The 72089-nt window shown below is 36.9% G+C and overlaps 1 long non-coding RNA gene across 2 annotated transcripts; it reads left to right on the top strand.

Moving 5' to 3' along the window:
• The first annotated feature begins 15045 nt into the window (after positions 1-15045).
• Positions 15046-50288, top strand: LOC121493917. Of its 2 annotated transcripts, none has more exons than XR_005988588.1 (3): positions 15046-15106; positions 15648-15696; positions 49993-50288. It is a non-coding gene; the product is annotated as an uncharacterized LOC121493917 (long non-coding RNA). The 2 variants fall into 2 exon arrangements; XR_005988586.1 differs by lacking the exon at positions 15046-15106 and adding an exon at positions 15225-15423.
• The last annotated feature ends 21801 nt before the right edge of the window (positions 50289-72089 follow it).

Genomic DNA, 72089 nt, shown 5'->3' with positions numbered 1-72089 from the left:
ATCTCTGGGGGAAATGTAGACATTAATGACTCAAAGACTTGAGTCATAGAATGAGTAATCCCTACCATATCTCTATTTAACTCGCCTGTTTGGACAATGCAAAAACTAGGCATTTTGGAGAATATAGATTGTTTCAAATTTATCTGGGAGTGGTGCCAAGCTCAGCTGAGGATCTGGATATAGCATTTTAACTGGCACAAATTAACACAGCTCCTTACTACCCTCTACTAGTATTCTGCTACTAATTTATCATAGACTTTTTTGTTCATTGCTATCAGCAAAGATAACAAAAGCCGTTTGCCTTTACTATTTCACTTAAGGGCGAAATCAACTCTATTTCTGTCACAACATAGTCTAGAGGAAACTCGATCATCTGGATATCTCACAGAATGTCACATTGTTCTGTGTTAATAAAGTTATATTAAATGGACTTGGTGAGTGAGAAGTAGCCAGGACCCTATTTGCCACAGTAAAAAGCATGCATGCAAGAGGATGGGAAATAGACACAGCAAGGGGCTTGGCCACAGTGGGGGATGTTTCTATGGAAATCCAGGGAACTTGGGCATGTTTGGATAGCCCCCCTGAAATGGAAGATAAGTTGCTTCACTTTTTCCCTGCACCATGAGGAAAGAGGAACAATACTCTATAGCCTTCTTTTGATTTTGGAGGCAGCATATACTACATTTGGGCATGATGCTCTGATCCACACGCTGGGGGGTCAATTGTAGGTGATGCCCAATGAAAAGACTCTAGCAAGTCAAAGCTGTGATAAAAATGCTCTGCCACTTATGTCTTATAACCCAGCAGACCCAGTGACCCCTGTGGCAGACAGAGATGCTTCATGGAGCCTCTGGTAAAACCTAATAAAAGAATCACAACCTAGACTCCTAGGATTTCAGAATAAGGTCATGTTCTCCTTTCCTGACAACTATGCCATCTTTGAAAAGCAGTTCCTGGATTATTACTGGGTCCTGGTAATGACTAAATGAATGTTTGATTATGGCATACTAATCACTTCTGGCCCAAATGACTCATCATGAACTGGGTGTTATCTGACCCCACAAAATCATAAAATTGGACACATGCTACAGCATTCCAATGTTGAATAGGAGTAGAATATCCAAGAGCAACCTGAGGAGGTCTGGCAGGCACAACTAACTGCAGAATCAGGTAGCTCAGACTCCTGTGGTGCCTGCAATTAGTGCGTTGCTACATCTCATTTGACTTATACCACAGGCTGTATGGGGATTCCCTATAACAGAGGAGGAAAAGGCACAGGACTGTTTTCCTTATAGGCCTACTTACTTATGGTATGCACCAGCAGATGCAGAAATGCCACTGCTTTTCAGCCTTTCTTAGAGGTGGCCCACAAAGTGAAGGGAAGTTTTCCTAGTGGATAGAATGTCAGATGGATTTGGTTGCCCACATTTTGCTGTCCACTTTGCATGAAAGGAGAAATGGCCTGATGTATGGATCAATTCTAATTTATAGGCAGTAACTAATGCATTGACCTGCTTATGGGGAAAAGAACAGGATTTGAAAGTTAAGGACAAAGAAATGTGGTGGGGTGAAGTATGCAGATTGGTTGGCCACAGAATGTGAAATTTTCTTTTAAAAATATTTTATTTATTCATGAGAGACAGAGAGAGGAAGAGACAAAGGCAGAGGGAGAAGCAGGGTCCCTGAAGGGAATCCGATGCAGTACTTGATCCAGGACTCTGGGATCATGCCTGAGCCAAAAGCAGACACTTAACCACTGAGCCACCGAGGTGAAAATATTTTTGTCCCATGTCAATATTTACAAAGGTCATGCATTACAGAGTAGTTCCTTAGTAATTGGAGGACAAGATGATCTTTACAGGGCATGTTAGTCACCATCTCTCAGCAGATTTCTTTGCTTACTTAACAGGGCATAGTACAATATGTCCCTGACAGCAGGGATTCCCCCTCACCCAGATTGTCAACACAGTTTGAATGCTCAGCCTATCAACAGCAGAGACCTAGGATGATCTCCTAATGTGGCACCATTCCCTGGAGGCATCAGCCAGGTACCTGGTAGCAGGTTGATTGCATGAGTTCCCTTTTATCATGGAGGGGACAGTAATTGTTCTTAATGGGCAATTATATATTCAAGTTATAGATTTGCTTTCCTTTCTCACAATACTGTTTCTAGAATTTTTTGACTTGAAGAAGGAAGGCTTTTATCCTTTAGCATGGTAACCCATTGGCATTGACCCTGACTAGAGTCACATTTTATATCAAAGATGTTGCAACAATGGACTCATGCTCTTAGAATTTGTTGTCTTATCACATGCCCCATAACCCAGAAGCAGTTAACTTGAAAAAATGATGGAAAGATCTACTGAAAGCTGAGATGTTTTTCTGGAGAATGCAGTATATGCCTTCACATGGGGACCACCCTGTGGTGCTGTATGCCATATAGTCAGGATCCAGGGGCCCAACAATCAAAAGGTAGAGGTGGGAATGGCCTCTCATTATTCTTTATGACTCACGTTCAGAATTTTCCTTTTCTGTTCCCATAACCTTGAATTCAGTAATTTGGAGACCCAAGTTCCCAAAGGATGAATGCTTTTCCAGGTGAGACAGGCAATCTTGTTAAACTGAAAACAGACCTACTCTTTGGCCATTTTTGGCTACCCTCCCTCTTTTTTGAGAAACAGTTCACTGAGTGAACCACAGGCTTAATTTTTACATTTCATTTATTTATTTTTAAAGATCTTATTTATTTCACAGAGAGAGAGAGACAGAGAAGGAGAGAGGGAGCAAGAGAGAGAGTGTGAGCACAAATGGGGGTGTGGCATTCAGAGGGAAAGGGAGAAGCAGGCTCCAGTGGAGGATATTGGACTTGATCCGAGGACCCTGGGATTGTAACTTGAGCTGAAGGCAATTGCTTAACTAACTGAGCCATCCAGGTGCCCCATAGACCATTTTTACAAAATAGATAACAAAATACTATATAGTAGTTATATTCATTGCAGAAATTACTGAAATTGTCAAAAATCAGATGAATAAGTTGGATCAATGGTTACAACAATAATTTTCAACCAATGTACATATTTTCATTCAAGGTCTAGGCTTGATTTCTCTTTAATCCTGTTCACCTGAATTCTCTGTACCTATTTTTTTTTTTTTTTACCAAAATGGAGACTCTTGAAAACTGAGCCTAACTTTGTCAAATTGTTTTCAAAGAGACCTATGAACAGGTGACTCTACTGGCTAGAGTGACAAATCTTGATTAATAATGAGAAAATGGGTTACTGCTACACAGTGGAGGCAAGGTGGACTATATATGAAGCCTAGGGAATTTAGGTCAGCAATCATTCAAGAAAAAAACTGCCAAAGACTGAAATACTTCAGGAATGAGATTGAGGCTATGTCTTAGTTTGTTTGGGCTGCTATAACAAAAATACCATAAACTAGGTGGCTTATAAACAACAAACATTTGTGTTTTATAGTTCTGGGGGCCAGAAGATTTGGTGTTCAGTGAGAACCCACTTCCATGTTCATACATGGCATCTTTTTGCTTTAAGTGTCCTTACATTGTAGAAGGGATGAGAGAGCTCTCTCCAGAGCCTCCTTTGTATGGGTACTGATTCCATTCATGGGAACTTGGCCCCTCATGACCTAATCAATTCCTAAAGATTCCACCTTTTCATACTATCACCTTGGAAGTTAGAATTTCAACATAGGAATTTTGTTGAGACATAAACATTCAGTCCAAAACACCCTATGGGGTAAAGAACCCCATTCACCTGAGGTCCTGGTAGAGGGTCAGGGGAATGAGTAGTAGAAGAAACAAGCCAAGATTCTCAAATTAGGCTTTGTAACTGGTTGGAAATATAAGGAATGTAGCAGCTGGGTTTTGCATTGTCCCTCTCACTAATTTTTTGCAATGTTTTGAATGAAATTTAATTCATATAATATAAAATTCACTATTTTATTCTATTTTATATATTTTTAAAAATTTTTTTATTTATTCATTCATGAGAGACACAGAGAGAGAGGCGGGAGAGGGGATAGAGACACAGGCAGAGGGAGAAGCAAGCTCCATGCAGGAAGCCAGGACTCCAGGATCACGCCCTGGACTGAAGGCAGGCACTAAACCACTGAGCTACCCAGGGATCCCAAAATTCACTATTTTAAAGTGTACAATTCAGGGCTTTTTGGAGTATTCATTTGTTGTGCAACCATCACCACTAATTCCAGGACATTTCAGTTATCTCAGAATTCTCATATTTATTAGCAATTTCCTCCACCCCTCTTTTCTCCCACCAATGGCAATCACTAATCTTTGTGTCTCTATGAATTTGCCTATTCTGGGCATTCATTTCATATACATCAAATCATGCAATATGTGGCTTTTGTGTCTGCCTTACTTTACATAGAATGGTGTTTTCAAATTCATCCATCTTGTAGCATGTATCAGTACTTCATTCCTTTTTATAGCTGAATATTCAATTACACGGATATACCACATTTTGTTTATTAGTTCATCAATTGATGGACATTAGGATTGTTTCCACTTTTTGGTTATGAATAACGCTGCTATGAACACTCATGTACATGTATTTGTGTGGATACATGTCTTCTTTTGCTTATATACCTAGGAGATGAATAGCTGGGATATCATAATTCTGTGTTTAATTTTTTGATGAACCTCCAAACTGTTTTCCACGATCCTACACAATTTTACATTTCTACCAGCAATGTATGAGCATTCAATTTTCTCCACACACTTTATATGTTGTTTATTTATTTTATCATAGCTATCTTAGCAGGTATGAAGTGCTATTTCGTTGTGACTAGGATTTGCATTTCTCTAATGACTAATGATGTTGAGCATTTTAAAATGTATTTATTGACCATTTGTATATCTTCTTTGGAGAACTGTCCATTAAAATCCTTTGCCCACATTTTAATGGAGTTATTTGCCTTTTTACCGGTGCATTACTAGAGCTCTTTATTCTAAATAGATCCTTATTAGATATGGGATTTGCAAATTTTCTCTCCCATTCTGTGTTGTCTTTCCACTTTTTGATGGTGACATTTGACAGATGAAAATTTTGATGAAGTTCAAATTATCTATTTTTTTAATTACTTGTGCTTTTGGTATCATTCTAAGAAATGGTTGCCTACTCCAAAGTCACAGAGATTTATGCCAATGTTTCCTTCTAAGAGTTTGATAGTTTAGCTCTTATGATTAGGCCTTTGTTCCATTTTGAGTTGATTTTCATGCATGGTGTGATGTAGGAGTCCAAATTCATTTTTTTCATGTGAATATCTAGTTATCCCAGGACCATAAGTTGAAAAGGCACTCCTTTCTCTATCAAAGGTCTTGGCACTTTTGTTGAATACCCGTTGAATATAAATACATGGCTTTTTTCTGGACTCCCAAATGTATTCCACTGATCTATATATCTATCCTTATACTAATAACACAGTATCTTGATTGTTGTTGCTTTCTAGTAAGTTTTAAAATCAGGAAATGTAAGTTTTTCAACTTTGCTTTTCATTCTCAGTGTGTGTATGTGTGTGTGTGCATGTGCATGTATGTGTTTTCCCTCCTTGGGGTCCTTTGCATTTCCTTATAGATTTTAGGATCAGTGTGTCCATTTCCAGACAATTGAAGTTTTGATAGAGATTGCATTGAATTTGCTGAACTCCCTGCTAATTTAAATATAGAGCAGTGTAGTGGCTAAAGTTTAATGATTTTGAAATATGAGTGAATGGTATTCCCCTATGATGTTGTGGTAGCTGATGGGACTTTAAGTTCCCTGTTTTGAGGACACATTTCTCATCTAGACAAAGGACAAAGTAGGTGCTGAGAAGTAACATGAGTAGACAATGCTGGATATTTTCTTTAGATAAACTCTCCACCTTTTTCCATATTGCTCTGGGTTCTAGGAGGCCTGACATTTATGGATTGTATCAACAAGGCTCTCTTGCTCTCTGGCTGTTCGTTGGATTATGCAGAAGGAGGCACCATCAGAAATTGAAGAATGGGAAGAAGAGATTAGAATATTCCTTGAGCTTCCTCTTTGCTGAGGTAAATATTGGGCAGTGGCTATGTTTTTCTATCAAAAGCCATATCCTTTTGGGTCACCTGTTCTGCAATAACACATTTTTCTGGGTTCTGATAACCAATCCATCTACTTACCTTTTCAGGCCTGAGGGTCCTAGTGGCTTCCTCCTCCCTTATTAGTTTTTCCTAACCTATCCAAATTATCATAAATAGTCTTTTATTTTTGTAAATAGTCTTGCTATCTTTCTCTTGATCACCTGTTTATAGTGTACCATCTACTTCTTGCCACGCCTGACAATATGTAATGGAAAGACTTACAAGATATATTAAGTCGGAGAAGCAAAACACAGAGCTATGTAATACTTTATTTTATTTTTAATTTTTTTTTGTAGAAGTAGGAGTAGGGGGAATATAACTTCATATTTTCTTAGATATTGTACAGTTGACCCTTGAACTACACAGGTTTGAACTATGTAGGTCTACTTATATGTGGATTTTTTGGGGAGAAATACAGTACTGTATTACAAATAAATTTTTAAATGATTTTTAAAAAAATATTTTATTTATTCAGAGAGAGAGTGAGAGAGTGCATGCATGTGAGTGGTCAGGAGGGGCAGAGGGAGAGGGAAAAAGAATGTAAAGCACACTCTGCATTGAGTGCCAAGCCTGACTTGGGGCTTAGTCCCACAACTCTGAGATTATAAACTGAGATGAAATCAAGAGTCGGACACTCGACTGACTGAGACATGCAGGCACCCCCTTATGATTTTCTTAATAACATTGTCTTTTCTCTAGCTTACTTTATTGTAAGAATATAGTATATAATACATATACAAAATCTATGTTTATCATATTATTGGTAAGGCTTCTGATCAACAGTAGACTATGAGCAGTTAAATTTTTGGAAAGTCAGGAAAGTTATATATGGATTTTCAGTTGCCTGGGGAGGGTGACATAACCCTTAGGTTGTTCAACGATAAGCTGCGCTCCTTAGGATTTAGGTTTTTTTTTTTAAGATTTATTTATTTATTTATTCGTGAGAGACACACACAGAGAGAGTGGCAGAAACACAGGCAGAGGGAGAGCAGGCTCCATGCAGGAGCCTGACATGGGACTCGATCCCGGGTCTCCAGGATCAGGCCCTGGACTGAAGGCAGTTCTAAACCACTGAGCCACCCAGGCTACCCAGGAATTAGGTTTAGCTTCAAGAGATAATTCCCAAAAAGAACAGTGACATTAAAAAAAAAAAAGATTACTCCTCTCTGTAAATATCCAGGTGAAGATAGTCCAGAACTGAGATGGATTCTATTGCATGGCACACTCAGGAAGACAGTTTCCTTCTAGCTCATAAGCCCCTACTCTTAGGGTATGGTCTTGTCCTCAGTCCATGGATGTATCCACTTTCCAGGCAGTAGGATGGAGAATAAGCAGAAGAAGAAGCAAAGGGCCTACACCTGGGAAGGTTCCTGGAAACTGCCACACAGCTCTTCTATTTATACCCCTCCTAGTCATACCTGGCTATAACAGAGCCTGGGAAATATAGTTTTTTGTTTTTGTTTTTTGAGATTTATTTATTTATTCATGAGAGATACAGACTGAGAGAGAGAGGCAGAGACACAGGCAGAGGGAGAAACAGGCTCCCTGCCAGGGAGTCTGATGTGGGACTCGATCCCGGATCCTGGGATCACGACCTGAGCTGAAGGCAGGTGCCCAACTGCTGAGCCACCTAGGTGTCCTGGAAATATAGGTTTTATTCCTGGCAGCCATATGCCCAAATTAAAATTCTAATACTATTTAAGAAGAGGAGAATTGGGGACGCCTGGGTGGCTCAGTGGTTGAGTGTTGGCCTTGGGCTCAGGGCGTGATCCTGGGGTCCAGGGATGAGTTCTGCATGGGGCTCCCTGTAAGAAGCCTGCTTCTCCCTCTGCCTGTGTCTCTGTCTCTCTCTGTGTGCCTCTCATGAATAAATAAATAAAATCTTTTTTATTAAAAAGAAGAGGAGAATTGATTTTGGAAGTAATAGCAGTCTTTATCACATATATGCATTTAAAATGACTCAGGAAAAATATCAAGAAACTAAAAGCTGTGGTTACTAGGGTGAGAGTTGGCAGAGGAGAGAGAGTAGGGTCAATGAAGGGTAACAGTGACAGGGAGGATTTTCACCGTGTATCTTGTTACATTTTTTGATTTGTGAACCGTGTGTATGTACTTTCCATTTACAAACTTAAATAGATTAATTCAAAATTCCTCTTTAAAGATAAGTAAATAAAAGAAGAAAAATTTAAAAAAATAAAGAAAAAATACTTTAGCCAGTGCCAAATTTGGTGAGAACAAAGGAACCATGGAGTCCTGGTGACAAATGGCTCCAGCAATTAGATGATTTGCTTGAAAGAGGAAGGTATAACTTGAATGCATTAATTTTCTATTGCTGTGTAACAAATAAAATAAGTGTAGCAACTCAAAATCATAAATTTATTACTTTACCATTTCTGTGTGTCAGAAGTCTGGCATGTTTTTACTTGATTCTCTGTTGAAGGTCTCATAAGTCCACAATCAAGGTATTGGATGGCTGTATGATCATCAGGAGGTTCAACTAGGGAAATCTCCACTTCCAAGCATATTGAGATTGTTAGCATAATTTACTTTCTTGTAGTTATTAGCTCTCATGTCCTAGTCACATGTTTTCCACCATCTCGGTAACATACCTTTGTCAAATCTTGCTGATACTACTTTGCCCACATGGCCAGTAAGAGAAAACTTTCTGCTCTTAAATGGCTCATGTGATTAGATTAGGCACACCCAAATAATTTTTCTTTCTTAAAGTTCACTGGGGCAATATAGACTAATAACATAGAATAGAGAGCCAAGAAATAAATCTTCATGTATGTAGTCACATGATTTCCCCTAAGACCACTCAATGGGGAAAAGACAATTTCTCCAATAAATGATGGTAGGAAAACTGTATATCCACGTGCAAAAGAATGAAATTGGGCCCTTATCTTCCACGTGACACAAACACTAACTCAAAATGGGTTGCAAGTCTAAATGTAAGACCCCAAATTCTAGAACTCCTAGAAGATAACAGGAAAAACTTTATGACATTGGATTGCAATAATTTCTTAGATATGACACCAAACATACTGGCAGCAGAAGCAAAAAAATATGTATGTTCTATACCAAGCTTAAAAACTTCTGTGTGTCAAATGAAAAAATCAACAGTGAGAGATAATGTATGGAATGGGAGAAAATATTTGCAAATCATTTATCTGGTAAGGAGTTAATAGAATAAAGAACTACAGCTAAACAGCAAAAACAAATAACCTAATTAAACAATGAGTAAAGAATTGAATAGACATTTCTCCAAAGATGATATAAATGACCAACAAGCATATGTAAAGATGCTCAATATCACTAATCATTAGAGAGGAGCAAATAAATACCACAATGAAATATCATCTCATACCCATAAAAACAGAAAACAACAAAAATGAAAGAGAGAAAATAACAAATGTTGGCGAGGATGTGGAGAAATTGGAACCCTTGTGCACTGTTGGTGGGAATGTAAAATGGTGTAGTTGCTCTGGAAAATAGTATGGTAGTTTCTCAAAAAATATAAAGACAAATTTTAAATCAGAATCACCATATGATCCAGCAATCCCACTTCTGGGTGTATATGCAAAATAATTGAAAGCAGAGTCTCAAAGAGATATATGAACACCCATGTTCATTGCAGCATTATTTAGAACAGCTGAGAAGTAGAAGCAACCCAAATGTCCATTGATGGAGAAACAGATAAACACAATGTGGTATATACATACAATGGAGTATTACTCAGTCTTAAAGGGGAAGGAAATCTTGTCCAATGCTACAACACACACGGATCTTGAGGATATTTTTTTTTTTTTGGATCTTGAGGATATTAAATGAAATAAGCCAGTTATAAAAAGACAAACACTGTATGATTCTACTTATATGAGTTATCTAAAGCACTCAAATTCATAGAAACGGAAAATAGAATGGATATTGTCAGGATCTGGGGAGAGGGGGAAATAGAAGTTGTTATAGAGTTTTAATTTCACAAGATGAAAAAGTCCCAGAAATCTGTTGTACAATGTGAATACGCTGAACTTGAGTGAACTGTACACTTTAAATGGTTAAGATGACAAATTGTATGTAATTTTTTTACTACAGTTTAAAAAAGTCAACTGTACCATATAATGTAATCTAATTATGGGAGTGATATTTCATCTATTCATAGATTCTATCCATATTCCAAGGAAAAAGGATTACACAAGAGTGAATGTTATTTGGAGGGCACCTCATAAAAGGACTAAAGCCATTTTTTCAGTGACTTTTCCTGTTGGATTTTTAATTCCCAGCCATAAGCTTTGGAGGTTCTGGATTCTGTTTACGAGAGACAGGATTTCCTTCTATTATAATATCCAGTGATGTCTGTCTGAGTATACCTCTGTTGGTGGAAATTTATTTTTTAGAGTGACATGGCTGCTTCTTCATGATGTGTCCTTCATGTTAGATTGACCTGCTTGTGGCAACTCTGTGTTTGTCTGCCTGAGATGATTATCAGACTTGTCTGGGAAAACCTTATGTTTAGTGAAATATTTTCTTGAGAGTTAATGGTTTAAACATACATAGGAAATAGGAAGAGGTAAGGACTTGGAAGTATTGTTTTCATCACAACTTTGTCCTAGATCTCAAGGATTAAACAATACTTTTGGAAATCTGAGTTTGAATAATTCAGAGCCTAAGAAAATATTCTTAACAGAAGTTTGAGATAATTGTGAATATAATATTTACACAAATAATGCACAAATGAAGGCAGAATGGCTGGCTTGCAAAGAGAACTTAATATAATCATAGTATAAAAAATATAATTTAGCTATAAGAAAGGCAGATGATAAACTAAACAGCTAAAAAGGTATAGCATCTAGCATTCTAAAGCAAAGGAAAAAAATCTTTTTATGTACATACAGTACATAACTTGTATGCAGAAAGAGAGAGAGAGAGAGATCCCTCTAAACCTTCTTCCTCTTAAATTAGTAAGAACATGAACTTTAATTTAAGGAGCATGCAAGCTACCCCCAGTTTTTCCTATCTCAACTTCTCTTTCCTTAGTATCCTCATTTTTAGAAGTCAAATGACCAACATTGTTCTTGTGGGAAGGAAGTTTCGTGTATCCCATTTAATGATTTGGATCATTAACCTGTTAGATGACCCGGAATTTTACTCAGCCTAATGTTCCCAAAATATCACAAGGGGTCTGAAGGGCCATTTTTCTCAGCAAATCGAAGTCCAAAGAGATTATCTTGGCGGTCTGCCTGGTCTGTTAGCAAGCACCAGAAGAGAATACCTGAGCTAGAAAGTGGAGGTAATGCCTCTTTTCCAGACAAGATGCTTTCAATTTTTTAGGAACACTTGGTGATTTGTTGCTGAGAGTATAACCTACTTTCAAAGCTATTCTTGCCAAAGAACTACTTCAATGTTTCCAAGCAGTAAGTTGACTGGGCTCGTCAATGATAGCCTGTCCCCTTTCAGACCAGCCTTTCACACTGCGAAATGGAAATGTACTAATGACCTGTCTTAACCAGTCACAATCTTGGAAGCTGTGGCTGTCAGCCTCTCCTGGCAGACTGGTCTGCCTACATAATAAGCAGCTGGACTGTATGGTCTGCAGATATGGATGTTACAGGATAAATCCTCTTCTACTCTGAGCTCATCTTGGGTAATATCATCTCTCCTTTGGCTTAATCTGAGGGCTCTTTGAGGAACTTCCTGACTCCAGGGAGACTGTCTAAACTGGTAAGTCCCTTAATGTTTTCTTCCTTGACTTGCCCAAAGCTATTCTGTGAAAGCAATGAATCATTCAGATCAGCCTGGAAATTATCCTAAAAACCACTCTCTCCCAAGCATCACTTGAACCTGTTATCTGATTTCCCTGATTTCTGTCTTACTACTCTTGTATTTGGATGTTTTTCCTTCTCTCCCAGGTTTTGCCTTTTTCTTTCTTTCTTTCTTTCTTTCTTTCTTTCTTTCTTTCTTTCTTTCTTTCTTTCTTTCTCTTTCTTCTTTCTTTCTTCTTTCTTCTTCTTTCTTTCTTCTTCTTTCTTTCTTTCTTTCTTTCTTTCTTTCTTTCTTTCTTTCTTTCTTTCTTTTTCTCTTTCTCTCTTTTTTGTTGATAGTCTAGCAGGTTTTGAGATTTAACTCCTCCCTGAGGTAGTGTTGGGATAAGGAAGGGTAGCCTGGGATCTAGAGCATCCAGTGTGGGCTGGTCTGGGAGAGAGCCCTGACACTGGTGGAGTTCATTTCTGGTAAATTGCTTCTGGAGGCTGCATTTACATTCTGTCCCCACTTCTAGCTGTGTCAAAACAATTCTCCATGGCATTCTTACACTTTATGGATTACCTGTTCAAGGATGTTTGAGGAATAAATGATCTTGGAAGCTAGAGATAATAAAGCCTAGAGATGTCACCCTGTACATACAATTCCAGGATAGTAAAATCCTCCTCTCTCTGAAAAGATTTGCTTACATTCCAGAAGAAAGAAAACTCCTCTCTCTATCTCTGGAGAAGAGAATGAGTAGGTCACTGGAAGCTCCAAATAAATCAATTTTTTCCTAATTTTGGAGTTCCTGTCTTATGATGTACTCTAGTGTCTGCTCAGGTAACTTTTGGTCCTCACTGCATCACTCTTCAGGAACTGGGGCTTTGGTAACCCACACAAGACACTGCCTTGGCAGCTGATTTTGTTGTGATTAATCAATAGTCTTTGTCTCTGATCCAAAGGGTATATGTTCTGTCAATATGTGTATAAAACTATATATAGCAGTCTTACTTGTTAGCTTGCAAGTAAGGCAAAATCTTCAATCCTTCAGTTTCTGACTTAGTAGTCTCCCTTAGTATTCGAATGAGATTCCAAATTCTGGAATAGAAGAACACAGTGAATGAGACCTCAAGTTCTGGAATAGAGTACAATTCAGGCCCCAGTTGAGATTTTTAAGTTATGCATGTTGACATGAAGAAGATCTAGCTATCATTTAACCACTAGAAATCTGAAATGTTCTTATCACTCTACATTACAAGGTTCAAGCTGGTCCTATTTCTCATTTTCTGTATTAATAAAGAGCTTTTATGAGGAACAACATCTCAGAAATAAGTATGGCAGATGAAGACATTTTCATGTAAAATATGGAGGAAACAGTTAATTTGTTCATAAAAATAGGCTAACCACAATACTGCAGTTTTGGGGATATTGTTCAGGAGATTATGTGAAGCTGAATTTAGTGAGTCTATTAGGGGAAAAGGAAGTAAAAACAGAAACAAGCCATAATTTAATGTGAAAATATGTCTAATTAATTAAATTATAATACACAAAGAATGGAAATATTGTTGTTCTTGGAATAAAAGAATACCAAAGTCTCTGGAGAGAGTGACCAATTCTCTTCATAGAAATGTATTTAACACATCAAGTGAGGTTTGGGAGTTGAATTATGAATAATAAAAAACAAACCTCTTCCCACCTTCAGAGTTTATACGTCTTTTGTCATTTACCTTTTTTTGCAAAGTAATTTAGAGCTTTTATTTTGCCTTAAGGTTTTGCACTTTGGCCCAATGTGAGCAGCATGCTATTTATTCACGACACATAATTTTTAAAGCAATCGATCTACTTGCATTTGTCGCTACATCCAAGGAGAACAAAGGTATACTTAGTAGATTGTAGGGTCAGTAACTGAGAGCTACAAAAGGGGGTGTTTTAAATCAATACATCCCACCATTGTGTTGTTATATTTTTGGTATAGTCACAAAAAGTCTTTTGCAGGGAAAATAAATACTGCACACAGAGTTTAGAGGTGACGTGACCTTAAAGACCATGTAGAGGATCCACATGTCCATTGTATTACAAAGTTCCACAGGTGGATAGTACTGTGGGAAGGGCATGTCTCCTATACTGCATACCATCCCTGTATTTGATCTGTCCCCACTAACCATTAGGTGAATCACTCAGGTGAATATCAGTACTTCCTATGAAGAGTTTACTGAAGAGTTTCAGAATTAATGTTTCTTTTACTGTTTACTTGACATCAGGATGGTATCATGGCTAGGAGTTTGGGCTTTCGTGTCATTTAAACTAGGACTTGATTTCTTGGCTCTGCCAGAATAAGTGAGTTATGTAATCTAAGTCAGTATTCTTGTTTGTAAAGGGCACATTATAAGAATCTTGTTTATAAAGAGCAAATGAGATGATGTATGTGAAGCACTTAACACACTCCTTGGCAAGTAGTAGGCATGACCTGAGTGGTATTATTATAATGATCTGATGCTAGCGCTGGACTAGAAACATCCTTCATACTCCACCTGCCTTAGATGTATACCTCAATGTGTGTTTTCTTAATCATTCTGTCATTTCATTGTGCCCTACTTTGGGCTTCTCCCCACCCTCAAAGACCTACTTTATGTTTAATCAGTTCTCCTTGACATTACACTGATTTTCTCCTTACTCTGAAAAGCAAGAATGAAGTCAAGTCTTCCTTTGTTCCATCACAAATCTTCCTCCTTCATGAAGTCTCCTCAGATTTCTGTAGTTTCCAAGGATCCTCCCTTTCTTGAACCACTGAATTATCTCTTGCATCCATAATCATTTAATTGATTGCTATGTACCATCATATATGCCTGTTCAGTCTCCCCGAATAGTATATAAGCTTGTGTAAAATTCCAGTCCTTTGTTGGACTGTCATAGCAGAGTGCTGAAGCTATCCAAGAACTCGATAAATAATTAATAGGTGAGTTGATATATTGTGCCAACAATGACACAAGCCAAGTTCAAGAGCAATTCATGATTACAAAGGTCCATAATTTCTTTTTTTTTTTAAGATTTTATTTATTTATTCATGAGAGATACAGATAGAGAGAGAGAGGCAGAGACACAGACAGAGGAGAAGCAGGCTCCACGCAGGAAGCCTGACATGGGACTCGATCCCGGGACTTCAGGATCATGCCCCAGGCTGAAGGCAGGTGCCAAACCCCTGAGCCACCCAGGGATCCCTGAAAGGTCCATAATTTCCTTTTTTAAAATTTTTTTTAAAAAGATTGTATTTATTTATTCATGAGAGACAGAGAGAGAGAGAGAGAGAGGCGGAGACACAGGCAGAGGGAGAAGCAGGCTCCTCGCAGGGAGCCTGACGTGGGACTCGATCCCGGGTCTCCAGGATCAGGCCCTGGGCCGAAGCGGCACCAAACCGCTGAGCCACCCAGGCTGCCCAGGTCCAGAATTTCTAAACCAAAATCAAGACATGCGCTTTGGCAAGTCCATGTTGATTTAAAGGAAAGTAAAGCAGACAATTTGGAATTGGAACTGTTCCAGAAAATGTAAGTTCTCATCATGATTCAGCTAGGAATAAACATCAAAGTAGGAGATTATTTTTCTCAGTGTTTCTTCTTGGCATGCAAATTGTTTTTAAAACTAGTTTATAAAGCCTTCATGGCCAGTGAAAACCAGATGACCTCTACTGATGTTTCTTTTTTTTTCTTTCTTTTTTTATTCTCCTCCTCCTTCTTACTCTTCTTGTTTTAAACAAACTGATTTCATGTAGAAGAGTTGCGGTAATAACACTGGGCAAGACAGACAAGGAGAATATTAAGGTAACAATTTTTTTTATTTTTTTTATTTTTTATTTTTTTTTTATTTTTTTATTTTTGGTAACAATTGATCAAATGTTAACTTTAGAATTTTAAAGAATGTTCTGGGTGGTGAGTATAACTACTATGTATGCCATCAGAAATATGCTTCATATTTGTCCACATTGTTTCAAAAATGTTCCTGAAATAATTGAGTGTAAGTTGATTTCTGGAAAGGCTTATGCTATTTTCAATCCATAGGGAATTTTTATAGTCATTCTACAATGAATCCTTTTGCCAAGAGATGGGTACATTAATTGTGCAATGTAATATAAAAATTACACCAATATTAAGCAACTTGAAACAGCATTTATTGTCTTGCAGTTTCTATGAGTCAGGAATCTGGTGTTGCTCATCTGGGTCTTGTGATTTAGGTTCTCTCATGAGGCAGTCATCAAGGTGTCAGCAGAGCTCAAGTGATTTCCAGGCTCACCTGGAGATGAATCCATCTCCATTTTCACACACCTGGTTGTTCCTTGCTCATGCGCCTTTCCATAGAACACTCACAACATGGCCTCCTGCTTTACCCAGAGCAAGCAAATGACTTAATCTCAGAAGTGACATCCATTACTTTTTAAATATTCTATTAGTAGTAACTCACTAGATGCAGCTGCCACTCCAGGGGAGAGAATTACACAAGGATATTGGATAGTAGGAAGGTGGCTCATTGGCCAGCCATCCTACAGGACAGGGGACAAAGGTAAAGAATTGCCTTAGTTAATCTGGATTTTTGCATTTCAAGATTATATGATATAGTTCCAGGTAAAATGGGGTTGAGAATTTATTAACTCAATGTCTCATCCTTAAGAAAGCCCATGGAGACAACTGATTCAGTCATTTTATCTTCTTCCTCCATGCTCATTTATAAAATTATAGTTTAAATCAGAAAGTACCCCCTCATGCCATCAAAAATGGAAGGAAGCTGGAATAAAAAATGTTTAACTATTAAAAATTTTCAAGAGACAGGAAAGTACAGAAAATAGTATAATAAACTGCCAGGTACCCACTACCCAGAAGAGGCAGTTCTAGCATTTTCTGAGCACCAGTACAGATCATTCTACAAAATGTTTCCAGAACATTGTTTTCACTTAATCTTCTCAACAGTCTTGTAAAATAAATATTTTACTTAAGAATAAGGTAAATATTAATCTCTGTGTATGGAGAATATTGACACTCAGGTTTGGTAAAAAAAAAAAAAGAAATTGTTCAAGTTTACACATTGGCAGAGCTGGGATTATTCTATTTTTTCCATTTTAAATGTTTACTTTAATTTTTATATTCATCTTTGTTGAAATTTATTTTTTAAGGAAACTCTACCCTCATCATGGAGCTCAAACACAACATCAAGGTCAAGAGTTGTATGCTGTACCAGCTTAGATAGTCAGATACCTCCCCATATATTTTTTTTTACTTTGTTATCACTTTTCCCTCTCCCTTTCTTTATGCTTTGATTGTCTTGCAATTACATCTTTACACATTATAAGTCCGTCAGGAGTTTTGTAGTTATTGCTTTATGCAATTGTCCTTTAAATCAAATAGAAGAAGAAAAGTTTCTAACTCAAATACATTTATGTTGTCTTTTATATTTACCTATGTAGTTATCCTTACTGGGTACTCTTTGATTCTTTGTAAGGACTGAGGTTATTAGGATTTCTTGTATGGTAAGTCAGCTGGCACAGGGCTAGGATTTGAACTTGCATGCTCAAACTCCAAGTTCAAGACAATTTTTATCATACTTCTGGGACAGTGACAATCCCTAACTATTTTCCCATGCGGAGCTCAGTTTTTCATCCTGGATGTTGATCTGGACAGAATTTCTCAATGCTTTTATGAATACTTTTTACCCTTTATTGCCATAGAAACTTTATTTTTATTTTTTAAAAAAACTTTTTGAATTTATTTATTCATGAGAGATACAGAGAGAGAGAGAGAGAGAGAGAGAGAGGCAGAGACACAGGCAGAGGGAGAAGCAGGCTCCATGCAGGGAGCCCGAAGTGGGACTCGATCTCGGGTCTCCAGGATCACACTGTAGGCCGAAGGTGGCGCCGAACTGCTGAGCCACCAGGGCTGCCTCCCATAGAAACTTTAATGAGCAAGTGAGTTTTACTACTTCCTTGGTCTATTTTGTCCGATATCACACTATGCAGATAGCAGTGGAGTAAGGGAGAGGTAGGAACTGAAACCCACAGTGTGATCTAAATTCAGATTGCCAAAGATAAATGGATAATCTAATCAGAAGTCAATGTGTAAGAAAACTAGTCAGTTCTTGCTGAAGTAAAGTAGTAAGATTAGGAAATGAGTTATCAGAGCAGAGTGAAGGCAAATCACAAAATCTAAAAAGTAATCAGCCACAAGGGTGCTAACCTAAAAAGAAAATCTTTGCATTGGTTATTTTATTCAGTGCTTGAAGCTGTAAGTGGCAGTGTCAGGGTTGCCTAGTATTTGCCTGATAGAAATCTCTAAGCTGGGTATGATCTAGGAAGGAGAAAGGAGCCTCTAGGAGTCATCCTAGAGGCCATATACTTCTCAGTGTGTTAATTAGCATTTCTTAACTTTGGATAATGTATGTAAAATGTTATTAGGTTGTGAAAGAGATGTAGACATCTTGAGCATCTAGGTGCGACTTAAAAAAATGTACTGTGTTTTATTTTTTTATTTTTTTTTTATATATTTGTTGTTGTTGTTCATAGCAGTTTCCTTTTTATTTATTTATTTTTTTAAGATTTTTTATTTATTTATTCATGAGAGACACAGAGAGAGGGAAACAGAGACACAGGCAGAGGGAGAAGCAGGCTCCATGCACCGGGAGCCCGACGTGGGACTCGATCCCGGGTCTCCAGGATCGCGCCCTGGGCCAAAGACAGGCGCCAAACCGCTGCGCCACCCAGGGATCCCTGTACTGTGTTTTAAATGTTTAAAATTTATCTCTATTTGGAGAGAGCCCCCTCAAAAATCTAAGTTTCTGGTCTTTGTGAGTGTGAGACCCATGATCAGTGGGTGGTCAACTACCCTCTCCCCAGCCATATCTTGTGATAACTCGGAAGGCAGGAATCATTTAAAAAGTACTGGTTTTGTAAAACTGACTTATACTTAACACAAGATATTAAATACTATGGAAAAGTTAGAGAAAAAAGCAAAATAAAACATAAAAAAAAAACCCAGGCAAAACACTATCAACTATCCAGAAATTATTATGATTTATACTTGGCAGGCATCATCTTAGTCATCTCTTTATATATCTGTTATGTATATAGATATAATTCATGGAAGTAGGATCTTCTAAATACTTTTCAAAAGTGAAAAATATTAAATTTATCTTTACTCAAATTTAACAGGAGAAAATAAAATGAAATTGGCAGAATTTCTCAACCTCTCAAATAATAATTTGTTAATATCAAGAACTTTTATTTCCTAAAAGATAACTAAAATTTAAAGTTTCTTTCATTTAAACCCACCAAAATGCTCCCATTTATTTATTTATTGTTAAAGATTTTATTTATATATTTGCAATAGTGATAGAGTGAGAAACACAAGTGGGGGGCAGAGGAAGAGGAGCAAGTAGGCTCCCTGCTCGGCAGGGAGCCTGGAACAGCGCTCCATCTAGGACCCTGGGATCATGACCTGAGCCAAAGGTAGATGCACAACCAACTGAGCCACCCAGGCACCCCCCCCCCCAAATGCTTCTGTTTAAATAATATCTATGAACTTCCTGATCTGAAGATGAGAAACTTGACATTCTTCCAACCCTATCCCTTTAAGACCATATTTCTGTTAATCTTATTATTATTTTTACATTATCAAGATTCATGCATTTGTTCTTTCCTATAATTCTCACAGTGTTCTTTTTTCTTTAATTACCCACCATTCATTAGCCATAGAACCTTCATTTCTGGGTTCTTTGTTTTCACTTATTTGTTGGTTTGCTGGATTTTGCAGTTGGATGACTTTTTCAGAGAAGTCCTGAATACTAAATTTCATGTACTATTGCTTACTTTTGAGAAAGTGTTTCTTTCCTTTATGTTTAAAGGACAGAGTTGTTGGGCCCAAAATTATCCCTTCCTTCCTTCCTTAGAACTTTATAAATAGAACTCCAGTGTCTCCTGGCATTAAATGCTGCTGAAAAGTCTGAGGTTAGTCCTATTTTGTACTTCCTACTTAGCCCTCACATTTGTAGGAGATTTTTTTTCTGCTTGAATGTCCTTAATTTTTAGTTTAGTTCATGATATGTCTAAGGCGTTCCTTATAAAATTTTCCTGGGAAAATTTTTGTAATGGTTTCAGTCTTTATTTTTTGTTATTAAGTCTTTTAGATCTTTTTATTTTGTTATTTGCTTCTTTTCTTTAGGAATACTAATTATTTTTATATTGCATCTCCCTTGTCTCTATTCCATATCAATAATCATCTCTAATCTCCATCTGTTTTCATTTCATATGATATATATCTTCAAGGCTGTCTTTTATGTTCTTAATTGTTTTCAGTCATGCATATTTTGTTTTTGGTTGCTATGATATGGCCATTATCTATAACAAGAGTTAGTGGCGCCTCCACCCCCAGACTTGCCTTTTTGCACTTTGAACATCAGCATCATGGTCTTACCTATTTTGGCCTTGTTCATTTTTCTTCTTCCTTAGGTTAAAGATCCTTGCTACACTTTTGAATGGGTCATTCCATTTCTTAACCTCACCAAGAGTGGGAGGATATTTAGAAAGGTATTTTTATAATTTGCTACTAATTTCTCAGAAACTTAAAGAATGGGAGAAGTTGCAAGAAAGTAGGTAGAGTGGAAAATAGGATTCAAGGAAGAGGGAACAGCATGTGAAAATTACTTTGAATAGAAAGATTTTAGGTCTCCTAAGGAAATGAGAAGGATCACATGAGTTGGGAAGCATAAGCATGAGAGATGGTGGTACTAGATGAGGTGAAAGAAGCCAGATTGTATACGGCTTCTTTAGACTGTGGGGTTTGGATTTTATTTTAGTATGTTGGGTGGTTGGGGAAAGGGAAGAGAGTGGTGATTGTGGAAGAACTCAAATAAGAAAGGACCATGCAGTAATATGTTTTTTTAAGGATAGTTATAATTGTAGAATGAACAATAGATTTGGTAGAATGAAGAGTAGAAAATAGAAGATCAGTTAAGAAGCCCTTATACCTACTTATTAGAGAAGATGGTAGACTAGGGGAGGCATTAAAAATAGAAGGAAGAAATAGACCATTTTTTTAAATGAAGGGAATGAGATGAATTAAATACAGTTTTGCATCCAGCATAGCTTGATATGTAATAGCCAAAGATGGAAAAAATGGAAATGCTCATCAATAGGTAAATTTAAACAAAATGTGGTATTTCCATACAATGGAATACTATTCAGCGATAAAAGGAATAAACCATTAATATATACAATAACTTAGAGGAATCTCAAAATAATTACTATGCAAGAAAGAAGCTTGAAAAAAGTTTATACTGTATGATTCTATTTATATAAAATTCTAAGAAAGTAAACTAAGCTATGGTGACAGAAAGCATATCAGTAACTGCCTGGGGATGGGAATGTGGGATAACTGGGGTGAGGATGGATTAGAAGGATTACAAGGGGGTGTTAGGAAACTTTTGAGGGTAACAGATATGTTTATTATCTTGATTGTGATGATAGTTTTGGGATGTATACCTGTGTCAGCACTTATCAAGTATTATACTTTAATTATGTGCAGATTAATCATGTTAGTTATACATCAATAAAGCTATTTTAAAAGGTTTTGAAATATATTTTGAGGTAAATTAATGGCCTTGGTGAAGGGAATAAGGGAGAGTGAAACAAGAAAGATGAATATAGGTGTCTGAAATGAGCCATTTTCTGTAAAGATATTTAAAGCCATGACAATGGATGAGAATGAAAAAAAGGAATTTTAGGGCTGAATGTAGAGGAAACCTGACATCTACAGGTTTTATGGAGGAGGAGCTGATGTCTCATTTATTTGTAATGCACCATAGTTTATCAAACTCTTCTTGATAGAGTTGATGGAGGATATCCTTGATGGAGGATACTGTAATTTCTAATACTCTATTTACAAAGAAATATTGCAAAGAATAACCTTACATATGTGTCATTTTGGCAGGGTATTTATGTGTGATTTGGAAGTACACATTTATACAATCTGCAGGATTAAATGCTTTAAAAATTTTTAAATTTAAATTCAATTTAATTAACATATACTGTATTATTAGTTTTATAGGTAGAATTTAGTGATTCATCAGTTACATACAACACCCAGTGCTCATTACTTCTTGTGTCCTCCTTAATGCCCATCACCCAATCACCCTATCCTCCCACTTACCCCCACTCCAGCAACCCTCAGTTCATTTCCTATGATTAAGTTTCTTGTTGATTGGATTCCCTCTCTGTTTTTCTCTCATTTTATTTTTCCTTCCTTTCCTCTATGCTTATCTGTTTTTTTTCTTAAATTCCATATGAGTGAGATAATATGGTATTTGTCTTTCTCTGACTGACTTATTTTGATTAGCATTATACCCACTAGTTCCATCACATCATTGGAAATGGCAAGATTTCATTATTTTTGATGGCTGAATCATAGTCCATTGTGTATATAACCACATCTTCATCCATTCATGTCGATGGACATCTCAGCTTTTTCCATATTTTGTCTACTGTGGACATTGCTGCTGTAACATTGGGGTGCATGTGCCCCTTTGAATCACTATGTTTGCATTATTTGGATAAATACCTAATAGTGCAATTACTGGGCCATAGAGTAATTCTATTTTTAGCTTTTTAAGGAATCTCTATACTGTTTTCCAGAGTGGCTGCAAGAGTTTGCATTCCCACCAATAGTGTAAGAGAGTTCCCCTTTTTCTGCATCCTCAACAACATCTGCTGTTACCTTTGTTGTTAATTTTAGCCATTCTGACAGTTATGAGGTGGTATCTCAAGTTTCTTTATAGATTTTGGAGACTAGCCCTTTATCTGACATGCCATTTGCAAATATCTTCTCTCATTCTGTCGGTTGTCTCTTGATTTAGTCAACTGTTTGCTGTGCAAGAGCCTTTGATCTTGATGAAGTTCCAATAGTTCATTTTTGCTTTTCTTCCCCTTACCTTTAGAGATGTGTCTAATAAGAGGTTGCTATGGCCTAGGTCACAAAGGTTGTTGACTGTATTTTCCTCTAGGATTTTGATGGATTCCTGTCTCTCATTTAGGTCTTTCATCCATTTTGAGTTTGTTTTTGTGTAGGGTGTAAGAAAAGTGGCCCAATTTCATTCTTCTGCATGTGGCTGTCCAATTTTCCCAACACCATCTATTGAAAACTGTCTTTTTTCCATTGGATATTCTTTCCTGCTTTGTCAAAAATTAGTTGACCATAGAGTTGAAGCCATTTCTGGGTTCTCTATTCTGTTCCATTGATCTATGTGTCTGTTTTTGTGCCGGTACCATACTGTCTTAATGATCACAGCTTTGTAATAGAGCTTGAAGTCCAGAATTGTGATGCCTCCAGCTTTGATTTTCTTTTTCAACATTCCTTTGGTGCTTCAGCGTCTTCTGTGGTTCCTTACAAATTTTAGAATTGTTTGTCCCAGTTCTGTGAAAAATGTTGATGGTATTGTATAGGGACTGTATTGAATCTATAGATTGCTTTGGCAAGCATAGACATTTTCAAGAACAATATTTGTTCTTCCAATCTATGAGCATGGAATGCTTTTTCTATTTATTTTTTTGTGTCTTTCTCAATTTCTCTCATAAGTGTTCCATAATTTTCAGAGTGCAGATCTTTTACCTCTTTGGTTAGGTTTATTTCTAGGTATCTTATGTTTTTTCTGTTGTTGTTGAATTGTAAATGAGATCAATTCCTTGATTTCCCTTTCTTCTGCCTATTTTTTTTTAGAAATGCAGTGGACTTTGTGCATTGATTTTATATCCTGCAACTTTGTGAATTCAGTTCTAGCAATTCTTTTTGCTGGAGTCTTTTGAATTTTCTACATAGAGTATCATGTTGTCTGTAAGAGTGAAAGTTTGATTTATTTGTCAAATTGGATGGCTTTTTTTTTTCTGTCTGACTGCTGAGTCTAGGACTTCCAGTACTATGTTGAACAACGGTGGTGAGAGTGGACATGCAGGATAGATTCTTGAGGTAGAATTAGCTGGATCAAAGGGTAAATGTGATTTTAGTAGATGATGCTATTTCTCTTTCACAGTCCTACCAATTTACATCCCTATTGGCAATATGAAAAAGCCTTTTCCATCATAGCCTCATCAACACAGACATTATTTATCTTTTGACCTTTGCTAATCTGATAAGTGACTAATAGTAGTTCAGGATAATTTTAATTTGTATTCTCTATGAGTGAGATTGACATATTTTCATATTTAAGAGTCATATATATTTCCTCCTTGAGGAGTTGTCCACTTTTAAAAATTGGGGTATTTGTTTTTTCCTTAGCACTTTATATACCCCATATATTAGGAAAAGTAGCCCTTTGTTTCCAATATAGCTTTGCAGATATATTTTCCTAATTTGTTGTCTTTGAAATTTGTTTTTGCTGGCTCTTCCCTTGCAGAAATGTTTATTTTTTTTTTATATTGTCAAACTTGTAAATCTTTTTGTTTATGGTCCTTGAGTTTTATATTATAGTTAGGGAGGTTTTTCCTACTCTGACTTTACTAAAGAATTGTCTCATAATTTCTTTTTCTAAATTAAAGGATAGCTGACACACGTGTTATATTAATTTCAGATGTACAATATAGTGACTCAAAAAGTTTATATGTTTTACTGTGCTCCTACAAATGTATCTACTATCTGTCAACATATAATGCTATTACAATACCATTGACTATATTCTCTATGCTGTACCTTTTTCTCCTGTGACTTTTATAATTGGACTTTGTATCTTCTTTTCCCCTTCACTCATTTTGCCCAACATGCCACTCCTCTCCCCTCTGTCAGTCCTCTGACAGTCTGATAGTTTGTTCTCTGTCTTTATGAGTCTGTTTCTGCTTTTTGTTTATTCATGTTTGTTTTTTAGATTCCACATATAAGTGAAATCATTTGGCATTTGTATTTCTTTGACTAATTTTACTTAGCATAATATCCTCTAAGCCCATTTGTGTTGTTGCAAATGGCAAGGTCTCATCTATTTTTATGACTGTGCACTATTCCATTGTTTATATATACCACCTCTTCTCTATCCATTCATCCAGAAATGGACATTTAGGTTGTTTCCATTATCTTGGTTATTGTGAATAATGCTGCAATAAACATAGAGATGCATATATCTTTTTTAATTAGTGCTTTCATTTTCTTTGGGTAAATACTTAGTAGGGGAATTACTGAGTCATCTGGAATTTCTATTTTTGACTTTTCGTGAACTTTCATACCCTTTCCAGAGTAGTGGTACCAATTTACATTTCCACCTACAATGCACAAGCATTCCTTTGTTTCTACATCCTTGCCAACACTAGTTATTTATTGTCTTTTGATTGTAGCCATCTTTTCTGAGACTTTCGTTCTGACAAGTATAAGGTCACATCTCATTTGGCTTTGATTTGCATTTCCCTGACAATTAGCGATGCTGAATATTTTTTTCACATGTCTAATTGCCATCTCTATGTCTTCTTTGGGAAAATATCTACTCAAATCCTTTGCCAAATTTTTTCTTGGATTATCTTTCTTTTTTGATGTTGAATTGTAGAAGTTCTTTATATATTTTGGACATTGACCCTTATTGGATATATCATTTGCAAATATCTTCTCCCATTTGGTAGGTTGCCTTTTTTGTTTTGTTGACTTCTTTTGCTGTACAAAAGCTTTTTATTTTGGCATAGTCCCAATAATACATTTTTACTTTTATATTTCCTTGCCTTAAGAGACATATCTAGAAAAATGTTGCTAGGCTGAAGTTAAAGAGATTGCTATCCATGTTTTCTTCTAGAAGTTTTATGGTTTCAGGTCTCACATTTAGGACTTCAATGCATTTGGAGTTTATTTTTGCATAAAGTGTAAGAAAGGAGTCCAGTTTCATTCTTTTGAATATAGCTGTCCAGTTTTCCCAGGACCATTTATTGGAGAGACTGTCTTTTTCCCATTGTATACTCTTGGCTTCTTTGTCATAGATTAATTAACCATAAAGGTGTGGGTTTATTTCTAGGCTCTCTTCTGTCACACCAATCTATGTGTCTGTTTCTGTGCCAGTGTCATATTGTTTTAGTTACTATACCTTTGTAGTAAACCTTGTCGTATATCTGAAACTATGATGTCTTCAGCTTTGTATTTCTTTTTCAAAATTGCTTTGGCTATTTTGGGTCTTTGTGATTTCATATAAATTTTAGTAGTATTTGTTATAGTTCTGTGAAAAATGCTGTCAGTATTTTGACAGGTTTACATTGAATCTGTAGATTGCTTTGGGTAGAATGAATATTTTAATAGTATTAATTCTTCAAATCTATGATCATACTGCATATTTCCATTTGTTTGTATCATCTTCAATTTCTTTTATCAGTGTGTTAGAGTTTTTAGAGTCCAGGTCTTTCCCCTCCTTGGTTATGTTTATTCCTAGGTATTATATTCTTCTTGGTGCAATTGTAAATAATTGTTTTCTTAAATTCTCTTTCTCCTACTTTGCTATTAGTATAGAGAGATGCAACAGATTTATGCATATTAATTTTGTATCTTGCAACTTTATGAGTTCACTTTATTATTTCCAATACTTTTTTGGCTTTTCTACATAATATTATATCACCTGCAAATAGTGATAGCTTTATGTCTTTCTTATCAATATGTATGCATTTTATTTGCTTTTCTTGTCTAATTGCTATGGCTAGGCCTTCCAGTACTATGTTGAACCAAAGGTGTGTGTGGACATCCTTGTCTTGTTTCTCATCGTAGAGGAAAAACATTCAGTTTTTCACCATTGGGTATGATGTTATGGGGTTTTTCATATATGATCTTTATTATATCAGGGTATCTTCCCTCTAAATTCACTTTGTTGAGAGTTTTTTTTTATCATAAATGGATGTTGAATTTTGTCAAATGCTTTTTGCTTTTTCTGCATCTATCAACATGATCATATGATTTTTATCCTTAATTTTGTTAATGTACCATATCATGTTGATTGATTTGTGAATATTGAACCACATCCTTGCATCCCAGGGATTAATCTCACTTGATTTTTTAATTTTTATTTATTTACTTTTTAAATTTTTATTTATTTATGATAGTCACACACACACAGAGAGAGAGAGAGGCAGAGACATAGGCAGAGGGAGAAGCAGGCTCCATACACCGGGAGCCCGATGTGGGATTCGATCCTGGGTCTCCAGGATCGCGCCTGGGCCAAAGGCAGGCGCTAAACCGCTGTGCCACCCAGGGATCCCCAGTCTCACTTGATTGTGATGAATAATCCTTAATGTACTGTTGAATGTCTTGTGCTACTATTTTGCTAAGGATTTTGGCATCTATGCTCATCAAAGATATTGGCTTGAAATTTTTTCTTTTTTGTAATATCTTTGTCTAATTTTAATGTTACGGCAATGCTGACTTTGTAGAATTTATTTGGAAGCTTTCTGTCCTCTTCTATTTTTTGGAATATCTTAAAAACGGGTGTTGATTCTTCTTCAAATATTTGGTAGAATTTACCTGTGAATCCATATTGTCCTAGGCTTTGATTTGTTGAGAGTTTTTTTTATTACCAATTTATTATTATTTTTATTAATAACTGATCTGTTTAGATTTTCTATTTCTTCCTCATTCAATTTTGAAAGATTTTATGTATCTAGGAATTTATCCATTTCTTCTTGGTTGTCCAATTTTTGGGCATATAACTTTTCATAGTAGTTTTTTATAATCCTTTAAATTTCTGTAGTAGTGGCTGTTACTTTTCTTTTGTTTCTGATTTTGTTTATTTAGATCTTCTCTTTTTTTCTTGATAAATCTAGCTAAAGGTTTACCAGTTTTCTTGACCTTTCAAAGAACCAAAGTTCTCGTTTCACTGATCTTTTCTATTGTTTTTTTTTTAGTCTCCATTTCATTTATTTCTGCTTTGGTCTTTATTATTTCCTTTTTCTATACCCCTTGAGCTTTGTTTGTTCTTTTCTAGTTCCTTTAGATGTAATGTTAGATTGTTTATTTGAGCCTTTTCTTTTTTTCTTGAGGTCTGTATTGCTATAAGTTTCTCTGTTAGAAATGCTTTTACTGAGTTCTAAAGATTTTGGACTATTCTTTTTCATTTTCATTCTTCTCCATTTATGTCTAAAATTTCTTCCTTGATTTTTTCATTGATCCATGGATTGTTTAGTAGTATGTTGTTGAACTTTCACATGTTATTGTTTTTTCCAGTTTAAAAAAATTACTTTGGATTGAATTGTAGTTTCATACCTTTGTCATAAAAGATTCATGGCTTAGCACAAGGTTCATATATAACATCCTAAATATATAGCAGTTTATGTTAATTTGATTGTCATTTAATTTTGAACACACTGTATAAAACAGTTATTTTGTACCCCTCCATTTTTATATATATGTTATCATATTTTCATCTTTTTATTAATAATTTTCAAACTATGGCCTTTTCCTTTCCACTTAAAGTAGTCCTCTTAATATTTCTTGTAAGGTGTTTAGTTCTTTTTTGTTGTTGTTGTTCACTTCTTCAGTAAACATTATGTTTCAATTTCTAAGACTTGTTATTTCCACTCCTGCTATTATAACTTTGGCAAATGTATTTTGGTCCTCCCAATTTAAAGTACACAAAACACTCAAAATACTAATCAAAGTTTTAAATGATAAATTCCTTGACCCTTTCTTAAGACATGAAGGAGAATATCTTATTTTTTAAAAAGATACTTTTAGAGTTATTGCTGGAAAAAAATGGACTCCAGATATGCCCTGTTAGGTAAAATACTATCTTACCAAAACCAAAAGGAAAAGAACTATTCAGACCTTCTCTTTGTAAAAAGGTCCCACTTTCTCACAAAATAAAATAATATAGTCTATGCTTAGTTAAAATAATATTACTTTATTCATTAATTCAAAGGACATTTAGTAAGTACTTCTTATTTATTATGAAAGGCTGTGCCCTGGATTAAAAAATAAGTCTTTCAGAAAAAAAAAAAACCAAAAAACAAAACAAAAACATTTCTTTTAAGACTGATTTAATGGTAATGAACTCCTTTAACTCTTATTTGTATGGGAAATGATCTTTCCTTCAATTCTGACTGATTATCTTTAAAAATAGAGTATTCTTGGTTTAGGTTTTTCCTTTCAGCACTCTGAATATATCATGCCACTTTTTTCTGTCCTGCAAATTTCTGTTAAGAAATGAGTGGATAGCCTTATGGGTTTTCTCTTGTACACAACTTTTTGCTTCTTTCTTGCTGCCTTTAACATTCTATTTTGATATTCGACCCTTGATATTTTAATTCTTATGTGTCATGGTGTGAAATTCCTTGGGTTCATCTTATTTGGAACTCTCTATGCTCCTGAACCTGGATATCTGTTTGGTTTTTTTTTTCCTATGTTAGGGAAGTTTTCAGCTATTTATTCAAATAAGTTTTCTGCTTCTTTCCCTTTCTCCTCCTCCTGAGACCCTTATCACCTATGAATATTGTGTAAAAAGTTAACCTATGCTCATTTTTTAAAGTTTTCTCTCTCTCTCTTTTACTTTGCTTCTCAGCATGAGTGCTATTATGTTGTCTTCCAATTCACTGATTCATTCCTCTGCATCAATCTACCATCGATTTCCTCGAGTGTATTTTCCATTTCAGTTATTGTATTCTTCAACTCCGATTGGTTCTTTTTTATATTTACTATCTCTTTGTTGAACATCTCACTGAGTTCCTCCACTCTTTTATTCATTCCAGTGAGCATCTTCATCATCATTACTTTATTTTTTTAAATTTTTATTTATTTATGATAGTCACAGAGAGAGAGAGAGAGAGAGAGAGAGAGAGAGGCAGAGACACAGGCAGAGGGAGAAGCAGGCTCCATGCACCGGGAGCCCGACGTGGGATTCGATCCCGGGTCTCCAGGATCGCGCCCTGGGCCAAAGGCAGGCGCCAAACCACTGCGCCACCCAGGGATCCCCCATCATCATTACTTTAAACTCTTTATTAGGTGTATTGCTTATCTCAGTTTCACTTAGTTATTTTTTCTGAGATTTTTGTTTTCTTTCATTTGGAGCATATTCTTCTGTTTTGCTTGACTCATTCCCTAGTGGACGGTGTGTGTCTGGTGGACTTTTGCTGGCTGACTGGAGCTGTGGCTGTCATGACTGGAGGTCATGGGACACTCCATGCTCTTTCTGCACTGATGGGGGGGGTGGTCAGAGTTGAAGTGGTTACCGGTCAGTGTGATCCTGAGGCTCTATGAAGAGAATGCCCTGGCAGGACAGATGATGTGTTAGCAAGCCAGGGGGCTAGGGTTTTCCACATAGTAGGCACCCTATCAGAACAGCTAAAGCTGAAGTGGGTGTCAGACCAGGATTCTCAGGCCTCATGAAGGATATCTTGACAGGAAAGCTGAAGCTCAAGTGAATTGGGTGTAAGCTAAGGTATTCTGCGGCCCTCCACACAGAGCATGCCTTGGTAGAACTGCTGGAGGTGAGGCAGGGTATGAACTGGGGCTCTTGGGGCTCTCTGCACAGTAGGTGCCCTGGCAGGATTAGCTAAAGCTCATAAATAAGCTTTTCTTATAACATATTTATAATTTTATTATTTCAACTGAAATATTTGATACAATAGTAAATTTTACTGGTTTAAATTGGAAGTATTGATACAACTTTAGTTTTATTTGTAGATGGCTACTTGGCTTCCCAAAGCCATTTATAAAATAAATCTCTTTTCATCATTGAATTTAAGGTTCCATCTTTTCTTCACTAAGTGAAAGAGAGGGGTTTTATATAGAGGTTCTAGAATGTATTTGAAGGTTGTCAGGAGTGATCCATTAGGGAGTGAGGTCAGAATTCAGGAGTAAAATCACTGATATGGTGAAAACAATATGATTAAAAACATTTTCGTAATAAATAATAAAAGTTGGGATCCCTGGGTGGCTCAGCGGTTTAGTGCCTGCCTTCAGCCCAGGGCGTGATCCTGTGATCCTGGATCCTGTGATCGAGTCCCACATCAGGCTCCCTGCATGGAACCTGCTTCTCCCTCTGCCTGTGCCTGTGCCTGTGCCTCTCTCTCTCTTTGTGTCTCTCATGAATAAATAAATAAAAATCTAAATAAATAAATAAATAAATGTTAATATTTATTGAGGGTTTATTATATGCCAGGCAGTGTTCTAAATGCTTCACATGGATTAAATAATCTCCCAAATAAGGATATATTCCCACTTATAATATCACTTGCTTAGGAAATACCAAAACTGGTTCACCACAGCTGATTCTAACCAACTGAAACAGGAAAAATGACTAAGAACTTTGTGTCAGCTTGAATGGTAGAACCCTGTTAAAACTAACTGAAGATTCTTTATTGGCTAATGAAAAATGGGACTTATATAGATCTATGGGCTCATTCTTCCTTATCCAGAGAACAAACTTTTTATCCTTTATTAGTATTACTGCGGGGAAATCCAACTGCCCCTTTATTTACCCCCTTCCCTGTGAACTTCTACACATATGTATGTGCCCTTGCCTGGCAAATAAATAAATTTAGAGCTTGTTTTATTGATCACAATAATGGTTAGTGGCTTTACTTTACAAGTTCACAACAACCCAATGAAGTGGGTTCTAAAATTACCCCATTTTACTCTTGAGAAAACTGAGGACAACAGTTACAAACCTAAATAAGCCAAGATCACGTTGCTGGTACGTGGTGGAGCTGGGCTTTGAACCTAGTCTAACCTGCTCTTAATCACAATTCCATGTTGAAAAGGTAGGAAAGATATTAACGAATATGAAGGTACAAGTAGGTATAAATTTCAGTGTAGGAAGAGAGAATATAACTTCTATTTTCCTGTCAAAGTAGATTATGATGAATACAAGAAACCTATGATTTTCTCTAGTAATGATGGCAAGCCTTCTTGTAGGCAAAAGGAAAGTCCACCCATTTTGGGGAAGGGACTCTGGAAAAACTGTAGCTGGGTCTGAAGAAACAAATAAATGGACAGAGAAAGAGCCTCTAAAGGAGAACTAAAGAAGAGGGTAATAGGGCACTGAAGATCAAAAATCTACTTCATAATGTTCTCTGGTGCTGTCCTTGCATTAAAATGGATGTGAGCCTAAACTGTCAGGGTTCAGGGTGGGGAAAGGAGTATGACTGTATATGTTCATTTAGTTCTGGCAAACAGGTCACTGTCCCTATTTTTCCCAGAAGGCAGTGCCTTTGCTGCCAGATGACAGTGGTATTTGGCTGCTCTAAATCATGATGATCCTTTACTTAGCTCTTGGGCAGCTTTGCTTTTGTATCTTCAATTGCTGAATTTCATCAACCTACGCACCTTGGCTGAGTTTCTATTAGGTGCCTCTGGTGACCTCCTAACTACTGTGAGCTGCAAGAGCAGCAGGTGGAAAATAATCCCATGATAGATATGAAAATATGGGTGAACTGGATAGAAGGTATTAAAAAATACATGCCTGGGGAAAGTTGCAGAAACCTCAACCTTTTAATTAATATTTAGCAAAAGCTGATTACAGAATAGATATTGTGTTGGAATACTGAATGACTCCTAAATAATTCCCATAAACATGAGGAACATAATTTCACCTTTCAGCTAATCTTTGAAGATACTAATTATTTGCCCTGGTGTGAATTAATTATGTATTAAATGATTATTGAATGGATTAATAAAGGAAAGAGAGAATTCCTTGGAGTCTTTGCTTGTGCCATTCTCTTTATCTGGAATACTTTTTCTTTTTAAAATGCAATTCATACGATGACAGTCACTAAGGAGGGCACTTGATGAGATAGATGAGCACTAGGTGTTATACTATATGATTGCAAATCAAATTTAAATTAAAAAAGAAAGAAAGAAAAGAAAAACCTCAAGAACATTAAGACAACAGCAAAAAGAAAAATACTTCATTAAAGCAATCATAAAAAAATAAATATAATTCACAAATCCCACCCTTGTTGAAGGCCCATGAATCCTTCTCTAATTTCTGTCTAGTTAACTTCTTTTCTAATGTCTGTAGTACAAATGCTGTCTATATTTTGCTTCCATTTTTCTCTTTCACCTTTGCTCTTTCTCATACTATATAGATACACAAATATACTTTCTAACAAGTATGTACATTTCCTAACTGTAGAGATTATACCTTTTCCCGAATATCCGTTGTTATTGATATAGTGCAAGGTATAAAATATTGCCCTTGGAATACTTATTGATTTAATTTTTGCTGTCTACAAAGCAAAAGCCAAGGGCTTTTTGCGAACCCAGACTGGACACAGAATTATAATGACCTTTTTGCCTAATCCTCCAGCCTGAAAGTGTATGCATCCTTGATCTATAAGGGATACTATAGCATGCTACTGCATTAAGCAGTGAAAATTGAGAGATAAATTAAAGTATCTTTATTTGGAAGTATCATGAAACTGTTAAAGTTTGTAGACACGACCTTCATGTGAATGTTAAGTATAAATACTTATTATCAGTTGATGTTCAAGTCCAATGTTAAGGAGCCATGATGATACCAACTCACTAATCTTTTCTGAAGATACTCTATTTATTTTGTCAACTCTGAGTTTTAATCAGTTGTTTTCTTCTCTCTAGTGAATATTATAACGATTTTGCTTTATATGAGTCAATCTAAAATTTCTGAGGTTTTCAAAAGCTAGCACCAGTTTGTGAATGTTCAAATAGACAAAATTCCAAAGTACACATTTATTATTGACTAAGCTTAGCTTCCAAGACAAGCAGAAGTTAGTTCGTACTAACATGAAAGTAGATTGCATATTTTAATTAAAGAGAAGGATAGAGAAGCACCAGAAATATGGAATGGATAACAGAAGACACTAACAAATGATCTAGATGACAGTTTATCTTCCAAGCCTATCTGTTATTTTGTATTTTTATTACTGGCCCCACCAAGACCTGAAGATTTACACCAGAATTTTATGGCTCGTTAATTTTGGGGTCTCATTACGAAATTACATTTAAGATGTAGCAGGAAAGCATGAAGTTGAAAGGGTACTTTTTTGGCTATAAAATAATTTGAAATACTTGTGGAAACTCAGTTTTGGACTAAATGACTTTTAGTGTTTTTTTCTGCTCCAAGATTCATAATTTATTTTCATAGACCTAAATACCCTTCCTGAATATTTATGCCTATTCAAGCCTTACTCTATTCAAATACAACATCTTTTGTGATATCTCCACCTGAAAGTGGTCATCCATTCTTTTGAAGTCTTCATAGATACTACTTTGTAACTCCTTTATAGCACTTAACACTTCTTGCTGGTGTTTTAAACTAAAAACTTGTAAAAAGCCAGGAGAGTGACTTGGTCATATTTGTACTAAGAACAAATTTGTACTATATGTACAAATACTCTGTACAGCAGAGTATTGAGCCTTATGTATTTTTTTTAGTACTCACTGAATGCTTAATGAATAGTAGCTCCTACAATACATTAATGTTAAGATACAAATTCATTCATTCTTTCATTTATTCAATCATTCATTAGGGGAAGAGTTTATACTTGGGGAAAATGAATAGACAATGGTGCAGAGAACTTAAGTTGGTAAGTAAAAAACTAGTTGAGAGTAGGCAGAGACATTTGGGTGGGTAAATGCAAAACATCCTACTTGTCTTCCTGCCTCCAGATTTGTGGCTACTGTCTACACATAAACATGAACAATTATTTTATAAATTAAATCCAATAATGTCATTCTCCTGTTTAAAAACCTTCAAGTACTTCCCCTCATTGTATTATGGTAAAATTTATACTCCTTACCCTGCATATGAAGCCCTACAGGACTAGCTCCTGCCAACTCTCCACTCTCACCACCTACTGCCTTCTCCACTTCTCTCTCTTGCTATGTTCACATCGAACATCTTTGGTTCATTGGACATGTCAGTTTCACTTTTTACCCTAATTGTTCTAGACCTTTCCTCTGCCCACAGTACTCTTCCTCCTGAGTTGATTTTGCTGGCTTCTTATTATAACAGTAGATGCAAAAGCTCAGAGGTGGTAGCTTGCTTGATCTGCTTAAGAAAAAGCAAAATGACTGCTGGGACTGGAGCCATGGTAAGGGGTAAGCAATGGGAAGAAAGAAAAATGAAGCCTGAGCAGTGGTCAGAAGCAACATTGGGGGGCACTTGATGGGTGAGCACTGGGTGTTATGCTATATGTTGGCAAATTGAACTCTAATAAAAAATATACAAAATAAATAAATAAAAATTTTAAAAAAAGAAGCAACATTGGGTGGGGCTTGTCAGCAATGGTAAAGACTTTGGATTTCATTCTAGATCAGATAAGAGATTTTAAGTAGAGAAACAATACAATCTGACATATTCATAATAAACTACTCTGACTTTGTATGAGGAACACAATACAGTGATTTAGAGTAGAAATAGGGATATCAGGTAATTAGTCCAAATGGGAGATGAGGGTTTCTTAGATGAAAGGGACAGTTTCAAAAAGAAAAGAAAAGAAAAGAAAAGAAAAGAAAAGAAAAGAAAAGAAAAGAAAAGAAAAGAAAGGGGGCAGTTTCTTAATATTGATTTCATCAGAGACTGTTCACAAAAATCCATTCTCCACCTTTTCACTACTGATGGTATTATATTCAAGTATAGGTCTTCATGCCCTTTCCCAGAATCCCTTATAGTTAAGTGTGGCTATGTGACTCAGTGGAATTGGAGAAGATATGTGTGTCCCATCCTCGCTGAGGTCTTCAGACAGTAAGCATGCCTTCTCTAGACTCTTTTTTTGTCTTTCTCACAGATAAGTTTTGAGCCTGCAGATGAGGGAAAAGTACTAGGAGATGGTAAAGAAATACATTGGAAGGAACTGGGTTTCTGAATGACCACATGGAACAAAGTTCGCCTGTCAATTTGCTATGCTGACCCCAGATTGTATTGTGAGAAATAAACCCCTGAATTATTACTGGGTCTCTGTTGGGTCTCTAGCTTTTACCCCTGCTAATACATTTATCAAGTTACTTAACCTCTTGGAATCTACCTCATCTGTAAAGTGGGAATAATTTTTTTCAAATTTTTATTTAAATTCTATTTAGTTAACATATAATATAATATTGGTTTCAGGAATGGAATTTAGTGATTCATCACTTACATATAGCACCCAGTGCTCAACACAATAAGTGCCCTCCTCAGTATCCATCATCCATTTAGCCTGTCCCCCTCCCACTTTCCCCTCCAGAAGCCTTCAGTTTGTTCTCTATAGTTAAGAGTCTCTAATGGTTTGCCTCCCTTTTTTTCTTCCCTTCTTCTATGTTCATATGTTTGGTTCCTTGAATTTCACATATGAGTGATCATATGGTGTTTGTCTTTCTCTGACTTATTTTGCTTAACATAATACATTCTAGCTCCATCCACATTGTTACCAATGGCAAGATTTCATTCTTTTTGATGGCTGAGTAATATTCAAATATATATTCATTTATAGTACATCTTCTTTATCCATTCATCAGTTGATGGACATTTGGACACTCCCCATAGTTTGGCTATTGTTGATAATGCTGCTATAAATAGGGTGCATGTATCTATTTGAATCTGTATTTTTGTATAATTTGGGTAAATACCTAGTAGTGCAACTGCTTGGTCATAGGGTAGTTCTATTTTTAACTTTTTGAGGAACCTACATACTGTTCTCCAAAGTGGCTGCACCAGTTTGCATTCCCACCAACAATGTAAGAAGGTTCCCCTTTCTCCACATCCTCACCATTACCTATTGTTTTCTGAGTTGTTATTTTAGCTATTCTGACAGGTGTGAGGTGGTATCTCATTGTGGTTTTGATTTATATTTCCTTGATGATGCATGATAACGAGCATCTTCTCATGTGTCTGGTGGCTATTTGAATGTCTTCTTTGGAAAAATGTCTATTCATGTCTTCTGCCCATTTCTTAGCTGGATTATTTGGGGTTTTTTTGGGTGTTGAGTTTGATAAGTTCTTTATAGATTTTGGATACTAACCCTTTATCAGATATGTCATTTGCAGATATCTCCTCCCATTCCATAGGCTGCCTTTTAGTTTTGTTGATTGTTTCCCTCACTGTGCAGAAGCTTTTTATCTTGATGAAATACCATTAGCTCATGTTTGCTTTTGTTTCTCTTGCCTTTGGAGACATGTCTAGTAAGAAGTTGCTACCACTGAGATCAAAGAGGTTGCTGCCTCTTTTTGGATTTTGATGGTTTTGTATCACACATTTAGATCTTTCATCCATTTTGAATTTATTTTTGTGTATGGTATAAGAAAGTGATCCAGTTTAATTCTTCCGTATGTATCTGTCTAGTTTTCCCAACACCATTTGTTGAAAAGACCGTCTTTTTACCCCTGGATATTCTTTGTCAAATATTAGTTGACCATATAGTTGTGGGTCTGTGTAAAGTGAGAATAATATCAATACATCCCTTGTAAGGCTGTGATGATAAATACATGAGATAATCCAAGTAAAGTACTTATGCAATACCCTCTTCATGATAATCTTTTAATAAATATTTTTTACTAAACTATTAATGGAGATAATTCCATCTTTGGTTTGGGTGATGAGTACCTAGCTAGCAAAGCAGATGGAGTTGGTGAACTGATGGAAAGACCTATTGAAACAGACTTGCCATGAGTGGAACACTAGTAGTTATATTTCTAAAAAGTTCTGCATATAGCTCTGACCAAGTACCTTGATTTGTATATACATACTTTATATTTACTATGTGTGTCATTTAGCATCTATTAACTAAATGCCTTGATGCTTTCCTTTGGGAAGAAGACCAGTCTGCCATTCCTGATATTCATAAGTGCTAGGAAAAAAAGGGAGGAATAGTGGGTCAAATTAATCCTATTCAATAAAACAATTTTCCTATGAATACTGATGTTAAAAAAAATAACCCTGCGTAAGAGACTTCCATTTTGGGCAGTATGGTCATCTACATTCTGCAAAGACCCCTACTATAAAACAATTAGATCCTGCATAAGGCTCAAATTTTATTCCATTTCTGGGCTTAGAAGTTAAGGGAAATCTCCAGGCCTATGAGCTCAACTCAAATAAATAAACTTGAGAGAAGTGAATTATGAGCAGATACATGAAGTGAGGCTGCATCAAATGCAAATATCAGCATTGAAACCAGACCAAGGGATCCCTGGGTGGCACAGCGGTTTAGTGCCTGCCTTTGGCCCAGGGCGCGATCCTGGAGACCCGGGATCGAATCCCACATCGGGCTCCTGGTGCATGGAGCCTGCTTCTCCCTCTGCCTATGTCTCTGCCTCTCTCTCTCTCCTGTGTGACTATCATAAATAAATAAAAATTAAAAAAAAAAGAAACCAGACCAAATCTTGGGTCTGCATAGAGTAGGGGAGAGAAACCTGAGACTCTTGGATTAAGCAGGAGATCCTAAAGGGAGCCAAATTAGTCCCAGGTTAATAGTATCCTTGGACTATTGGCAAAAACAAATGGAAATAATTTATGGAGGAAAGCGTGCCTCATTTAATGGATCAGGATTTCTAGGGATAAAGAGCAACCAAATATTAGCCAATGGATGAAGACGAACAAATAGGCAACAAAATAGTTTCATGAATGAAGAAAGAAACCACAAATATATCAGATATTATAATTATTACATTCAAAACAAAATAACTGTATGAAGTTTTTAAAAAGCCTTATTGATATAATTAACATACTGTACAACTTAGCTACTTAATCAAAGTGTGAAATGTAATGATTTTTAGTATATTCACAAATACATGCAACCATCACCAGAGTCAGTTTTAAAACATTTTCATCACCTCAAAAAGAAATTCCATGTCCTTTAGCTATCACCCCTATCTCCCATATCCCTCTCCTCCAGCCCTAGGCAACCATTAATCTACTTTCTATTTCTGTAGATTTCCCTATTCTGGACTTTCGTATGAATGAAATCATATGGTGTGTGTGTGTGTGTGTGAGTGTGTGTGTGTGTGTGACTGGCTTCTTTCATGGAGCATAGTGTTTTCAAGATTCATCTATGTTGTAGCATGTATCAACACTTTATTCCTTTTTATGGCTGAATAATATTCCATACATTTCATTGTGTGAATATGCCATATTTTGTTTATCCATCTGCCCATTGATAGACACTTGAGTTGCTTACAACTTTTGGCTATTGCAAATAATGATGCTATAAACATTCATTTACAAGTTTTTGTGTGAACAGATGTTTTCATTTTTGGTATTTACTTAGAGGTAGAATTTCTGGGTCATATGGTAAATTTATGTATAATCATTGGAGGAACTGGTAGGTTGTTTTCTAAAGTGGCTGCACTATTTTATATTCCCACCAGCAGGTGTATGACAGTTCTGATTTGCATTTTCCTGATAATGAGTAATGTTGAGCATCTTTTCATGTGTTTGTTAGCCATCTGGATGTCTTCTTTGGAAAAATGTCTATTCAGGTCTTCTGCTCATTTAAAAATCAGATTATTTTCCTTTTTGGTGCTGAGTTGTATAAGTTGTTTATTTTGGATGTTAATCCTTTTGGATATATCATTTGCAAATATCTTCCCCATTCAATAGGCTGCCTTTTCATTTTGTTGATGGTTTTCTTTACTGTGCTAAAGCTTTTTACTTTGGTATAGTCCTAATAGTTTATTTTTGCTTTTGTTTTGCTTACCCGAGGAGATATATCTAGAAAAATGTTGTTAGGGCTGATGTTGAAGAGATTACTTCCTATGTTATTTTCTAGGAGTTTTATGGCTTCAGATATCACATTTAGTTCTTTAATTCATTTTGAGTTTATTTTTGTGTGTGTGTATTGTAACAAAGTGGTCTAGTTTCATTCTTTTGCATGTAGCTATCCAGTTTTCCCAACACAATATATTGAGGAGACTGTCTTTTCCCTACAGTATATTCTTGCCTCCTTTGTCATAGATTAATTGACCATGTAAGTTTTGGTTTATTTCTGGGCTCCCTCTTCTGTTCCACTGATCCATGTGTCTTTGTGTGTGTGTGTGTGTGTGTGTGTGTGTGTGTGTGTGCACCAGTACTATACTGTTTTGATGACTATAGCTTTGTATTATATCTTGAAGTCTGGGATTGTGATGCCTCCATCTGTGTTTTTCTTTCTCAAGATTGCTTTGGTTATTTGGGAACCTTGTGGTTCTATATAAATTTTAAGATTTTTTTGTTCTAGTCTGTAAAAAATACTACTGGTATTTTGGTAGGGATTGCGTTGAAGTGGTAGATGGCTTTGGGTATATGGACATTTTATTTTTTTGAAGTTTTAATTTAAGTTCAAGTTAGTTAACATACAGTGTAATATTTTCAATTGTAAATTATTTAATGATTCATCACATGCAAACAACACTCAGTGCTCACCACAAGTGCCTTCCTTAATACTCATTACCTATTTAACACATCCTCCAATTTGTTTTCTATAGTTAAGAGTCTGTTTCATGGTTTGCCCTCTTTACCCTGCCATGTACATATATTTTGTTTCTTAAATTCCACGTATGAGTAAAATCGTATGTTATTTGTCTTTCTCTGATTTCTTTCTTTCTTTTTTTTCTCTGATTGACGTATTTCACTTAGCCTGATACTCTATAGCTCCATGCACGTTTTTATTATTTATTTATTTTTTTAATAATAAATTTATTTTTTATTGGTGTTCAATTTGCCAACATACAGAATAACACCCAGTGCTCATACCGTCAAGTGCCCCCCTCAGTGCCCGTCACCCATTCACCCCCACCCCCTGCCCTCCTCCCCTTCCACCACCCCTAGTTCATTTCCCAGAGTTAGGAGTCTTTATGTTCTATCTCCCTTTCTGATATTTCCTACCCATTTCTTCTCCCTTCCCTTCTATTCCCTTTCACTATTATTTATATTCCCCAAATGAATGAGAACATATAATGTTTGTCTTTCTCCGATTGACTTATTTCACTCAGCATAATACCCTCCAGTTCCATCCACATTGAAGCAAATGGTGGGTATTTGTCATTTCTAATGGCTGAGTAATATTCCATTGTATACATAAACCACGTCTTCTTTATCCATTCATCTTTTGATGGACACCGAGGCTCCTTCCACAGTTTGGCTATTGTGGACATTGCTGCTATAACCATCGGGGTGCAGGTGTCCCAGCGTTTCATTACATCTGTATCTTTGGGGTAAATCCCCAACAGTGCAATTGCTGGGTCATAGGGCAGGTCTATTTTTAACTCTTTGAGGAACCTCCACAAGTTTTCCAGAGTGGCTGCACCATTTCACATTCCCACCAACAGTGTAAGAGGGTTCCCTTTTCTCTGCATCCTCTCCAACATTTGTGGTTTCGTGCCTTGTTCATTTTCCCCATTCTCACTGGTGTGAGGTGGTATCTCATTGTGGTTTTGATTTGTATTTCCCTGATGGCAAGTGATGCAGAGCATTTTCTCGTGTGTGTGTTGGCCATGTCCATGTCTTCCTCTGTGAGATTTCTTTTCATGTCTTTTGCCCATTTCATAATTGGATTGTTTGTTTCTTTGGTGTTGAGTTTAATGAGTTCTTTATAGATCTTGGAAACTAGCCCTTTATCTGATATGTCATTTGCAAATATCTTCTCCCATTCTGTAGGTTGTCTTTTAGTTTTGTTGACTGTATCCTTTGCTGTGCAAAAGCTTCTTATCTTGATGAAATTATTCACCATGACCAAGTAGGATTTATTCCTGGGACACAAGGCTGGATCAACACTCGTAAAACAATCAACGTGATTCATCATATCAGCAAGAAAAAAACTAAGAATGATATGATCCTCTCATTAGATGCAGAGAAAGCATTTGACAAAATACAGCATCCATTCCTGGTCAAAACTCTTCAGAGTGTAGGGATAGAGGGAACATTCCTCCACATCTTAAAAGCCATCTATGAAAATCCCACAGCAAATATAATTCTCAATGGGGAAGCACTGGGAGCCTTTCCCCTAAGATCAGGAACAAGACAGGGATGTCCACTCTCACCACTGCTATTCAACATAGTACTGGAAGTCCTAGCCTCAGAAATCAGACAACAAAAAGACATTAGAGGCATTCAAATTGGCAAAGAAGAAGTCAAACTCTCCCTCTTCGCCAATGACATAATACTCTACATAGAAAACCCAAAAGCCTCCACCCCAAGATTGCTAGAACTCATACAGCAATTTGGCAGCATGGCAGGATACAAAATCAATGCCCAGAAGTCAGTGGCATTTATGTACACTAACAATGAGACTGAAGAAAGAGAAATTAAGTAGTCAGTCCCATTTACAATTGCACCCAAAAGCATAAGATACCTAGGAATAAACCTAACCAAAGAGGTAAAGGATCTATACCCTAAAAACTATAGAACACTTCTGAAAGAATTTGAGGAAGACACAAAGAGATGGAAAAATATTCCATGCTCATGGATTGGCAGAATTAATATTGTGAAAATGTCAATGTTACCCAGGGTAATTTACACATTTAATGCAATCCCTATCAAAATACCATGGACTTTCTTCAGAGAGTTAGAACAAATTATTTTAAGATTTGTGTGGAATCAGAAAAGACCCCGAATAGCCAGGGGAATTTTAAAAAAGAAAACCATAGCTGGGGGCATCACAATGCTGGATTTCAGGTTGAACTGCAAAGCTGTGGTCATCAAGACAGTGTGGTACTGGCACAAAAACAGACACATAGATCAGTGGAACAGAATAGAGAATCCAGAAGTGGACCCTCAACTTTATGGTCAACTAATATTCGATAAAGGAGGAAAGACTCTCCATTGGAAGAAAGACAGTCTCTTCAATAAATGGTGCTGGGAAAATTGGACATCCACATGCAGAAGAATGAAACTGGACCACTCTCTTTCACCATACACAAAGATAAACTCAAAATGGATGAAAGATCTAAATGTGAGACAAGATTCCATCAAAATCCTAGAGGAGAACACAGGCAACACCCTTTTTGAACTCGGCCACAGTAACTTCTTGCAAGATACATCCACGAAGGCAAAAGAAACAAAAGCAAAAATGAACTATTGGGACTTCATGCACGTTTTTATAAATGGCAAGATTTCATTCTTTGTGATGGCTGAGTAATATTCTAATACACTCACATACACACAATCTCTTCTTTTTTTAAAAGATTGTATTCATTTTTTCATGAGAGACACACACAGAAAGAGGCAGAGACACAGGCAGAGGGAGAAGCAGGCTTCCTGTGGGGAGCCTGATGCAGGACTTGGGACTCAATCCCTGGACCCCAGGATCACACTCTGAGCCAAAGGCAGACACTCAACCACTGAGCTACCCAGGCATCCCACACAACCTCTTCTTTATCCATTTATCAGTTGATGGACACTTGGGCTTTTAGGATGGACATTTTAATAATATTGGCTCTTCCAATCCATGAGCATGAGAATATTTCCATTTGTTTGCATCACCTTTCATTTCCTTCATCAATGTTTTATAGTTTTCAGTGCAGGCCTTTCACCTTCTTAGTTAAATTTATTCCTAGTTATTTTATTCTTTTTGGTGCAATTGTAAATGGAGTTGATTTCTTAATTTCTCTTTCTGCAACTTTGTTATTAGTGTATAGAAATGCAACAGACTTCTGTATATTAATTTTGTATCCTGTGACCTTACTGAATTCATTTTTCATTTTTAATGGTTTTCTGGTGATGCATTTAGGGTTTTCTATAAATAGTATCATGTCATCTGTAAATAGTGACAGTTTTACTTCTTCCTTACCAATATGGATGCCACTTATTTCTTTTTCTTGTCTGAGTGCTGTGGGTAGGACTACCAGTGCTATGGTGATAGTGAACATCCTTGTCTTGTTCCCAATCTTGCAGGAAAAATTCCCATTTTTTTTCACAGTTGAATTTGATATTAGTTAAGAGTCTTTCACATGTCATCCTTATTTTGGGGTGTGTTCCCTTTATTTTTTTTTAAATTTTTATTTATTTATGATAGTCACAGAGAGATAGAGAGAGAGGCAGAGACACAGGCAGAGGGAGAAGCAGGCTCCATGGACCGGGAGCCCGACGTGGGATTCAATCCCAGGTCTCCAGGATCGCGCCCTGGCCAAAGACAGGCGCCAAACCGCTGTGCCACCCAGGGATCCCTGGTGTGTTCCCTTTAAACACTCTTTGTTGAGAGTTTTTATCATGAAAAAATGTTGAATTTTCTCAAATGCTTTTTTTTTTGCATCTATCGAGAGGATCATATGTTATTTTTTGTTTTGTTAATGTGTATCACTTTGATTGATTTGTGAATTTTTTATTTTTATTTTTTAATATAAATTCAATTAGCCAACATATAGTATGTCATTAGTTTCAGATGTAGTGTTCAATAATGTATCAGTTGCCTATGAATACTAAACCATCCTTGCTTCCCTGAAATAAATTCCACTTGATCACGAGGAATGATCCTTTTAATGTATTGTTGAATACAGTTTGCTAATATTTTATTGAGGACTTTTCCATTTATGTTCATCAGAGATATTGGCCTGTAGTTTTCTTTTTTGTAGTGTCCTTGCGTTTAATATCAGGATAATGCTGGCCTTTTCATTAACATTTCATTAACATTAACATTAAATTCTGTTTTTTTTTAAAGATTCTATTTATTCATGAGAGACACACAGAGAGAGAGAGAGAGAGAGGCAGAGACACAGGCAGAGGGAGAAGCAGCCTCCATGCAGGGAGCCTGATGTGGGACTCGATCCCGAGACTCCAGGATCAGCCCTGGGCGGAAGGCAGGTGCTAAACCGCTGAGCCACCCAGGGATCACCATGCTGGCCTTTTCAAATGAATTAGAAAGCTTTAGTTCCTCTTTTTCTTTCTTTCTTTCTCTCTCTCTTTCTTTCTTTCTTTCTTTTTTTGTGGGGGGGAATAGTTTAAGAATAGGTATTAATTCTTCTTTAAATGTTTGGTAGGATTCACCTGTGAATTCAGTTCAATTTTGTTACTATTAATTGGTCTCTTCAGATTTTCTATTTCTTCCTAATTCACTTTTGGGAGATTGTGTGTTTCTAGAAATTTTCCCATTTATTCTAGGTTGTTCAATTTGTTGACATATAATTTTTGTTGTAGTCTCTTATACCCCACGCAGGAGTGCCCTTGCTTTGTGGTGGAACTGAGGAATGTAGTCCAGGGGTTCTCAAGGCCCTCCACACTGGGGACTTCCTAGTGGGGGCTTGTGGATACTTGCCTCAGATCAGGAATTTCTTGGAGAATTTTTATTAAGACTGGGAAAATGGTTGGTTCCACCCACTTCAATTATTTGAAGTTTTAAGTCTTCAGGAGGCACTTCAATTAGTGAACTATGATGTAAAATTACCTTAGTTGTTCTTTGAGTAAATGAGAACACCACCGATGCACCTAAATTGATCGCACATAGGGAGTCTCCATTAAGAAGTCCAGAAAGGCCATATTGTTGCCAACCTCATGTTTACCATGATAGAATCTACAATTATAAGCTGTCTGGAAGGCGCCAATTCCTATTTACATAAGTTACAAAGATTATGAGAAACATTTCCTTGTCCTCTGTTAATAAATTTTTAAGAAGTGTGCTTGGAAGTTGGTAAGAAAGTAGATCTTAAATATTCTCATCACAAAAAAGAAATGGTAATTATGTGATGTGATAGAGATGTTACTTAAAACTACAGTGGTAATCACATTGCAATAAATAAGTGCATCAAATGACATATTTTGTACCTTAAAGTCACACAATTTTTTTTTTCACACAATGTTATATGTCAATTATATCTCAATAAAGTATGTGGGGGGAGGGAGATGTGAATATTCTGAAAATGAACAGAGACGAGATTCAGAATACCTTACTGAATTAAATTTTAGTCAGTTTGGTAGTTATGTTTTCAATTCTGGAGAAGAGAGTGAAAGAGATAGGTGAAGGCAGAGATTAAAGGCCTGGATTCTGGCTTTCATTGTGTCCCTTTGGACAATAGGAGGTTGAGGAAGTCACTTACCTTGTCTGAACTTCAGTTTTTCCTATAAAGGAGGATATTAAGAACACTTAGAGGTACTGAACACATGTCAGGCACTAGTCTGAACACTTTACGAACCCTTGAAACAAACCAACGTGTAATTGTCGTCACTTTTATTTTAAAGATGAAGAAATCAAGGTATCTGGAGATGGGCTAACATTCCTGAGGTCACACACTTTCTAAATGGCTCACCTAAGATTTGAAACTGGGCACTATGCTTTAACCCACCTCAACTAGGTAATCTCGTTTGCCTATCCTCCATTCTGCTCTATGTTTTGGGAAGATGACCCACGTGTATGGCTTTGGTGGGGTTCCAGCAGTGACAAGAGATCAGAGAGTGGGAGAAGAGAGAGGTTGAACACCTTCTTCCCCAGTAGCCTATCTGAAGGATACACAAGACACATTTATCAAAGGTAGTAACTTTTGTCGAGTGCTCTCCACAGAATTTATCTAATCAGATTCTAGAAACTTCTCTTTTCTCATCTCTCTCCTGGCTTGCAGGTGAAAATGACTCTTCATTCTTGCCAGCCTAGGATCCTCACTGGTTACACTTTATAATCTATAAAGTTGCATACAATGTACTATAGCAGGAGTAAGTTCATTTTATGGTCACCATGATGTCTGGCTGGGACACTGTAGGTTCTGTATCTGTAAATCCTCTTAGGTGGTACCCTTGGAAGGGAGAACACAGGAGCATGTTACAAGGGACAGCTCCAGAACTGAGATACTAGAGAAAGTGAGGATGGTGGTAAATGGCTTTGTGCCTACATGACCTGGCCAGAATTTGTAGAATTTAGGCACCCTCCAACCTTCCAAATTTATGTAAGCTCTGGTACACCAAAATTTTTTCATTCACTGAATGTACCATGAATTGACACAACCTCTTCTTTCTGCCTGGCACAGTCCTTCTTTTGCCTAGAAAACTCCTCTGGATATCAGCATGAATGTTACTGACTTAGGGAAGCCTTCCTTGGAACATGCCTTTGGTTCTGCAAAAATGGATCACTATTTTCATTATATGCTCTATTAGCTTTTTGGAACGTTTCTTCACAACACTTACCAGAGTTTATTATTATGCATTTGGTGATAATTTGATCCATGCCCACTCCTTCACTAGAAGAAGAGCTCCAGGAGGCCCGAAATTTCCAGAAGTGAGCACAGTGCCTGAGTCCAGTGTACACTGAAAATTCCTTGTTAAATGCATAGATGGGTGTGTGACACAGCATCATATAAAATGCTGAAGATGGTGGAATGGGAAGAAAAATTAGGGAGAGCTGTCTAGTGGCTCCAGGTGCAGACAAGCAAAATGGAAACATGTTTTTGCGTGAGGTCGTACAAAAGTGTTGACATGCTTATGGAAAAACAATTTTTCTCTCAGAAGGGCAGCAAAATGTCCTTATAAGGGACTAAACTGATATTAGTAATAGCAAGAGGAAGAATATATCTTACAGTTATTGGAAGTTCAACTCCTAGCATGAGAAGTGAGGAAGGACTGGGGAGAGCCGTGGCAAATGGAGGGCATTTTCTTAGTATTGTCACTATTGGGCCAGAGTTGGAGCTGGAGGACAATACAGAACAGACCATATGTGTTACATGCCTTGGTCTTCAGAGAACTTTACCTGCGAGAAAAAATGTGCAAGAAACTATGGAATCCATCCAGTTAGAAGGAGAATAAGGGGTGCTGGTAATTTCATTGGTGTAGGTTTAAAATAATGACTATTTTCTTTACTCTTGTTTCACAGTGTTATCAACACAACCTTTAAATTACATATCTCACCAGGCATGGGACATGTGTGTTAGAAGTTGACATCTTTTTACTTAGCCAATGCTTTTAATCTTCATCTTCTCTTCTCCACCAGAAGTGATATTTCAGAGTTGATTATGGTTCTTTCTGTAACTAACCTTTGTCATACTATCTCTGTACTTTAGTATCATTTCTGAATTTAGAATCCTATTTCATAATTTATTTGGATCTGAAATTTGGCAGCATCTTTATTTTTTTTTATTTTATTTTATTTATTTATTTATTTATTTTATTTATGATAGTCACAGAGAGAGAGAGATAGAGAGAGAGAGGCAGAGACACAGGCAGAGGGAGAAGCAGGCTCCATGCACCGGGAGCCCAATGTGGGATTCGATCCCGGGTCTCCAGGATCGCGCCCTGGGCCAAAGACAGGCGCCAAACTGCTGCGCCACCCAGGGATCCCAGCATCTTTATTTTTTAGTATGCTTTTATATGGCTTAAAAATATTTCCATTTAGGTTGCACACTTGGACGAAAAGCTTTACTGAGTATAAGTGGCTTATTTAAATCAACAGATATACCATAAATGGAAAAAAGCCGACTTCACATGTAAATAATAAAATAGCATTTCTAAGTTTAGCTACAGGTTTATTATTGAATTCTGCAGGGAACTGACTGAACTAATCCCAAATACCATCCTTTTATGACCAATTTGTGTGGACAGTTATAAATAGTACAGTGAAGTCTGTCTACAGGGCTACAAGCCAAAAATATTTGACTGTCATGAAAGAACTGTTGTTCTTTATAAATAAACAATTATTAAATGGCATTTCTGAAACTGGACACTGAGTAAAGTGATTTATCAGTAGATAGCCTAATTAAAACATTGATTAGATAAAAGTTCCATTCAAAATGGTTTGCTTTATATATTATATATTTATTTAAACATGTAAAAGTTACTTCCATGTAGACTTAACATTGATAAGATATTTATACTTAAAATTTATTCGTTAGAACAAATTATATAGTGTTGAAAATTTTGTTAACATTTTAGTGTAAAAATTATACTCTCAGAAATTATTCTCTTTACAAGTTTAATGCATACTTTTTATAAAAACCATAACAATAGGGGCACCTGGGTGGCTCATTTGGATGGGTGCTGGATATGTGGTTTTAGGTCAGGTCATGATCTCAGGTCATGATTTCAGGGTTGTAGTATTGAGCCCCTGTGCTCAGCCTAGAGTCTGCTTGTCCCCCCCCCCTCTCTCTCTCTCTGTTCCTCTTCTCACTTGTGCTCTCTCTCTCTCTCTCTCTCTAAGTCAATCAATCAATCAATCTTTAAAAAAAACTCTGTAATAATAATCCATGATGGTTAAAAAATAGAACAAGAAATGTCTAAAATTTTACTATCTAGAAACAACCTAGCATTATACCTTCTAGGTCCATTTTGGAGGGTTAATGTCCCTCCAAAAATGTGACTTGGAACTCTTTCCAAATTAGCAAATATAGGGATACATCATCATTTTGAGTTGCTACTCTTGATGACTTCAATTTTTTTAAAACATTTTATTTATTTATTTGAGAGAGAGAGAGAGCATGAGCAGGGGAGAGGAGTAGAGGGCAAGAGAGAAGCAAACTCCCTGCTGAGCAGGAGCCCGGGATCATGACCTGAGCTGAAGGCAGACGCTTAACCAACTGAGCCACTCAGGCACCCAACGACTTCAATTTTTAAGACCTGTTCCTCCACAGGTATACTTGTCTGATTATGCAACACATACCCAGAAAGACTATACGAAATCATACCTCAGAACAGTTTTTGGAGGAAGGAAGGGAGAAGGAATTTGACTGCCAGTTCCCTTTCTTCTCTTTTCCATTGGTAAAAGTTTTCCTCACATGAAAGTTTACCCTCTCACACACTGGCTCATCACTCAGCATCTTTGGCAGCCGCTTGCCAAGCCAGATCTATTCTGTAGTGCAATTCTCCATTTGAAGTGTCAGAAAGAGCCAGAGACTGTGAATGTGGCTGATCGTTTTTAGCAGGTGGACTTTCATGGGTCTACGCAGAATAGGTCAGCCATAGGCAATAGCTAAAGTAAAGAAAGCAAAGTGAACTAGGGTCTAAAGCATAGGTAAGGCTGAGAGAACCTATGGAGGCAAATAAGACTTATAGTGAGGAAATATAATTTAGTTTATTTTCTAGTTTTCATTATAATAAGTAAGGATGCAATGAAAATCATTTTACATACATGTTGTGCACTTATCTGTATACTATCTGGAAATAAATTCTCAGACACATATTGCTGAATTAAAGGCTTCTAAGTCCCAGGGAATTTTCCATATTGCCTTAAAAAAAAAAAAAAGAACAATTAAAGGGAGGATGTCCAAGGAGCTTAGGTGGAATCCAGTTTCATAGATTGTCTCTTGCCTTTGCAGCTGGCTGGATTCTGCTGCCTGACTTAGAGGAAATGCTGAAGCTTTGGAAACATCTCCCTTCTTATTTTCTCAGTTTTCACTTTGTTTCTTACTTATTTACGTACCTGATGTTTACCCTGAAGATGGTTCACCCAGGATGTTCTAGCAGAGAAATGCAGGCACTTTTCACTTTAAGAATTCTTTCTTTCGGGGGATCCCTGGGTGGCACAGCGGTTTGGCGCCTGCTTTTGGCCCAGGGCGGATCCTGGAGACCCGGGATTGAGTCCCACGTCGGGCTCCCGGTGCATGGAGCCTGCTTCTCCCTCTCCCTCTGCCTGTGTCTCCACCTCTCTCTCGCGCTCTGTGTATCTCTGATGAATAAATAAATAAAATCTTTAAAAAAAAAAAGAATTCTTTCTTTCTGGGAAAGTTGTCTACATCAACCAAGCATGTAGATTGAAGAGTGATATATGGGACTATTGATGGGAGAAGGGGGGATACTATCCCAGTCAGTCATACCTACCAGAGAATCAGTCTTGGTGGTTGGGGAGCAGTGGTGAAGCAGGTAGTGAAGCCAGACTGTCCTGTTTTTTCTATCCCTGTCCCCCTGCTAACTCTATGTATTCTTGGGCAAGTCACACACTGTGTTTCACTCTCCTACTTCCATTAAGTGAGGGGATTGAACTAAACTAGACTAATTCTTTTTTTTTAAAATTTTTATTTATTTATGATAGTCACAGAGAGAGAGAGAGAGGGGGGGGGGGCAGAGACACAGGCAGAGGGAGAAGCAGGCTCCATGCACTGGGAGCCTGACGTGGGGTTCGATCCGGGGTCTCCAGGATCGCGCCCTGGGCCAAAGGCAGGCGCTAAACCGCTGCGCCACCCAGGGATCCCTAAACTAGACTAATTCTAAGGAATACTTTAGCTTCATGATTTTGGTCATGAGACATGAAAATACAAATTAATGGATCTCTTCTTTGGTATTTGGCAGAAAAATAGAATATAGTGAATAAAATGTCATGAAACTCTGCCAAGCCATGACCATACTGTAAAAAAATTGTTGTAAATACTGTTTATGGTGGTAAAAATATTGAAAACACCCCGCATGCCCCAAAGTAAAAGAATCACTTACTGAAATGGTTACTCTAAAGTGCAGAGAGGTTGGTGGTGATGGTAGCAGTAACAGTGGTGATGGTGGTAAAGATGGTGGTGGTGATGGGAATGGTGGTGGGTAGGTGGGTAGATCAAAATGGGGTGAGGCTTCTTAATATGCACATAATTTTCTTTTGTTTTGAGTTCCATAATTCCAGTTGTTATTAAAACATTTTAAATTAATACCTTTCAAACATATTTAATGACATTTTAAGATATTCATGGTATAATATTAAGGTATTGTAAGAGCACAATGCAGTTTTTACATATGTGTGTATATGTGTGTAAAATGGTTCCAATTTTGTTTAAAAATGTGTAAAAAAATTAGAAAAAAATACTTAAAGTATTAACAACTACAGACAGCCCTTAACTTACAATGGTTGATTTAAGATTTTTTTGACTTTGCAATACCCACTCAATAGGAATCATATTTGGAATTTGAATTTTGATCTTTTCCAGGTGAGCTAAATGCAGCATGATACTCCCTTGTGATGCTTGGCGGTAGCAGCAAGCCATAGATCCAAGTCAGTCCTGTAATCACAAGAGTAAACAACTAATATATTTATAATAATTCTGTACTCCTACAAGTCCTATTCTATTTTTCACTTAGTATAATATTCAGTGTATTATGTGAGATACTTAATTCTATTATAAAATAGGCTTTGTTTTAGATGATTTTGCCTAACTGTGGGCTAATGTAAATGTTCTGAGCACAATTAAGCTAAGCTATCGTATCTTGTGTGTTAGGTGTTTTAAACACATTTTTGACTTAAAATATTTTCAACTTATGGTCAGTTTATCTGGATGTAACCCCCCTGTAATTAAAGGAAGACCTGTATCTTGGGGAAATGAGATTGAAAGTAATACATTTATTTTTTATTGAAGTATAATTAAAATACAATAATATATTAGTTTCAGGTGTACAACATATTGATTCAGCTATTCTGTGCATTACTCAGTGCTCACCATGGTACGTGTAGTCACCATCTATTATCATGTTATTACAACATTATTGACTATATTCCCTATGCTATACTTTTCAGCTTTGTGATATATTTATTTTATAACTGGAAGTTTGTATCTCTTGACCTTTATCTATTTTTCTCATCCCTCCACCCATCTCCTTCCTGGTGATTACCAGTTTCTTCTCTGTATTTAAGACTCTAAGGGTTTTGTTGTTGCTGCTTCTTATTTCTTCATTTGGGGTTGTTTCTGGTTCTACATTTAAGTGAAATCATATGATATTTGTCTTTTTCTGACTTATTTCGCTTAGCATAATACCTTCTAGGTCCATCCATATTGTTACAATTGGCAATGTCTCATTCTTTTTTTATGGCTGAGTAATATTCCAGTGTGTGTGTGTGTGTGTGTGTGTGTGTGTGTGTGTGTGTACCACATCTTTATCCATCCATTTATCAATGGACATTGGTTATTTTCATATCTTGTATATTATAAGTAATGCTGTAATAAACATAAGGGTACAGATATCTTTCAAATTAGTGTTTTTATTTTCTTTGGGTAAATACGTAGTAGTGGAATTACTGGATCATATTTTTATTTTTTTGAGGAACCTCTACACTGTTTTCCATAGTGACTGCACCAATACATTCTTACCAACAGTACGTGAGGGTTCCATTTGCTCCACATCCTTGCCAGCACTTGTTATCCTTTCTTTTTGGTACTAGCCATTTGGACAGGGGTAAGGTAATGTCTCATTGTGATTTTAATCTGTATTCCCCTGATGATTAGTCATGTTGGGCATCATTTCATATGTCTCCTGGCCATCTCTATGTCCTCTTCAGACATGTCTATTCAGGTCCTCTGCTCATTTTTAAATTGGATTTTTCTTGTATGTGTTGACTTATATAAATTTTTTATGCATTTTACATAGCAACTCCCTATGAAATATATAATTTGCAAATATCTTGTTTATTAGGTGGCCTTTTTGTTTAGTTGATAGTTTTCTTTGCTGTGCAGAAAGATTTTTATTTTGGTATAGTCCCATTCCATGAAAGTATTTATAAAACTACCTTGAAAGATCAAAAGAGCAGTAAGACTAAAGAAAAGAGCTGTCAAGTCCAGCTTGATGAGAAATGGCTTAGTAGACACTTAGGAACAGAAAAGTCATGTCTCAAGTGGTTGCAAGACAAGTAGATCTCTGCAGCCCTGTCTCCCAAAAGACCTCTTTTATAGCCCTAGAGGCCAGGGAGTATGTGTGCTGGTAGACCACTGGGAGGAAATGTAGTCCTAACTCCAGAGCTGATCAGGGATATTGTGAGTGAAGGGTATGCTTAAGGGTTATTACATGTATGGTTGGACAAAAAGAAAAGATGGGGGGAAGGGAGTATGCTCCAGAAAGCTTCAGGTCATCATGGCAGATTTGTCCAAAATGGCATTATCTGGTGCACACAGCACACCCCTCAATTCTGGTTCTTACAATCTCATGCACCTATCTCTTTCATGATGTCCCCTGAGTCATCAGTAAGGGTCTCTTTGGGCAGGTTTTTTGCCAGATGGTATTGAAGGGATAAGCCAGAGCAGTAGTACAGACAGTAATGGGAAAAAAGATCTATACTGATGATAAAACAGAATGAGTAATATTTTTTGGCATTGTGGTTTCTGGTTCTAAACCGGCTTCAACCACTGGCTCAAAGTGGGCCTGAGATCATTTCCCTGTAGGAATGACACCCACCAGCATAACTTGGAAAAAGGTAACTTAAATGAAAGGAGCAAATGACATATCTAGCATGAATCTCATTGCACATAGGTCTGTGCCCATTGCAGAGAAAGTTTTCCTTCACCAGAAAAAGAGAGGAGGAGCAGACTAAGGATGAAAGAATAATGCTTAGTAGATACTTATCTGGGGAGATCCCCTCCATCTATTAAGATGACATTAGTGGCTTCCCTCTTTTTTTTTTTTTTTAAAGATTTTATGATTGGATTGCACAGCAATTGCATCCCGTGATGTGTGAAATCCTTCTAAGTTTCAGAAGGGAGATCAAGTACTTGCTGGCAGCTGCTAGGATGTCAATATATGGAAGGGCATGCAGCTTCCTTTGCTGTGTTCCAACCCATATTAGCACTGTGATGTCCACTGTGCTTATGAACCCATAAAGCCAATTCTGAACTTTGTACAGGTCTAAGGACCCTGATCTTTGCTAGGGTGTCTGCCTCAGTATTCCCAGGAGGTAAGACAGGTCAATGTGCTGAGACGTGAAGAATAGTAAGAGAGGCATATATCTTTCCATAATTCTGCTTTCCATAATGGCTTCTGTAAAACTTAGCAGTTGTCCCAAGACTTTTGGGCCATCTAGGTTGTCAAACCTTTCTAGACAGGCTAACTGCAGAAGTTAAGGGGCCAAGGTTTAAGTATGCACATCATCCAGTAAGCCCTCAATCCAGCCCACTAGCTGCTTTTATAGTCTCCAGTTTCAACCCAGAGAGTCTGAGGTTGGATTGCTACCACAGTCCAATGAGTAAAGATTCTCTCTACTGAAGAATCTTCAGGAATAGGATATGCGTCTTTCTTTACTTGTGAGGAGGTCTCCATGGGAGGTTCTGGGGAAGAATGAAAAATTTCATATTTTACTGGCCCCAAAATAGCATGCTTCCAATGGACTAATGGAGAGAATACTCCCTGGTTCTATGTAAGCATGCCATTTTTGTAATATAGGGGCTTGTGCTATGGCACTAGCGTCTTGTGAATATGTCCATACTTTTATAGGCAACCCAGTCTGGACAATTACCAAAAGAGTGGTCATTAAAGGCTACATTTATTGAAGGGCCTTATAGACCCTCCAAACTTGTTGCTCAGTAGGAGAATATCATATCTCTGCTCCCTTCCAGAGTTGTGACCAAAAGTCTAATTGGGTTCTCTTTCCATGCTGTCTACCACAATGCCCAACTTATTCCATCTGGTGTCATATTTAGGGCCACTTAACTGTCATCTGGGGTCTTGGGGATACCAGATGAAAGTGTTCCTAAGGTCTGTGCTGGAACAACTGATATCTGAGTTTGATCAAAAGCAGCTTGATGTTGTTCTACTCAATGCCATTGTGTTTCCTTTTTTACCAGAAGGTATAGAGGGTTCAGGCATTGTGCTAGATGTGGGATAAAGGTCGACTACACCTGAAACTTATAGTTGCTTCACTGTGTTAGGAATGAGAAATTGTTGGATCTAGTCAATCACAGAGCCTGATATAAGATGTGTCTTACCTGACCAAGTAATCCCTAAAAACTTCCCATCCTCACTTTTTCAAATGAAATCAGGCCATTCAAGTAATATATAATAGAGACAAGTCCTCAGAGTTTAGCATCACATCATCAATATAATGGAAACCTCTTAACTGCGGGTGGTGGGTGGGTATAAAGACAAACCATGGGCAATTATACTATGGCAGATAGGGGTGCTATGTAAATAAACTTGTGGCAATACCTGGAATGTCCACTATGGACCACACCATACAAAAATGAATTGGTCTTGTGATTCAAGATGCAAAAGAATACTAAATAAAATGTTGGCTAAATCCAAAACCATGTAGCATTTGTTCAATGATTTGGGTGATATTAGGGACAGCAGAGTGTATTTCAGGAACAACCATAATCACTTCTCCATAATCAGTGGTCATTCTCTAGGTGCTGTCCAGTTTTTTCACAAGACACACAAGCTATTATAGGAACTTTATGCTTGCCTGATTATTTTTACTTTTAGTAATTCCTATATAGTGACAGATACTTCCTCAAATCCTCTTGGCAACTGGTAATGCATTATACTTACTGCCTGGTGCAGGAAAAGGAATAACATAGGATTCCATTTGCATTTCCCCTTAGGAAGCTTTAATTACTCTATCTCAAAGGTGAAATTCCTACAGAGGTTTGTAGAATTTTCCCCAAGAGAATATCTATGCCTGATATATTTTCAGGTATTTGGAAAGTAAAAATCTCATAAGGGCAGATGGGCTTTTACCTATTCCCAAGTACAGTACTATGTGCTTTTCCCTTATGGTTTTTCCTCCATCACCACTCATGGCTGCCAATGTCCCTGAGTACCATTCTGGATTACCATGAATGAAAGTGCTTTCTGCTGAAGTATCCACTAAGACCATACATTTTTGCTTATTATTATTATTATTATTTTTGCAAACACTAAACTGTGAGCTCTATGTGGGACCTCTGACCCCATGGTTCTCACATAGAGGCAACCTTGGCCCCACTCCTAATCTCTTGGGCAATGGGATATCCAGCCCTGGTAAGAGGTCAGCTGTGGCTTAGTTGTTTTCTCTTTTCCTTCTCCTTCTCCTCCTTCTCCTTCAATGGAAGGCAATGGCGTTTTCATAAAGCCACAAGAACAGCATTTTCCTGGTGGTCTTATGCCCCAAGATTGTACCTAACAGTGATTATGTGTGTAGTTAGGCAAAAAGGAAAGAATGTGAATGAGGTTGTGCTCAAGAAGGCTTCAGAAGGTCATAGAGCAGTCATCATGGGAGAATTGTCTGAGATGGTGTTAGCCTGATTTAATTTCAACAGTTTATTTTTGCTTTCATTTCCCTTTCCTGAGGAGACAAATGTTGTTAAGGCTGATGTCCAGGAGATTACTATCTAAGTTTTATTTTAGGAGCTCTATGATTTCAGGTCTCACACTTAGGTCTTTAATTCATTTTCTTTCTTTTGCATATTGCTGTCCGGTTTTCCCAATATCATTTGTTGAAGAGACTTTTCCATTGGATATTCTTTCCTACTTGGTGGATGATTAGTTGACCATATAGTTGTGAGTTTATTACTCGGCTTTCTCTTCTGTTCCATTGATTTATGTGTCAATTTTTGTGCCATTATCATACTGTCTTAATCACTACAGCTTTGTAACATATATTAAGTCTAGAACCATGATGACTCCAGCTTTACTTCTCTTTCTCAGGATTGCTTTGGCTATTCGAGGCCTTTTGTGGTTCCATACATATTATAGGATTGTTCATTCTAGTTCTGTGAAAAAAGTTGTTGGTATTTTGATAGGGGTTGCATTACATGTGTCGATTGTTTTGGATAGGTAGTATAGACATTTTAACAACATTTATTCTTCCAATCCATGAGCATAGAATGTCTTTCCTTTCTTTGTGTCATCTTCAATTTCTTTCATCAGTGTTTTATGGTTTTCAGAGTGCAGGTCTTTCACCTCTCTCTCTTTTTAAAAGAGATTTTATTTATTTATTCATGAGAGATAGAGAGACAGGCAGAGACATACACAGAGGGAGAAGCAGGCTCCCTGCAGAGACGCTGATGTGGGGCTTGATTCTAAGACCCTGGGATCATGACCAAAGGCAGATGCTCAACCACTGAGCCACCCAGGCATCCCTCACCTCTTTGATTATGTTTTGTTTCTTAATATTCCACATATGAATGAAATCATATGGTATTTGTCTTTCTCTGAATTATTTCACTTAGCATAATACCCTCTAGTTCCACCCAAGTCATTGCAAATGGCAAGATTTCATTCTTTTTGATGTCTGAGTAATATTCCATTTTATATGTATACCACATCTTCTCTATCCATTCATCTGTCAGTGGACATCTGGGCTCTTTCCATAGTTTGGCTATTGTGGACATCACTGCTATAAACATTGGGGTGCATGTGCCCCTTCGAATCATTATGTTTGTGTCCTTTATATCATTTATTTCTGCTTTAATTTTTATTATTTCCTTCCTTTTATTGGTTTCAGGGTTTGTTGTTGTTCTTTTTCTAGCTCCTTTTGGTGTTACGGGTTTGGTTATTTATTTGAGATTTTTATTGCTTCTTGAGGTAGTCCTGTATTGCTCTGAACTTTCCTCTTAGAATTGCTTTTGCTGCATCCCAAAGGCTTTGGACCATTGTTTTTCTTTATTTTCTCTTTTTTTAATGGACTTTTTAAATGTTTTATTTTACTTCCTGGTTGACTCATTCATTGTTTAGTAGCATGTTGTTTAACCTCCATGTATTTGTGGTGTTTTCTTACAGTTGATTTTCTTACAGTTGTTTCTTACAGTTGTTTTCTTACAGTTAATTTCATAGCATTGCAGTCAGAAAAGATGCATAATATGACTTCGATCTTCTTGAATTTGTTGAGGCTTGTTTTGCAGACTAACATGATCTTTTCTGGAGAATGTTCCATGTGTATTTGAAAAGAATGTATACTCTGCTGTTTTAGGATGCAATGTTCTGAATTTATCTGTTAAATTCATCCATTCCAGTGTCATTTAAAGCATTGTTTCCTTGTTGATTTTCTGTTTAGATAACCTGTCCATTGATGTAAGTGAGGTGTTAAAGTCCTTTACTATTACTATATTATTATCGATTAGTTTCCTTATGTTTGTTATTAATTGTTTTATGTATTTTAGTGGTCTTGTGTTGGGTGTATAAATATTGACAATTGTTATATATTCTAATTGGAATTTCCCTTTTATTTTTATATATTGTCCTTCTTTGTCCCATGTTACGGTCTTTGTTTTTTTTTTTTAATTTTTTATTTTTTTTTAAATTTATTTATGATAGTCACAGACAGAGAGAGAGAGAGAGAGAGAGAGAGGCAGAGACACAGGCAGAGGGGGAAGCAGGCTCCATGCACCAGGAGCCCGATGTGGGATTCGATCCCGGGTCTCCAGGATCGCGCCCTGGGCCAAAGGCAGGCGCCAAACCGCTGCGCCACCCAGGGATCCCGACGGTCTTTGTTTTAAAGTCTATTTTGTCCAATATAAGTATTGCTACTCAAGCTTTCATGTTTGTAATAGATGCTTTTCCCTTCCTTCACTTACAATTTGTAGGTATCTTTAGATGTAAAATGAGTCTCTCATAGGTAGCATATAAGTGCGTCTTGTTTTTTTACTATAGTCTGTCACCCTATGGCTTTTAATTATAGCATCTGGTCCATTTACATCCAAAGTAATTATGGATAGATATGTATTTATTGTCATTTTATTTTTGTTTTGTTGTTGTCTCTGAAGATTTTCTCTGATTTTTTCTAGTCTTTCTCTCTTTCATGGTTTGCTGATTTTCTTTAGTGATATATTTGGATTTCTTTCTCTTTATTCTTTGTATATTTATTATTGGTTTTGATCTATTGTTACCCTTAGGCTTGTAAGTAACCTCTTCTGATTATTAACCTGATTAACTGTACTAACTTGATGGTCTTTTACATTTGAACCTATTCTTTACTCCTCTCTTCCCCATATTTTCTTTACTCACCTCTTCCCCACATTTTGATAAATGTGGTCATATTTTACATCCTTTTGTCTTGTGAATTCCTTGACTTATTTTTTCAGAAATACTCATTTTTACTGATTTTGTTTTTCCTACCTTTGTACTGTCACTTTTGGTCTTCCCTTTCCACTCAAAGTGTCCTCTTTAGTATTTCTTGCAGGACTGGTTTAGTGGTCATGAACTTCAGTTTATACTTTCTGGGAAACTCTTTATCTCTCATTCTATTCTTAATGATAGCCTTGCTGGATAGAATATTCTTGGCTGCAGATTTTTCCCATTCAGCACTTTGAATATAACATGCTACTTCCTTCTGGCTTGCCATGTTTCTGCTGAAGATCCCCTGCTAGCCCTATGGCTTTTCCATTGTATGTTATTGTCTTCTTTCATCTTACTGCTTTTAAATTTTTTTCTTTATCAGTATATTTTGCTGATTTAATTACAATATATCTTGGTATGGATCTGCTTTTGTTGATTTTTGATGGGGGTTCTTTGTGTCTCCTGGATCTGTCTGGATATATGTTTCCTTCCCAAGAGTCAGGAAGTTTTCAGCTATTATTTTTTAAAATAAAATTTCTTTTTTTTTCTTTTTTTTTAAATTTTTATTTATTTATGATAGGAACACAGTGAGAGAGAGAGGCAGAGACACAGGCAGAGGGAGAAGCAGGCTCCATGCACCGGGAGCCTGATGTGGGATTCGATCCCCGGATCTCCAGGATTGTGCCCTGGGCCAAAGGCAGGCGCCAAACCGCTGCGCCACCCAGGGATCCCTAAAATAAAATTTCTACTTCCTTTTCTCTCTCTTCTTATGGGACTCCTGTTATGGGACTCCTGTAATATGAATGTTGTTATGTATGATGGAGCCCCTGACTTCCCTAGGTCTATCCTTCTTTTGCATAATTCTTTCTCTCTTTTGTTTAGCTTGATTACTTTCTATTACCCTGTCTTCTAGGTCATTAATTTATTCCTCTGCTTCTTTCAATCTGCTGTTTATTTTGTCAAGCATGTTTTTCATTTAATTTATTGAGCACTATGTTTACTATGTTGTCCCTTATCTCTGTATTAGGTGTCTCACTGATGTCCTCCACTCTTTTTTTTTTCAAGTCCAATGAGTATCCTTATGATCAATGATTTAAATTCTCTATCAGGCATATTACTTATATCTGTTTTGCTTTTATCTCTGGCTGTGGCCTTGTCCTTTTCTTTCATTTGAGATAAATTTCTCTGTCTTCTCATTTTGTCTGCCTTTCTGTGTCTGTTTCTCTGTGTTAAGAAAGCTATATCTCCTGCCCTTGAAGAAGAGGTCCTGGAGTGCTCTGCAACGCAATGTCCCCTTTTCACCATAACTTGGCACTTTAGGAGAATATCCTATGTATGTTACTTATGCCCTGCTGCTGGATTTGAGTCTGTTTTCCTTTCAGTGTAGTCACCTGCCCTGACTCTCTGCCTATTGTGGGCTCTGCTTGCTCTCTGTGGTGTTAGTGAGACCCAAACAAGCTGGGTCTGAGGAGCCATACCTATGGGGGAACTTGGGAGTAGGGTGGCAGTGTTAGCAACATTTATGCTGGGCTACTAGTCCTATGCTGGATCCCTTGAAGTGCTGTAGTGGCTGAGGACTGTGTGCGGACATGGCCAGAGAGATGAGGCTGGGAACAGTGTGCTGGGCTCAACTAGGCCCACTGCACCACAGTGACTGGGGTGAATGGCTGGATGTGGCTTGGTGGCTGGGCACTACATGGCACCTGTGCATCTGATGGCTGTGTGGGGCACTTACCCATGGCTTTAACAAAACTCCTGAGCCCTGGGTGGAGGCTAGCAGGCTTTGGAGTGTGTGAGTCCTCAGGAGAACTTGTGGGTGGAGCTTACTGCTAACAGGTTAGGTAGCAAATGTCAGTGCAGTCCCACCTCTTGCAGATGGCCCTGTGTTTATGTAGGGGAAGGGTGGGGGGAGGAAAGTGGCACCTGCCAGCTCCCTTGTTTTTGGAGAAGTCCTCCAATATGCTTTGAAATCAGTATGAATAAATCTGTCTACTGTTGTGTAAACTTTCATTTTTATGTTGCCTCTCTGCACAAGCTGCTATGTTTTCAAGGGCAGTGACCCAGCTGTCACTGGCCCTTTCTGCTTGCCCAGTGCTGAGTCAGGCTCCAGGCTCTAAGTCCCACTGGTTATACCAACTCATTAAATTCAACCCCTCTGGTTTTTAAAGCTAAATGCTATGGGGATTAGTCTTCCCTGTGCAAGCTCCCTGGTGCAAGCACCCATTTCTCTGCCCTCTCCATGTGTACAGCTCCCTCCCTCCTGCAGGCAGCCTCCCTTCACTTTTCTGACCTTCTCAACCTTTCAGATGTAGTTTCTTCTCTATATTTAGTTGTGAAGTTAGTTCTGTCAGTTTTTAGGTTGATTTTGACTTATTTTCTTGGATATGCATGATATCTAGTTGTAAACATGGGATAGAGTAAATTCAGGATCCTCCTACTCTGCCATCTCTCTAAGCTCCTCACATTTGTGTTATCCTCAGCGCATTTTTAAAATGCATTGTTTGGTTTTTTTTCCTATTATGTTGAATGAGTTCTTTATGTATTTTTGATATTAACCCCTTCTCAGGTATATAATTTAGAAATATTTTCTCCCATTCAGTAGGTCACCTTTTTATCTTGTTGATAAGTTCTCTTGCTGTGCAGAAGCTTTTTAGTTTGATGTACTCCCATTTGCTTATTTTTGCTTTTGTTGCCTTTGCTTTTGGTGTCAAATCCAAAAAATTATTGCCAAGACCAATATCAAGGAGATTACCACCTATGTTTTCTTCTAGAATTTTTATGATTTCAAGTCTTACATTAAAGTCTTTAATTCATTTTGAGTTGATTTTTGTGTAAGATGTAAGATTGACCCAGTCTTATTCTTTTGTCATGTGGCTGTCTAGTTTTCCCAAAACCCTTTATTGAAGAGACTGTCCTTTCTCCGTTGTATATTCTTGCCTCCTTTGCTGTAAATTAATTGGCCATATATATGTATGTTTTTTTTCTGGACTTTCTTTCTGTTCTATTGATTTGTGTGTCTGTTTTTACACCAATACCATACCTTTGGATTACTGTAGCTTTGTGATATTGTTTGAGATCAGGAGGCATAATGCCTCCAACTTTCCTATTTCTCAAAATAGCTTTTGTTATTCAGGGTATTTTGTGGTTCTGTACAAATTTTACCCTAGCTAAAAAATAACATCTATTTCTATTGGAACTAGATGGATGGGTCAGCATTACCTTTAGCTTTAGAAAGGACTTATTTGGCATTTGGGTTCAGCATGAAGCCCTGATTTGAGATAGGTTAGTTAGAGTAGAATAAAGAAGGTACTACTACCAGTGGCTTTTCTAAGCTTTTATGTCATGATAGCACCAAGAAAATGGGGTTCTGGGCTCTTCAGTGATGTTGTTGGTGGGAAAGGAAGGTTTAGGGGAAAGTTAGATTTGGAATGTGTGCTACCTGCTGGGGATGTTGTTATCTATACTATGTACTGCCAACTCTACCGGGAACTTGCATTGACTGGTTATGAGCTAAATAACTTTCAGGGTGCTGGAGGTGCCAGAGTCTTCTTCCAATACTTACTCAGTCTGGAAAACACTGGGATTGGAATCCAGACTGAGGCTAAGAAAGAGTGTTTGTTGCAATCTAATATTCACTAAAACATATTCATGGAAATACAGGTCTTGAGGGTTACTTTACAAAGAAAGAAGTCTTTAGGAGAGAGACTAGATTAAGATGTAGATTGAGCACACATTATTCTTCCCTCAGATTCATCCCCTGAAATCACACACACACACACACACACACACACACACACATCCTCAGAGTGCTGGAAGACATGTAAACCAGACAGAAATTATTTTAATTCAGGTGGTGTATCGAGTACAAACTTTTATCTACTCTTCTTCCACAGACTCCATTAAAATGATGGCTAAAGGGAGTGCTTGGGTGGCTCAGTTGGTTAAGTGTCTGACTCTTGATTTTGTCTCAGGTCATGATCACAGGGTCATGGGACCTAGCCCTGTATCTGGCTCCACACTGGGCTTGGAGCCTGCTTGGGATTCTCTCTCCCTCTGCCCGTTCCCACCCCAGGTCACATGTGCATGTACGCTCTCTTCTCTCTCTAAAAAAAATGATGGTAAGGGATTTTTTAAAAAAAGTATAAGCCTACAACAATTCAGAGGCTCCAACAAAGTAAATATTTAATGATAAATCTAAGTCAAGGAAATCAAACACTAAAATAGGCACAGAAGATTGCTGATTAGCCAGTAGACCACATAGAACGTCTAGATTCAAAAGTCAGAAGTGACAGGTGGGGTGGAAATCAGTGAGACAGATTGAAGATTCAGATATAGATAATATTACTCCATATGTCCACCTCTTCTCCTTCATCAACCTCAAAGGCAGATAGGCATTCATTCCTTGGTTGAAACTTGACCAGAGGGTTCTTTTCGTTATGGAATAGAACAAACTGACAGGAATAAACTAGAGTGGCTAGTGTGGATTTAGTCTCTAAGTAAAGTCATTAGCTTTAGGGCCCTTAGGTCTCTGCCACTTACTCTAAAGTGAAGTCAAGGGGAAGGCTGTTTCACATCTCTCCACTCCCTAGGTGAAAGAACCCTAGAACAGGATAGTGGGTGGCATCACAGAAGAGAAAATGGAGTCCAGAGATGCTGAGTATACAGCCGCTTCTTAGCTGAGCAATTGTTTTTCCCTCCACAATCTTCATCCATTAAGTGACAGAAAAGTGAGATAGCCAGACATCAAAATGTAGATTCAGGGAAGCAAAACACTATCAAATATAGTGAAAAGAAAAGAAAGAAGTCACTCATTCTAGGTGAGAACAAGTGGAATATCTGAATAGCACTTCTAAGTCTAGCAAGATGAAGGAAAATGCATAGAAATTTTGCAAGACTGATACAGATATACAGACATATTTATATGAATACATACATATTCATAGTCATATATAGTGAAATGGAATGTAACAGGCAAAAGATAAAACCTCAACCTAGAAGAAAAAGTGACTCAGATTCCCACCTATTGCTAACCAAGAGATGGCAGACCGAGGGGAATAAATTTAGAAACAGATCAATGTATAGTGAAAATTTAGTTTGTGATACAATCAGTAGTTTGGATTCAGTAAATAATATTGTGGCAAGTGGTCATCCACGTAGAAAATAATAAAGTTAAATTCCAAAATTCATATGGTTTATGGAACTAAACATAAAAAATAAGAAACCAAATAAAATTATTGAAACATTTTTATAATTTTGAGTTATGTACGGTCTTCTGATGAAAATAGAAAACTCAGAACATCTATGAAGGAAAAGACAGATGGGCTTGAATATTCAAAAATTTGTGAACAATGAAAGACAGCATAATTACATTTATAAGAATTTTTAAAATAATCAATTTAATGAAAACACTGAAAAAGTTAATAGCATCTGACATTCAGATAGAATTCTGCTATAAGAAAAAAGCATATCAAGAGACAAAAATTGGAGGCAGATCACAGCATTTTCACCTTAAGAGAGATCTCAGCCAGGTAAAAGGATAATAGAAAAATCTGACCCTTTCCAGTCCTGAAGGATTTTGAGGCGAGGAACCAGGCAACATAGCAGGAGAATAGAAAATGAGACACACAGCCTAACAGAGGAGTTTCATGGCAGATCAACTGAGGGGAAAGAAAGCTTTTCAAAATTATAACAAAGAGTTAATGTCCTTAATAAAACAGTAGAAAAATTAGCAAAGGATTAGAAAAGGCAGTTCAGTGATGCCTGGGTGCTTCAGTGGTTCAGCATCTGCCTTTAGCTCGGGGGGGATACCAGGGTCCGAGATCGAGCCCCACATTGGGCTCCCTGCATGGAGCCTGCTTTTCCCTCTGCCTCTGTCTCTGCCTCTCTCTGTGTGTCTCTCGTGAATAAATAAATAAAATCTTTTTTTTTTAAAGCAATTCACAGAAGATAAAATGGTCCATACCTATATGGAAAAAAAGTGCTCAACATTTCTTAAAGAACTATAAAATAAAACAATAATGAGGCTTTTTTGGGTCACTATATTGGAAAACAAGGAAAAGGCTGATAATCTTCTTACATGTTTTCTAATATAAATGTTTGTTAAGGCTTTTAATACTCTGGTTGACCAGATGCCTCCTCATTGAAAATCCACATGAATTCTATATAAGGTCATTAGTGCAATTTAATATAAAGTCCTCCAGAAAAGATTTGGGAAGCCCAGAATCCAGTGGCAATTCTAAAACAGATTTCTTTGGTGACCTTAGGTATACACTTTCAGTGCCTTATTCTCCATATAAGACTTAAGGAGGACGAGACCTACTTTTTCTATGTATTACTAAAATGTGATCAAGATTAATGGCCCAATGTAGAAAATATTTTCAGCACCTTGAAAGACTGAGCACATTATTCAATGTCTGAATCTACATATCTGGTACAAATCAGTCTAATTCATTTAATTAAAAAAAGACAAAACCATTTAATTTTAGAATTGTTTAAAACTTATCTCAGTTTTTCAAAATGTCCTTCAGACTTATAGATAGTATTAACTCAGACTTAGGGAACTGGTTGACTCTTAGCATGTATAGATTTAGAAGCCACGTAAAATAGTAACCAAATGTACACAGCTATTATTCTTGTCTCACATGTAAACATACCATTTCCCCATCCTAAGGCTATACTATAGTTATTGAATGTCTGTAAGTTAACATTAAAACATTACAAAAATGCTGTGTTGCTCCAATTTTAAGCTCTTACAATGTTACATGTTATTTTTCTGAAGTAACTAAAATCAAACTTCTCAGGGTTCATGCTGCCTTCATTAGCAGCATTCAGAGGAGGATCTTTTGCACATTTGTGAAAGATGAAAAATAATCCAGATTGCAAGTCATGTTTTTTTTTTCTTTTTAAAATTTAAACCACATACAACCTTGGTGCAAATTGTGTTGGATAATTTTAACTAAATTACACTATACTAAGCAATATAAGTGGATTCCTGTAAGAATGGTTATGTTAAAATAAATTATATTAAAAGCAAAAGAAAGTTGCAACTCAGAGTGGTGAACTTGTGCTCTAGTCCTCTTTACAATAATACTAAACATAAAAATATCTTTCATGTGTGAACTGTCATAGTTTATTCAGCTTATTTCACCTTCAAGATTCCACTTCCATTTTATAGATGAAATATCTGAGGTTTGAACACATTCTGTAACTTAGCCAAGGTCTCACAGATGCTAGAGCCTACAAGTTGAAAAACCATACCCTACTCTGGTACTTCCTTCTTGAAACAGAGAAGCTATATTTTTATCTATTTTAAATATGAAGTTTTTGTTTCTGAGGCTGTTGAATGCCTTCCACATAGCCTTTAGGAAACTAATTAAAATACAATTCTAAAAGTGTTAATTCTCTACTTAAAATGATTGAATAGCTACTCCTCCAGGTCCCCCAGACCAGTAATATCAGCATCTCTTGGGAATTGCTAGAAATGCGAATTCTCAGGCCCCACCTCAGACCTAGTAAGTCAGAAATGGAAGATGAGTCTCAGAAATCTGAGTATAAATAAGCTCTCTGGGTGATTCTGATGCTGCATGCTGAAGCTTGATTTGTAGATGATATTCAAGACCCTTATGTGAGAAGGCTTACTTCTTAAGCTTATCTTGCCATTCGCTGTTCAAAAAGTGTCCTTGTGCTGTACGTATTTGTGCCTCTCCTCATCCTCCTGAATTCTTGGTAACCACAGATCTTTTTACTGTCTTCATAGTTTTGCCTTTTCCAGAATGTCCTATAGTTGGAATCATATAGTATGTGGCCTTTTCAGATTTGTTTCTTTAACTTAACAATATGCATTTAAAGTTTTTCCATGTCTTTTTGTGGCTTGCAAATTTATTTTTTTGTGGTTAAATAATATTCCATTGTTTGGATGTACCACAATTTATTTATCCATTCACCTATTGAAAGACAACTTGGTTGCTCCCAAATTTTGGTAATTTTGAATAAAACCATCATAAACATACATGTGAAAGTTTTTGTGTGGTCGTAAGTTTTCAGCCCCTTTGAGTAAATACCAAGGAATATAACTGCCGAGTTGTATGGTAACAGTATGTTTAGTTTTATAAGAAAACTGCCAAAATATCTTCCAAAGTGGTGGTACCATTTTGCATTCCTACCAGCATTGAATGAGAGATTCTGTTGCTCCACATCCTCACCAGCATTTGGTGTTACCAGTGTTTTGGATTTTAGCCATTTTAATAAGTGTACAGTGTTTATCTCAGTTGTTTTAAATTGCAATTCCCTGATGACATATGTAGAGCAGCTTCATATGCGTATTTGCCATCTTTTGGGTGAGGTATCTGTTCAGATCTTTTGCTCATTTTTAAATTGAGTTGTTTGTTTTCTCATTGCTGAGTTTAATATTTCTTTGTACATTTTAGATATAAGCCTTTTGTCAGATATGTTTTACAACATATCTGATAAAGTCTCCTAGTTTGTGACTTGTTCTTTCTTTCTCAACAGTTTCTTTTGCAGAGCAGTTGTTTTTAATTCTCATTAAGTCCAATTGATCAATTTTTTTTCTCATGGGTTGGACTTTTGGTAATGTATCAAAAAACCATTGCTAAACTTAAGGTCACTTAGATCTATCTAGATTACATATGTAAATATTTATCTAGATAAAAATAAATGTATCTACATATATCACCTGTCATTTAGAAGTTTTATAGTTTTGTATTTTACCTTTAGTCTATGGCCCCTTAGAGTAATGTCAGTATCATTTTATTGTTCCTGTCTCCTGATTTATTTGTATGTGTCTGTGAATTTTCTTTGAGATTATGGATATTTTATTTGTTCTAGTACTCTTAGTACTGAGTAGGCTTCAAAAAATAAGTTATAAAGTAAGTTTTATCTTGCTTAGCAACCCAATCTTTCTTAAAAGCAACATGTTTGGCTCTGTCGTCCAAGTAAAGAAAAAAAAAAAAACAAAAAAAGCAACATGCATGCTCCAGGCTTACTAGCCTGAGAAAAAGGTGCAGAACTTTTCAGTTTGAACCTCTGCTTGCATGCTATCATAAACATGAAACAGCAGTTTCCCAACTTCTGAGGTCTTGCATAGTGCTGCAGGAAGGTCCCAAAGTGTCAACGATGTTGTTTCATTAAAAGACTAAGAATAGATGAAGGTTTTATTTTCTTTGGAACTGGATTTACTTATAATGGCATCCTACAAAAGAATGTTCTGTGGTAAGGGGTCAAGGCGGGGTTGGAGAGACAAAAGTTTAAGGGTTATTGGCCATCCTCCCATCAATTCAATGTGAGTCACAGTTTCCTGGGTTAAATATTATTTTTCTATTTATATGTTTATGGATTTAGAAATAAAAGCAACTCTTTAATCAGGGGAAGAATACAAAATACATTTTTTAAAAATATTTTATTTATTTATTCATGAGAGACACAGAGAGAGGCAGAGACACAGGCAGAGGGAGGAGAAGCAGGCTTCCATGCAGGAGCCCAATGCAGGACTCGATCCCAGAATTTCGGAGGCAAAGGCAGATGCTTAACTGCTGAGCCACCTGTGTCTCACAAAATACCTTTTTGTTGTTGTGCTAAACCTGAGAAGTATCTGTATTAATTTCAATTTCCTTTTTCATGGAGAGAGATAGGCAGAAATAAAATGTCCTGATATTATTTGTATAGTGATCAAACAGCATAGTTTCTTGTGATAATCTCAATTTCAAATAAATGTTATTTAACTTACACCTTTCAAAAAAATTTTTTTCATATAAGTAAATTCATAGATTGAGAAAATTCTTTGTCTTGGAAGATACTCCTGGGACATTCCCTTTTTTGGAGCCTGAGGCCCACCAAGAAAACTTTCATTACACTTTGATTACAGATTCTCCTCTAAAGTATTAGAGCATCAGCCTTTAATTTATGTTGGCCACGACAGCTTAATTATAATGCAGCAATTTTTGTTTAGTACCAATGTGCTATTTGTAATGAAACCATGTGGTTGTTCTTTCAGGTAGGTATTTTTAAGGATTGGTGGGTTACTTGTGTTTGCTGGACTATTTGACTATTTGTAAAAGTCAAAACTACTCCAGCAGGCCCTATATAGGGAATGCTCAATGGTCAGCCTTGCATGGAGGCAGTGCCCTAGGACCATGCATGTGAAGGAGGTTGGCTCTGACACCCAAATCCCCAACTTCCTAATATAGTTAAAGATGAAAACAGCTCTAGACCTTCAGGGTGCTCAGAACTCAGACACCAATTTTCTTCTTGATAAATAGTAGGTCTCAGATTCTTAATCTACCATTTGTCTTAATAGGACTGAAACTTTGAGCTTTGGTCAAACCTCTTCAGTGGAAAGATGAGTATGAGCTCTAGTAACAGCCATTAGAAGTGACTGTAAAAGGTAAATACTTCAAAAATTTGTATCCCTCCATCTTTTTTTGAAGCACATAAGGAGCACATACACTAAGCAAAGAATTAGTGAATTGTTAATTCACTTTCTTGCAACTTCTAATAAGTCTGCATGCTCTAAGCTAAGACAACTTGCTAGCTAAGACGAGCAGCTGCATCCATTTGCTTCACAGACTTAACTCATTAGCTGAGTTCTTCTTTACACATATGGGAATCTATAAGGGCTGGTCTCAATACACTAAACATTTCTAGCAGCTCAGATAAGTATGAGATCATATTACTCTTTGGATATAAAAAGAAATGAAATTATGAGCATAGAAGTCAATAGATGTTGAGGTGAACAGTTTATTTTTATTTTTATTTTTTTAATTTATGATAGTCATACAGAGAGAGAGAGAGAGAGAGAGAGAGGCAGAGACACAGGCAGAGGGAGGAGCAGGCTCCATACACCCGGAGCCTGACATGGGATTCGATCCCGGGTCTCCAGGATCGCGCCCTGGGCCAAAGGCAGGCGCCAAACCGCTGTGCCACCCAGGGATCCCAAGGTGAACAGTTTAGAAAAATTTTTAATCATCTGCTATGTGCCATATACAAAAATGATTATTTATATCAACAGAAAATCCTAGGGCATAGGACAAAATACCAGTAGACACAGAATTCTCATTTTCATAGATATCTTAATTATAAGGCTTTGCACACACGCACACACACACACACACTTCTTTCTGTTTATAGTTTTTAGTTCATTCAGGGAAGCCAGTTCTGGCCTGATGTGGATGGCAGCTTCAGATTTGAGAGGATATGGGTAGGTAGCATGTTCCCATGAGCTTTCCATTCTCAAGGCTTTCTCATATAAGGTGAAGTACCTAATGATTAGGCCTTCCTCTCACCATGCATCTCCCTAGCCAGTCAGTGTTCAAAGGCTTTGGGACATATTTGATCTTCGTCATGAGACTGCCTGAAGCCTAATCCTATAGTTCATGATCATACATAAAGTTACATGGAAGCTATACATGGAGATTGCAGTGTTAGCAACCACTGCTACTTCCTTCCCCAGCCCATTGAATGAAATCCAGTATGCTTAGGGGCCAAGTTCACCTTTTGAATGTAATAAAAGAATGACTTACTGAAGGAGGGGGCAGAGTCTGAGGTTAAGGTGGAGTCAACAGAAATGGTGCCCCGTTACTATTTTTGTTTTTTCACAGGTTTGCCTGTTGTTTTGTTTTCTTTTCTTTTGGGTTTCACACATCTGAGTTGATGAAAACTACCATGCTCTGCTTAGGTAGTGGCTTCTCACAAAGAAGAGTGAATGGGCACAAATGGAGGTGATAAGGACAGAGAATATGACCATTTTATGTTTCTGTTCAATCTTGGTTTTTGAAAAGGATGTAAAAAATCACCTGAAAAGAAGTTTTTAGATCAGATCTACTAAATCAGAAACTCTGGAGGTAGGGCCCAGTAATCCATGTTTTAGTAAGTCTCCCAGCTGATTTTGACAAAAACTAAATTTGAGAACCATTGATTTAATGGTGTGACTAAAGACTTTTATCAGAAAAATGTATATATGCTTATATTTTTCATATAATTTCAAATCTTTGTAGATTTATAGGTGTTGTTATGTCCTAAATTGACAAGAAATAAGAAAAATCTAGACAGTTCAGTGAAAATATAGATTTATGCCTGGAGTGTCTGAGATCCCTAGCCGACAGGAAAAAAAACACTGATTCCAGGTGTCCTATAGGGAACATAAAGGTCTTACAATGGTTGGCTGAGAGTGGACTGGTTCATAAGTCACTGGGGAATCAGCCTATAGGTATTGGACCTCAGTTACTTGTACCTGTATAGAGGTGGTGGAGGAAGAAAAATGAAGCTTCAGAAATGAAGTTATCATAATAGGTACAAGCACAGACCTTTAGGCTAATGAACTAAGCATGGTGATCATAAACATCTTATTAAGGATGGATTGTGCAAATGTAAGTCCCAGAATTTCCAGACTGATTCTGATATCAGATACCTTTTCATTTTTTAATGAAAATCAGTCTTTTAAAGTAGAAATAAACATGGTTTTATTTTTATATCTCATAGGAATAAGTTTACAACAAAAAAAATGTCCTTTATTGGAACATATGTCTTGGTTTCTACTTCAGAGAAAGTGGTCATTCAATCTATACAGCCAAATGCATGCAGTAAAGGGGCATTGGGGGGATCCCTGGGTGGCTCAGCAGTTTGGCGCCTGCCTTTGATCCTGGAGTCCCAGGACTGAGTCCCACATAGGGCTCCTTTCATGGAGCCTGCT

Source organism: Vulpes lagopus, chromosome 1 (assembly GCF_018345385.1).
Source record: "Vulpes lagopus strain Blue_001 chromosome 1, ASM1834538v1, whole genome shotgun sequence".
In the NCBI taxonomy this organism is placed as follows: Eukaryota; Metazoa; Chordata; class Mammalia; order Carnivora; family Canidae; genus Vulpes; species Vulpes lagopus.
Note: the sequence above shows the minus strand (reverse complement) of the source record. Positions and strands in the feature narration are given on the sequence as shown.